This window comes from Ischnura elegans, assembly GCF_921293095.1.
Source record: "Ischnura elegans chromosome 13 unlocalized genomic scaffold, ioIscEleg1.1 SUPER_13_unloc_1, whole genome shotgun sequence".
Classification (NCBI taxonomy): domain Eukaryota; kingdom Metazoa; phylum Arthropoda; class Insecta; order Odonata; family Coenagrionidae; genus Ischnura; species Ischnura elegans.
This window is the reverse complement of record NW_025791657.1, coordinates 2,083,708-2,144,655: the sequence shown is the minus strand read 5'-3', so window position 1 is coordinate 2,144,655 and position 60,948 is coordinate 2,083,708. Positions and strand designations below refer to the sequence as shown.

Here is a 60,948-nt window from a genome sequence, read left to right as displayed (position 1 = left end):
GCTATCGGGTGATCGGCGTCTCGAGCGGAGAACACGGGCTTCGTCAATGACTCACTTGATAACGTCGCCGTTGCTACTGGCGTGCCGCTATCCTTCAATGCCTCAAATTCCGCTTCGAGCGATTTTACCCTGCGTTCGTCTATTTCGACGGCATTTTCCTCGTGCTTTTTAAGATTTGCAATGTCATTATAAGAGCGTTCTAGAGCGTTTGTGCGCACCTCTAGGTTTTCAACTTGTGAATCAACCACCCTTAGACATTCATCGCGATCATTTTTCGCGATCTCATTCACCTTTTCTAGGCAATGAGTTTCACCATTGTTTAGTTTATCTTTAATGACGGACTTTTCCTGCCGTAGAATATCATGACAACTATTAACTTCCTGCATTAGAATACCATGACAACTCCTAACTTCCTGTCGTAGATTATGATTAATTTCCTGACGCAATGCTTCATTATTTGTACTCATCTCAGAGCGCATGCTCTGTATGGCTTCTTTATTAGCGTTAATCTGAGCGCTTATCTTTTGTAACATCAATAAGATTGTTTTATTAGACACATAATCATCATTAGAATCGTGACTCGATTCGGTTCGGCTGGCTTCGCCCCCCTTGTCACCTTCACGCTGTGTTTTACTTTGCCCATTCATGCCGGAACCCGGCGTATCTAACAGCATTCCCCGGAATGTGTCAGTTAAATCATCGGTTCCCGAATTCGCGCTCTTGTCGTCGGAGTCGTCTACTTCGTTCGCGACCTCCCGATACACGGTAAACGCGGGTGCCTTATCGTCGGACGTATCCATAATTGAATCCCCTTAAACAGCAGGAATAAAACAAAGGGATACCCCAACGACCCGTAGACCACCATTCATCGGCCACAAACACCAAAAAAAATAGAAAAGAAAACCGACAACGCAATGGTACAAGAAAAACACACAATCGGATTCAAACTTGAGAATGGATTGCCAATGGCGTGACACTATAACTAACAAATGGTCGACTAACCTGAACCCAATTACATAATAATCACGAGTTGGCTCGTGGTCACGCGCATTCATATGGGTGAAATGCACTAATAGCTGACGCGAGCGCCGAATGATCAAAATGTGCCAATACAGTGGCATCGAAAACAAACATTAAAATTAAATGGAAAGTTTTCTCGTGATCGAGCTGCGCGTTCATGGCCGCCAGATGTGACGGTACGCGCCCAACACGCCGTTTGATCAAAACGTGCCAACCTCGTGGCATCAAAAACGAACATTAAAATTAAATGGCAAGTTCTCCCCTGATCGAGCCCCGCGTTGTCGGGCGCCAGATGTGACGGTACGCGCCCAACACGCCGTTTGATCAAAACGTGCCAACCTCGTGGCATCAAAAACGAACATTAAAATTAAATGGCAAGTTCTCCCCTGATCGAGCCCCGCGTTGTCGGGCGCCAGATGTGACGGAACGCTCCCGTGAGCCATGCACCGTCGAACTGAGATTATTATCCGAGTTCTTAATTTTTCGTAGGTTCTGGGGCTCGCGGTCAAGATGGGAACTCGCGGCATTAAACGCAATGGCACAGCAAGGGGATGAATGACCTCGTACACAGCGAATAACTGTCATACAAAAATTTATTAGAGAAAAATAAACGAACACTTCTGTCCTTAAACGCTAATGAGGGATGGAATAGTGATGATGAATTGGGCGAGACATCAATGATACACTTGCAAAAATAAAAATGAAGCAAATATGCCATACACAAAAGAAAAAAGAAATCTTATATCTAATAAATGAGGGATGAGATGATTATTGGGGTAAATGAACAAAAATGGACAAAAATAACACTGTATACTCTCAGAGATTGCTATGACACGGGCACTCGAAATCTTGCTGCACTTCAAAGGCAATTATGAGTAATGTTCGTCGTTCTACTTTCAAATGTTACATGCTCCACGTTCTGTTCAATCAAAAATGAGTCTGACGTCAACCAGAAGGGATGACGAGAACGGGAGAATCGTGATACAATTAAAAATGGTCTTCAGACCGAGAAAGAGAGACGTGAGTTTGTGTCAGAAGCCACATGAGTATTAGGATGACACACGTGCACACTGGGGGACTTTCTTCGTACAGGGCGCGTGGGCTGGCTGGAGCGGGGGAGGGATCGGGATTATTTCCCCGTCCCGGGAGAGGGTTTAGAGTACTTAAGTGTCAAAGACGGCGGGTCCGAATCCTGGCCGCCGGGTCACGATGCGTCGATCGCGGGGAACCACCTCCCGCAAATCCTTGGACGATGTCGTGATGTCCTGACGAAAAAGCAAGGACACTTTTCTCGTGTCTCGCTGTACTCCACGCTTCTCTCTCCGCACGCCCTTCCCCTGGTCGCGTTGCCCGACCTCCGAAATTGCCGTAGCCCTCGTCTGCCGCAGCCCCGTCTTGTCGCCCCACCTTGGCACTGTCACAGCTGACCTCCGTCTTCTCTAGCGGATCAACTGCCGCTTTCTCAGGAATCCGAACCCACATCCCACAATACCGGGCCTTATATACCCATTACAAAACAAAAGACATGCTAAATTCTAGCAGACAACACGGGAAAAAGAAAAGAAGGTCGCTCATCACTCGCTGTTGCCGCGCGCCAATATGAATCGGGGAGAAGAGCTGGACGCAGAATGCGCCGTGACGAGGCTTTTCGTCACAATATATTGAAGCCAGGGTGCAGCAAAACCTAAAATAATGAAAGAGGCATTAAGTGTTGAACATTGTAACGTTTGAAAATCTCGAGATAAATACTACGCTGAAAGGTGGCTTACCGAGTCATCCAAAGGGGTGTTTTTTTAAATATTTCCTTGCATGCCTTAGCAAAATGTCCCCCCTTTCCATGTCGTCTACTGGAAATGAACGGATGCTAATTTTTAGCGATGCATGGATCAAATAACGAGATTCTACCCGTTATACGTTTAAGGTATTCCAGATTTTTTTTCCTAAACACAACGACATACCTGCATTCGCCAACTCCGAGTCAATTGAAACCCTAGAGGGTAGGCCATCCAACTCAATCAGGGTATTCCCCTCATTTATCACGCCACTTTGCAAAGGCACTGGCACAGGAGTTGCGCCTGCAGGAGCCGGGAAGTGGAAGTCTTGGGAATCTTCCTCTCCGAGGGCAATGCCAATGGCAGTGGAAATGGGGTCCCTGTTCCCAGGAAAATTTACGGCGGGCGCAGAATTCTTACATTTCATCGCCCTCCTCATCCCACCTTTCGCCCCCTCCTGCACCTTGCCCACAAGCTTCTCGACCGCCTCTTTCGGGGACGAATTACTTTTATTGAGAGGCTTCTCAAATTCTTCCTGGGATTCTTTTATCTCCGAAAGTTTTCCTGAAACAGGTTAATAACAGTTCGTACATAAACACGGCATATCTCGCTGTTACACGAGGGTATCGTGAAAACAAACTACTGATAGGTATATTGGGCATTAAAAATTTTCAGAGAATTGTAACTTACCACCAACTGCTATGGTCAACACTTTCTCAGGCACTCCATCCCACAGCACCTGGTACTCCCCTCCAACTATTGCCTCCGTTTTAATAAGTGATCCTACATTCGTTGTAATCCCTGTACTCTCGTCGGAGTAAAAGTAGAAGCAGGCCCTCTGCTTCAACTCTCGTACGCTCCGGGAAGAGACGCTGCACATGGAGTCGTCGGAATCCTCTGGCATCAGATTCATCTTGCACTGAGAAAAATAACGATGATATGAATTGGAAGCCACTCGAATTGACTCAAACCGTCAAACAGTAACTGATTAGGTTTAACTTACCCAAGTACTCTCTTCAGTCACACCGAAAATGCTGAACTACTTCGTTCTATGGCAGCTACCGAACTGTTTCCGACTATGCCGTGATCAGGAATTGGCGTGGTCTATGACGTCAGTAACGGAAGCACATGGAGCGAAATCAACGGAAGTCCTTGTTGATCAAGTTGTATTATAAGTAATATTACATAATGGAAAAATGAGTGAATAAATAACTCAAGTTGTCACTGTATGCTTAATTTTAATTAATTTGAATGATATATAACCATCATGTATTGTTAATATTATAAAAATTTAACGTTCGTATGACTCATTATACGCAGTTGGGTAGTTTGGTTGTGGTGGGAATTATAATACCCGTGGTGGTAGGTATCTACGTAGCACAGACACCAAAGGTCGTAGAAATTCCTTTTCAGTGCGTATTTGCGTTTAGTACTAACGATTAAAAAATGCCGAAAGGGCCGTACTCCGAAAATTCTAGGACAACGAAATGGAGACGTAGGAAGACAATTGATGGCGCACTTGGAAATTACCTAAGTAATGCGCCCATAGAAAATGAAACTCAGGAAAGGCGCAAAAAGGAAGTTGGAAGCCCTGCAACTGAGAAGGCTCCTTTAGAACCGGATTACTTTAATTTAAACGACAACAATGGTATGTAATAATATGAATACATTCTGATTTATATATGCCTCGGGTTTAAGGAATGGTTTTTCTCAGAGCTAGGAATTCTTGTCAATGTTTGGATTATGGTCGTACTTGATTGAAATTTTTTTTGACCCCTAATAATAACTCATTTCCACATCTTCGCAACTTAATCTTCCATATTGTCTCTATTATTCTAGGGTTGTGATTCAGATGAGATGGCATCCAGTACATCAGAATGCAGTGCACATCAAACTCCGGGTGGGTAAAATAAAATTCTCGAAAAGTATAAATCTCATATAGAATTTAAATTTCATCAGTCATGTTGTCTTATTTGCTCCATTTGATGAACTTATTTGTGTGCACTGGAGTTACTTCCATTGATGTATTTGTTTCCATTTATAGGTATAACCTTGGAGAGAAAAGAGTCGAGTAAAATTTCTGGTGACGATGAGGACTCTAGCTCTGAAGGCTCTAACAATTTCTCGGACAGTTATAGCTTTTCAGAAAGCTTTTCTGAAAGTGAAAATGAACCAAGTATCGAAAGCTTTCAGTACTTAGGTGGTGAAAAAATTTACTATGGGACAAGTATAAAAGTTCTTTAGAGTGCTGTTATGATGATGTCCCTTTTTCTCCATTTTAAAATATCATATGAATGCATGTCCAAAGTCATTGACTTTTTGATTTTCCATCTTCCAAAGGAGAACAAGGTTGTTATGAGTATGTACTCACTAAAAATGTTTTTCGACCTCGGTAGTTTTGATCCAAAGAGGTTTTGTAATAATTGTGGTAAAGAAGTTCTGCAAGATGGTAATTGTTGTAATTGCCCTAATGCAAAATTTTCTAATTTGCCCAGTTAAAATGCAAATAAGGGCCTTGTTTAAAAGAAACGATTTTGTTTATGGTATATCACAGAATTATCATAGTAACAAGAAAACCTCATCTACGCTGGAAAATGTAACTCTTGGATCTCTTTACAATCAGTTCAAGCATGTCGTTAGTGGGGTTTTTGACTTCACTGTTATGCTCTACACTGATGGAATGCAGTTGTATAAGTCAACAAAGTTGTGTGTCTGGCCAATTTTGTTTGTTATAAATGAGCTACCATACCACATTCGGTACTTGCCTCAGAATGTCATTTTTGGTGGCCTTTGGTATGGACCTCAAAAGCCAAATTTTTCTGCCCACATGCTTCCCATGCTCAAAATATTCTCCTCCCTCAGATATGGAATTGAATTAATTTTGCCCTGTGGTGATGTCACTAAAGTGAGATGCATTTTATTGAATGGAATTGCTGACCTCCCAGCTAAAGCATTACTTTTAAACTTAAAGAATTTCAATGGATTCTTTGGATGCCCTAAATGTCTAATTAAGGGCGAAAAAATAACATTAGCAGGCAGAAAAAATCATTTATTATAAGAGTTCTGTAAATTTCACACTGCGAACAAATAAAGAGTCTACAAATCACTGTGAAGAGGCTGAAAGAACCCAGAAGCCTGTGTTTGGATTTAAAGGCATAAATGCTATTGCAAGAATTTGTCCGGATTTCATAAGAGGAATGGGTATCGATACCATGCATTCGGTCTTTGGGGGTGTGTGTAAGAAACTAATACACCTTTGGTTTGGTTCTTGTTATAAAAATTGTACATTTTCCTTGTTCAAATATGTTGACATTCACGCCTGGCAAAGATAAATCCGGCAAATGTCATAAACCGAGCCCCGAGGTCCATAAGATCCCATTTGTCCTTTTACAAAACTAGTGAATACAAATACTTTTTACTTTACTGGGCAATACCTGTCTTGTGTGATGTCTTGCCTCCAGCACTTCTCTCTCACTTATTCCTACTTGTTCATGCAACATTTTACTGCATCAAGACTCTGTTTCTTTTAATGATATTGATGTCGCAGATTTGAATCTAGTAAGGTTTGTGAAGCAGCTGGAAATATTTCATGGGCCTCAGTTTATGTCTGCAAATGTCCATTCCCTGCTGCATTTAGCAAACAATGTAAGAGACTTGGGGCCTGCATTTGAAACGTCATGTTTCCCCTTGGAATCTTTATTGGGTACCATGAAAAAGTTCGTTAGTGGTACTCAATATGCAGAACTGAACATTATTGAGTCATTTCATATGGTGCAGAAGTTTCCCCTTTATGTCTCTCATTTAGAATATAACTCCTCGAGCAAAAAATTGTGGACAGTCTATATTTGTCCAAAAAGAAAATGGAAGAAATAAATGGAGAGAATTTTGTCATGGGCAAACTGCAAGAGATTTCTACAGTTTCATCATTTTTGCTGAGTACTTTAGGAAATCTTTTAGACATACATAATGCTTCTGTTCCAAAAGTTTGGGTATTTGGGCGGCTCCAGAAGGGAAAAGATTTAATAATCAGTAGGAGTTACATCAAAAGGGCTAGATGCTGTCCTTCCCTGGTCTTAGCAAAGAATAATTCCTTCTACAAGGTTAAAACTTTCATTAAGTTCAAAAAGTGCCACTGTACCACTGTATGCCACCGTGATAGTCATTATTATGCTGTAGTTACTGAATGCCATCTTGTAAGAATAAAAAAATGTACCTTTGAACCCCGTTATTACCGAGTTATCTATGTCTAATGAACCAACAAGTTTGAATGTTGATAAAATATTAGAGTTGTGTGTCCTAATTAAGGTTGAGAACAAATTAAACTGTTCAAGACGCCTAAATAAGATTGAAAAGGAATAAAAAGTAACTAAGAGTTAACTTGTTGTTGTATTTTACTAATATTCTTTCCTGATTAGAGATAAGTTTAATTCATTCCATTATCTGTTCTCACAGGCAATGCAAGCAAATTTACTCGCCGACTGTACCATGGTGGTATCACTCACTCAGTGTTTGTAAGCCGAAGGTTGGTTTTGTTAGATGAGGGTAGAGCTTAACCCAGACTAACCCAATGGCATGCGAAATTTGCACATTTAGGGTAGGGGGCAGTTCCTTTCCCTGGGCAACCTGCAATTTTCCACGAAGTTTGAAAGAAAATGTAATTAATAAGTTACTTCACTAGATACAATGTAGATATGGAAGCCATAATTGTACAAAAATTATTAATATCATCCCTAATACCACAGAACATAATTTTCTGCCTTCTACCATTAATGAGAAAAAATGTAGAGAAGCTAAATTATATTGTTAATCCTTAAAGTGTAAGGCCATTTGAAGTTCAGGGTAGGAACCAATTAGTATGGATAGAAATATTTTAGGTTGGCTACAATTCAATCCTATGTTAGAGATGTTTCATTGCAGTTTGTGCCGCAGTACACCTCTAGCAGTATTATGGCTCAGTTTGATCTGCAGTACAGTTCTAACCCTGTGATGCAGCATTGTTACAGTACAACTTGTGTTGTGCACAATGACGGGAGAAAGTATTTCCTATATTAATCCTATATTAATATTCCTATATTAATATAGGAAATACTTTCTCCCGTCAATAACTAGTTTAATTCCAGCCCTGTCAGAGTGCAGTTTGAGCCATAGTACAGTTCCAGTCCAGTTACCCAGCCCAGTCACAGTCCACTTTTAGCCACAGTACACTTCCAGTCATGTTTTCTAGCCCTGTCACAGTCCAGTTTGAGCTATAGTACAGTTCCAGTCCAGTTACCCTGCCCAGTCACAGTCCAGTTTGAGCCCTAGTACAGCTCCGGTCATGTTACCCAGCCCAGTCACAGTGCAGTCTGAGCTCTAGCACAGTGATCCAGCACTGTTACAGTACAGTTCTTCTCAAATTCTAGCTTCCATAGTACAGTCTAGTACAGAAGAGTTTACTGTGACTGTGCTAAATGCAAAGTTTAGTCCAGTTACAGTGCAGATTTAGTGCAGTCACAGCACAGATTTTTTTGCCTGAGAAGTCTTATGGCCAATGTGTTTTCATGGCACACGGACCAATTGATGCGCTTTGAACACAAGTGGGCAGATAAATGTGAGAAGGTTTTTCATTAATTTACACAACAAAAGCCCATAAAAGTTCTAATGAAGCGTTATCTTAGTCAAGTTAACTTATTCAAATTTTAGAAAGTTAGCATAAAGCTATTGTTTTCCTGGTAAAGCCTGAATCGTACCTTCATTTGTTTTGCCCCTCTCTGATCACTTGAGTGATAGCTTTTCCGGACCGATTAAGTATCAGCTTGAAATATCATTTTTCTGAATCACACAGTCCCTTCCGCAGTTGCATCTCCCATCATTTCCGATATCGCAGCTCCATGACGTTCCCATGATTGTGAAACTCTGCACTGCAATCTCTCCATACGAGTAAGCATTCCCATTGGCTGATATGACGTTTCAGCCACATAAAATGTGGCACGACGAGTGATGGAAAAGTAATGAGAATCCTCAGCATTATTGTGATCCTAAAAAAATGCACTCGAAGCTCAATTTAGAGTCATCATCCAATTAAACAAACACGTGATCACTCAAGCTATATTTTGTAAATGACAAATAATGATCGTGTGAATGAGTCTTCAGTGATATTGGAATATACCATGGAGGGCTGAAGTCATGTAGTTAGCAAAACTGCACTAAACAAAGCTAAAGTACACTCACCGAGTCATCCATTGCCAATGCGTCTGAGGCATCAGTCAAAATTAAGGCTTGACCTGTTGTGTGCATCAGAGAATAATTACCTTCACTGAGAGGGTCTTCCTTCTCCTCTTTTAGACTAAACTAGAATAAAAAGCTGAGTGTAAATCAAAAAAGGCAAAACAATAATACATGAGAATAATTATGCTAATGTTTGTAAGTATTAATTATAAAACTTCCTCATTAACATGAAAGTCAAAAGCATGTTGGCATATGATTTTAGTGACCAATTACTTTAAAATGGCTGATGTGACTAATTTATTCTGCACACATTGGTGTGGATTGCTTCTCTGATTATCTGCCATAGTAAAAGCGGGTAAAGTCTTCACCTTCAAACCCAGAGGTTGCAGGTTTGCATCCCAACTGGGTGGCTTTCCCCCATCCAGGTCTTGTATTAGGCTCCAGATATATGCCTCTCCTTCAATGAGATCATAGGCAAGGACTTAAAAGTCCTGAATTTTATTAATCAAAAAGATGAAACTACTATCACCATTCATTTTAATTTATCTTACAATAAAGGCCATATGTTCATTCGCCACTATAGGGTCAGCCCTACCAGCACTGCACCATACAAAACAGGGCAGCCAACTTTGTCTACTGATTACTACTGACAAATCTACATTATAATGCATATTAAGGGAAGTGAGCTCACATGGACCATATTGAAACGTATTGAAACACAGCAGAATAGTAACAGATATTACTACTGCATCATACCATCAAATGGAATAAATAATACAATTTGCTGAAGTATAGTAAGTACAATGGCAGAAAATATTAATGCACAGCTCATCGGTGTCAAGTGGACATCAAAGTGGACAATTCAGGAAATATATATATTCCAAAATTTTGTGCAAATAATACTCTCATGCAACCTTAAACCGGGGAAATAATCACATTCATTGCATTATGAGGATGTGCTGAAGATCCAGCTACGCATTCTGCCCCATATTCTCCGAAGTGTGCTTCATCCACGACTCAAATTGGATGGAGTTCACTCTAGTAAGGAAATCTGCAAACACAGCCAACATATTGGGCATTGACACCGCCTTAACATACAATCACTTCAGTGACACAGTGGGTAAAGTATCATGCAACAAATCAGAGGTTCCACGTACCAAGTCTCACACGAATGTTCCCTTGAAATGAGGGTGGAAGAGTAGCTCGTGACACATTGCACCTGCAGCTAATGTAAGGAGCCCTGGAGTGAGGCTGCATAAACTAAAACACTTTAACATCCTAAAATACCCTCACAATATGCTTGAATTATTCTAACTTATTCAGGACTCTGCCACCAATTTTTCTTACACGTATTCACCATGATAGGTTTGAGGTTACCATAAAGCCAGACCCTTCCCTTTATCTGTCACTTTTATGTTGAAACTATACACTGACCATGCATGGGGAAGTGGAACAACCTCAGCATGAAATGTAGCACCATAGGTCAATTATGTGTATGATGATCGATTTTATCTAGTTTATCCATAATAATTAAAAACTACCTTTTCAGTAGGCTGTACAATTGCCATTGTTTCTCAAGGACCCTACTAACATCATTGTTCCACCAGTGAAATTTTTTACCATAAATGTTCAGTTTTTTTTCAGAAAATATTAGTTCATTAGTAACCATACAATTTCTTAAAAGTATTTCCATGAAATATCAATGTTTTTATTATCAGCTTTAGCTACTAAGTCTGTGTACAATTAATTAAGCATCTAGACAAATTTAATGAAGTGCCATAAATCAAATTAATAAATATTCCTTTTCAATTTTACAAATGAGTCTACTCCAATTTTTTAAGTTGCAAATATTACTCTGTGATCATTTAAACTGTCAATAATATTCATTTGTATTATCAACCTATGAAAGCTTACTCCTAAAAGGCATAATGTTTAATTACATCTCTTAGACTTGTGAACTACTTGCGTGAGTGAATTGCTTGTGCGTTAAGAAACATCATGTTAATTTCCTTATTAATTGATTCCAGATTGCAGTGTATGAAAACCAAATTACAGTTGGGAGGTAAAAATTTCCCCAAATAATTTTTACATATTTCCTCTCCCTCAAAGTCAATGCAGATATTATATTTTTTAAATGATAAATAACATCAACTTAGGAGTTAAAAGGTCTATAAATAGAGCAAACTGGTTGCAAAAACTATTCTGTGGTCACTTTAACTGTCAATAATATTGATTTTCATCATGAACATAAGATGGCTTACAGCTAAAAGGCATATTGTTTTATTTCCTTTCATACTCTTCTCAACTACTTTAATATTGCCAAGTAGCTCAAGTGCCATTATTTGAGAACTGATTCAGTATTGGAGTACTTTAAAAAAATTCCATACTATATTTTCCTTGAGTTATCTGCAAAGATCGTTTTGATGTTCTGTATGCCTCTTTTAAAAATTAAAAAAGTATGATAATTTTGGATTCAAACCCTCCTAGACCTTTAACAAAACTACTGCACATATAGTAGACCTCCTCGGCCAAGGACCACTTATGGTAGATATAAAGTAGCCTGAACAAATATGAATCGAAAGATAGAAAAGCCCTTGTCACAGATCCTGAAATAAACTCTAATGGCACAACATGAGCATGAAATTTGTCAGCACATTCCATCTGCTACTCTTATTTCCCATGGGGTAAATGCTTGTGTAGTTTGATTCAGGCTATGGCGGCAAGGTCTCTTCCCCTTCCCTCCTTTTAAGCTCTTCGTGGCTTACAAGTGACCAATGCAGGTCACTTTATGTGCTAACCTCTGGAGTTTTAAACTGCACAGCCCCATCAGTTAAGTGTGACTCCTGGAGGTATAAATACTTTTGAAAACATTAGAACAAGGTAGACATCAATAATGAAGACTGAGTAAGTATTAATACAGTGCAGGTAGCTAGAAAGGTCTTTGTTAGACACATGTAACTATCACATACATGATGTAAGGTGGAAATTTTAAATTTTAGTGAACCTAGAAAGAAAAATCGAGTTCACATCAAAACGACATCCATTGTATCAATATGTTTATAACTTTACTCTCCCCAATGAATGGCCATTGAGATACATTAAAATGATTCTTCATGGGACATAGTATACAACAGTAATGTTGATCACATGCAAGTCACATGACACATTAAAATGTTATCAATGAGACACTAGAAGTATGCTGGGATCAAATGAGAGACATCATCTCCCTTCAACTATAATCCTTAAACCAATAGAAAGAATTTGGCTTGGAATCTACCATTGCAGTGAGTATTTGCAGCATGATAGTAAAAAAGAGACAATGTGAAGGAGATAAAATTCCATCCTCTAGAAGTTTGTTTTATAACATCATTTATAGTCCATTATAGTAAAAAGATTAGATGATATGAGAATTAAGTTTAAGGGTGCATGAAACTAATCTGGGGATTATTAACCTGGGATGATAATGATGAGTGCATTATATGTAAATGGTTTTCAAAAATGTCCACAGAATGGCAAAAGGGGATATAAGTATTTTCTCAACATCTGAAATGGAGTGCAGTAAAATCCTCATATATATAGAATTTCAAGAATTCCACCATGAAATAGTCTCCTAAAGTGAGTTACTAACAACGAATGCACTTTTATTGTGGTGATATATTTCTTCTAATGAGCAAATCAAGACATACCATCAAACGAAAAATTCTTTCTTTATATTTGTACCTACTACATGCATCTTTAACTCAAGACTATAGATATGTTACTAAAAATATCATGTTCCATAAATTACAGTCAAGGGAGAAGCATATTCCAGGCACATTCTGCATCATAGGATGACAAAACTGTAGGCTGTTTCTCATCAATGCACATATGTAGTTGATTAAGTGAAACCTATAATAGCATGGAAAGTCGAATTGCAGTCCACCATTGGCCCCTACATGAGATGAGTGACATTACTCTCAGAAGATTAGTAGTGTTATATAGCTAAGATTGACTGTTACACAAATATATTAGTGTTTACGTTTTGTCTCGTGTCGTACAACTGATGGTCACACAAGTGAGTGTGACTTTCCATAGAAATGACTACAGTTACACTGGGCAAAAGGAATTTCGTCATACAACCTAGTAAATGCCTAGAAATTAAGTTCATTTAACTTAGGTTTAACTGCAGATGAGAATATAGCTTACCATCACATTAGCTCTGGGTTGTTGGGAGTCTGGCACAGGAATGTATATTTCAGTCATTTGAACTGGGCAAGTGAGATGAGAGGTGCCTTGCATCACATCTTGAATGCAGTCTTTTGTGTCAGCATAAGACCCCAACTTGTCATCACCTGCCTCTTCCTCTTGGATATTCTGTGGAGAAAGCAACAGTGATGAACAACTCACCTCCTTCAGTGTCAAAAAATGAAGCATATTCCTAATCTTAATGAAACAGGATTTTTAATGTGTCATCCAAGCTATTGTTTAAACATTGAGAGGTGTCTGTTGATCAATAACCCAAAAGCTAAACAGATGCTGAAACTAAATTTTACAGGAAACTACTTGGTATGCTGACTCATACTTGGCCATATTACAACATCTTGGACCATGGAAGCAGAAAATATTTTTTTTAGTAATATAGCGTCTTAAAATATGAATCTTTGATGTGGAATGCTTTTGATGCATTTCTATTGTAATTGACCTCTTGTTCATAGATACTCAAACATGAAATCAGGGAGAGAAGAGGTAAATCTTATGTGTTGGCCATTTCTGAGGTGGAAACATATGAAATCATTAGCCTGATCTTGGATGGGAGACTTTAAGGAAAGCACCCAAGAAGAGATGAAAATGTCTATGGGCACAAAACATCATAGATGGGACAGCATTTAGAGATACTTGGGACCAATTTCAATGGTCAAGAGAGTAATGCCAGAACAGCCAATGTGCTGGATTGTGTACAGCACAACAAAGAGGGCAAAGAAGAACCTATGGAATTCTGACATCTCCACATCAATAGTCTGGTGGATGAAACCTATTAATTAAGCAGATTTTTTAATAAATAAAAGTAAACACAGCTAAGATGCTTTATGTGCTCTAAATTTATGTGAAACAGTTCTTCACTAAATAAATCAGCATGAAGTTGAATTTTAATGAAAAAAATCTCAACCAAATATTTCATTGCATTCTCAAAAGGGATATTTATTACCTCATACTCAAAATGCAATAAACTAAATTGATTATAAAAATGCAAAACGATTCAATTCCCCACACTATGGAATTACTTACAAATCAAAATTATAATGAAACTACACAGTGCAAAATATACTCAAAACACTTTCGTCAACAACCCCAAAAAAATGCAGCACATCTAATGGCAAGCCATAATTGTGAAGACTGTTACATACGATAATAAAATCAAATAATAAAAAATGGTAATTAATCACATAATCCACCTTTAAATTACTAAGGACTATTTGCAACTAGATGTTTCAAAGCATCAAAGTAACTTTCAACACTGGGCCACTCATAGATTAATTGTAACCCTCCTATTTTAATAAAATAAGTCTTGAGAATGGAAAATAAGTGTCTGAACCATAACCAGGTATGTCGTTATCAATAACGCAAACCCCAAGAATTCATATTAAAATATAAACAAGAGTTCACTAAAAACATATTTTTCGTGCGTTAGACCCTATGCTTAGCAACCGAGGAAGAAAATAATCTACACAGATATCACAGCTCATACATACTAATAAATGGTAAGAAATTTCCTTGAAAATTATCACATGCTTTGGTTAACTAAGCGAGTATTTTATGATGGATTGTGTCGCAGCCTGGTGGGTGGATTGCCTTGTGAGTTGTCATTTGCAAACTTGAATGTCCCACTTTGTTAGCTATGATTGTTTTGGAAACACGTAGTTGAATCAGGCAACAAAACAACTTCACTTATCTCCACTGAAACACCAAATGCAAGTTAACAAGCACTTTGCACGGATTCACAGATTGAGAAACACAGCTTACGGGAAACTGGGCTATTTTCACTATTCCGTCAACCATGTACGACGCCCTTTAAAGATCTCTAATATGCTCTATGTTTTAATCTCCGATGCAAGTAAAAATAAAGATGAATTTACTACTTTCAAGCAGTCATACAACAATCAATTTCTCAAGTTGTGTTATCAAGGGAATAATCAACAACAATTTTGAGTTTGGTCAAATTACTGCAATAATAAGTTGAATCCGCAATTAATTATCTACCTTGATTTCTCATTACTATCGGCAGCAAACCAAAGACTCCAACTTTACGTTCTGGGAAACGATACATGCACCAGTCTTCAAATAAGAAAATACGTAAATACTCACCCTATAGTAATTACTCCCACCAAATTTTCTCACGTTTGCGTCCGATTTTAAACATATCTTTTTGAGAACACCTAATTCCGTGAGCTTATTATAACATATTAGACTCAGGGTGGTAGGCAGACCATCTCCCACAGCAACCTAAGATAGCAATCAACACGCCATACAGTGAATGAATCTGAAATTATACTCATAACACGGTATAAAGAAATCAATATGCAAAAGAAACATCGATAAGATGTATCCTGCTACTTACTTCCAAACCGAGTAACCCAAGTAACATTTTTGGTTGGCCCTCTGTTGGCAGATGGTGGGACACAGCGGTTGGCCCATGGTATGATTTGGCCACCTCGCCAACCGTATCCCAACCAACGATTCCCCAACGATGGGCCAACAGAGCATTACAGTCGGGCCTTCGTATTCCCAACCCAAGGCCAACAAATCTCCAACGATATACCGTTGGCCCTTTTACATTCTGCCATCCGTTTCCCAACAAAAGCTATATTTTACTGGCATTTCTCATTTTTATAGAATTAAAGTTAAATTAATTTACCTTCCCACTTGATACGATACCGGTAAATAGAATCTTTACCTTTAACTCCCTATAAATCAAAATTAAATTAAATACATTAACAATCAATGCTATAGGACAAAGTAAGGTTACAGTGGTTAAAAGTGGTAAACAAAAAATCAATATCAGTTCAGAAAGTCCCCAACTTTTATTTTCGCAAATTAGGACAATTTTTATTAGGACAAAATTAGGAAAATTTCAACAGCACCTTTCCATATTACAATATGGCACACACAAAAACTGTCCATCTTCTTTGTAGGGCAACAAAACACACTTAGATAAAATCTGGGTGGACTGCAATTTGCATCCAGGTACTAATTTTATCACTACAAATATACCAATGGTACCACTTCGAAGAGGTAAATAAAAGAAATCCTCCTTAATTTCAAACATGTCACACTGCAAGATGTACACCCCTGAGTTATTTATTCCTATTCTCTGGTCTTCGGTAACGAAATCTTTAAGTTTAGTCCATTTTACTCAATAGGATTAATAAGTGCGAGATTTAGGGATATTAATAGGAATCACAGAAACACTGATTGAGTATAATAGTTGATGCATTTTCCATAAAATAATAGTAGTGCAGATGTTATTTAGGTTTACTCATACAAATTCAATCTCATTCTCTTCAGAGGGGACTAAATCACTCACTTTGTCCATTGAAACACTGTTTTCATTAAAACTTCCACGTATACTAGATATGCCACAATCTGAAAAAAATATACATATCGATCTATCTAAATTAATGATGAAAAGTTTAAAATTCCACGAAACTATCTGTTTAAGGTAACATGATTTTAGGAATGCCAGTTTTGTAAGACTTACCAAATGAGGTCAATGACTTATTTTTGTTAGAAGCACTCGACTTATTTTATTTAACTGCTATCACAAAGACATAGTGAATGATTAACATATAAAAGCAATCCCTAACAACCAAAACTTGTTTGGTTGTTAGGTTGCTACCCACGTAAGACACTGCCTCCAAAAGGCGCCTTAAAGGTGCCTTTTTTAAGGCAAGGCACTGCCTTCAAAAGGCACACACAAGGCGCCTATAAGGTGCCTATCATCTTCTAGCTTAAATGCGCCTTTTAGGCGCCTTGGAAAGGCACCTCAAAAAGGCTACTTGAAGGCACATATAAAATTTTACGTTTACTATGCCTATAAAGGTTGTACAATGGAATTGCATTTATGAACCAATTTCCAGTACAAATATCGGCTACCCCAGTAACAATTTTTTCAATTTATATAAATACAGGGTTCTCAAGCATAACTTAAAAAAATAATATTACCTGCTTTTACACTTAGGATATTAATGCAGCAAAATATAAAAAATTACAAACTCAATTATCAGGGCATATCAGCTACACTAGTTGCAATTCCTAAGTGTGAGTATTTTTTCAAGGACTCATTCCCAATAAAAATTAAATAAGAAAATGTTTTCTTTCATTCAAAAATCTATTGTCCCCAAAGGACATGCCTGAAAAATTAATTAATCGGGCAATTTCACTGATGATTTCACTCTCAATCTTGCTCCCTGGTGGAGCACTTACCCCTTCATTGACCCCTTGATTCTGAAACAATTATGCAATATATCACCATAATATCTACTATAGTATGGTTCTATATGCAGTCACAGACATAAGCAAATTAAAAAATTATCCAAATAACAAATTGCATTTATTCAAGACAAGATTTCTTTGGACATTGATTTCTCAGCCATTTCCCAATTGCATTTACATACAGCTTCTTTATCGATTGTAGCAAAGTGAAAATCTTGAAAATATCTGCACCATGCACCTAGGGGATAAAGAATGAAATTTCTAAATAACAACTTTGAATGTTTATTTCAAAAATTAACATGAAACTTCAATAGTGAATATGAAAATTAAAAAACTAGCCCAAGTAGTATTAAATAGAAAGACTTACCTTAAATGAAATTTAAAGTTTCTGTAGATTTCAAGCCTTTTTATTTGCCCTTTTGTTGACTGAATGTTTATTAACAGAAAGTCTTACAGTGAACACTTTCCTCGCTAGGGGCAAACACATTTCACTGCAGTTGTCACCTCCAACTCTGCTGAAATGATCCACCTGCATTGAAAATACATACCAGCATTTGACATTAATAAATAGGAATAGAGGGCACAGTTAAACACCATTAAAACTGTTTTTATTGCTTATCCATCCTTTTTGACATGTTATTTAGTAATCTGGATTTTTAACGTTAGGCAAAAACGTGCGATTATAATTGCCTTAAACAACCTTAAAATGAGTGAATTTGAGCCATGGTACTGTTGATAACCAGTCAAATATTTGGTTGAATTAAGTTTAAAGATTGACTGATTAAAAATACCTCATTCATTGATGATGTACTCCAATATTGAACTGAAAAATTCGCATACATAACATGCAAATACGTCAATGAATCTCTATTTTAGTTAAACCCTCTTCCTAGCTGTTTTAACAGACTATATTGCTATTTTCATTATCTATTTGACACCCTGTGAAGATAATTTAGCCAATAACTTAAAAATCATAATAGTGGAACAATTTTGGCTGTGGGATGGGGGTTACAAGGGTTTTCTAGTTCAGAAATCATGCTTGGATCTTTAGGCATCGGAAAAATAGCCATTTGGCAAAACATGCATAGGCCATTTAAGTCGAATTGTCCCTTGGTACACATGGAATGCAAAAGCAATGCTCAAAGGTCGTTTTACAGAAAGAATGGGCAAGGCTACGCCTATGAAGTGGGCTGATTTCTGAAAGCCAGTACAGTAAAAGAAAGACAGTACTTGCAACATAGCATTAGGTGGCTGACATAAGTTCCCTATTAAAGTATTAACTGACCGGTATCTTCATCACTTTCCTCGTTATCTCTTCCAGGGATAGCATGGTCCTTTTTCACCTCCTCGGGTTCTTCATGCTCCCGCAGGACCTCGAGAAATTTTCTTTTCCTAATTAGGGGGCGATCTGGAGAGGCTGCGATGTCATAATGCTGGCATTATAGTATATGAGTTCCCTATATTCTCAAAGGGCCACGCATCATTTTCCAAGTTTATGTAGTTTTCTGCATCCTCTTCCAACTGAAAGGCATTTGTGAAAAATGAACACAAGCACAAATGGATACCTAAATGATAATGATCGGAGAGAGTTAAATTGATGGCTCTGTTTTGAACACCTTATTAATTACCATGATTATTCAACATATTCCCAATGGTTATTCATTTTCAATAAAAACCCTTCACACACGAACTAATTGAGAATGAGACTAATGCTTTAATGTCACAATGAACTACCATCAAAGTGGACTCTACAGCGAGAACCCTGATATTTCCACTTACAAAGTTAGTCGGTCTGAATGGATTGTATTTTTAGTAGGCCAGCGAAAGCAAAGATCATGCCAAATTGTAATTACACTGATAATATAATTATGAATAACCTTATATAATTATTAGAATGTAATTAGAGGTTCTTTGGCCATACATAGTATATACTACACAATCGTATTAGAACACAAGGGTACATTCAAAGTTCGGTGATTTACAAAAAAAATATTCCATTTACTTACATGTATACATGATCAGCACCGCAGAGATGGGTTGATGCTGACAGAAGCATCTCCTTATATGTCTTCGTCCCACTAAGAGACACTGTTTCAGGGAATTCTGTTCACAGAAACCTATTCCGACATAGATTTTATTACTTGTGCAGGAAACAATATTCTTCATATCCCTTTTCGCCAGATTTCACTTCGAAATACGGATTATTTTCCTCTCCTACAGCGTACTTCAACGTAAATTTGCTAGCGAAACAAGTTCTTATAGCACAGCTAAACTCGCTAAGTCACTAAATAGAGCAGCTTCGGAAGTTACGGAAGTAAACACAAGTAAACAAAAGAGTAGCAATGGCCGTTTGGGTACTCAAGATGGCCGCCGGTCGTTTTGGCGCTGGTTTCAAAGTACGATTTTAAATCCGAAATATTAAAATAAGTTCGTTGTGGGCAAATATTTGTAACTTGAGTTTTTTATATGCCAAATATATATTTTCCGTAGATATGAAAAGTTGCGCAAATACTTTCTTGTCCTGGTTTGCACATTTTTTTTCCTACAATAATTTGTTGGATTTACTGTGGTGGATTACATATGTAGAGAATTACGTCAAACGCGATTATATTGATGGATGCTGATTAAGTGTATATTATTAACACCTTATAACCAAGCTTCCAGTTTTATTGTGATAATAGAAGTAACTGTTTTAGTACAGATTTTAAACGGACCCTTACACATAAACTTTTGTATATAGTATTCACTTGTGTAAATATTATACCGTGTACACAATGCATATGTTGCTATACAGGCTCTAAAAATTTATAAAAAATGTTTACATTGTATATAATGCCCAATTTTTATACAGGCAATACAACTGCACACAAATTTGCACAAAATGTGTACGTTGTATGCATTCTGTATGGAAATTGTGTACTTTCTGTAGAATTTACATATTTTATACGTTCTATACAACTATATACATGTGTATATAAAACGTGTACATTTTTATACCCTGTATAGAAACTATGTACAAGTTTTTCATTGGGGTGCCTGCTAAAGGCAACTGAAAGGCGCCTTTAAAGCGCCTTGAAAAAGGCATAAGGCACTAGCGCCTCCTATAGGCACCTAAAAGGCATCCTAAAGGCGCCTTTTGGAGGCAGTGTCTTATGTGGGTAGGGAACCATGTGAACCGTATCCTGCAACGTATGCAATCGTAGTATACATCGTGCTTATTTTCGGCCCATATCGAACTTTCATCGGTTAAGTTAGACTCGAAACAGACAGATCTTATAAGTTTACAATTTTTCATGTGCCCTCCGGGATATATATACTAACAAGTTGCATTAAAGAAGCCTCCACTTCTTGGAACCATATATGTCAAATACGTTGAAGATCTTGTCGGAATTTTGTTTGCAGCGCTCATGGCGGAAATTGAGGAAATGGTATGATGTCCCAACGGTGGCCCAACGATAATCCATTTCGTAGGGCCATTGTTGGGGATTTCCGTTGGGCCAACAGCATAAACCGTTTCGTTGGGCCAACGAACAATATCTGCGTTGGGCCAACAGCGGAATTTGGTTGGCATATCCACCCACAATGAGCCAACCGTGACTACGGTTCCCCAACAGAGGCCCAACGGTCAATGTTACTTGGGAAATTATGCAGGGCATCCTTCACAGTTGTTCTGCAATCTACGTTGGAAGTGAATATATTGTAATAATAATCATTATTCTTCGTACATAGTCTGCACAAGTCCGTGACAATCCCGGCAGTACGATTCATGTTCTAATTTCAATCACTATCTCAACCTTTAAATAAGTTAAATCCTCGATGAAATCATCTACACATGACACACTAAGATCTCCAAATTCGTCGCGGAAACTACATTAATGAATACAGTATATATTTTGAATGCTCACGGGGAAAGACTAGTATTAATTTTAAACTTAAAAGAACTCACAATAACCTCAAGAAAAAAATACACCACAGCAAAATGGATAGAGAAGTTTAACGAGAATATTCATGAAAAATATCATTATAAAATCATGCATATAGATAGCACGCAAGGAATACATAGTCTTACAAGCAGGGCGCGTTCTGAACTTTGACGGCACCAGTGCCAACTGTTCGGACTCTAACCGACACTACTAATATTGTAGAGGATGAGTGTATTTTTAATGGAAGAAAAAAATTGTTATTTTCGACTGTGATCCCCGCCATTTTCCTGATAGTGTAGGTCGAGGAAGAGTATAAATCCCTTAAGTTTCATTTAAGACTATGCAAGCAATATTAATGCTATCGGAACAAAGCACAGTATTGCACGGTATTGATGAGACACATTAAACGACTGTACAATGGGAGAATTTTTAGAGGCACATGGGTAAAGCAACGTTAAAACAAGTCTGCGAAGAGTAGATGAGGTGACTAACTATCTCTGTAAATGATACATTATATTTAAATTGATATTTATTCTGAAAAATACGTTAATGGTATAAAATTAACTTTGAAAGAAAGCCTTAGAAAATAGCTTTTTCCTTTGATTTTTATAAGTGATGTTTTTAATTGAATATTTTATATAAAAGAGAAGGAGGAAAGCACTTTAAGTACCAAGAAAATAATAATACATACCATAATCATTTGATAGGCAAACTCAGTCTCATACTTAATGTTCACTTCTGCCGGAACGCGCCTTGATTAGAGGCCTGCTATGTATACTTGCCTCTAGCGGTAGAAATTAAAACTAACACTCAGCGAAAGCAAACCAATCTTTACTGCATGATCTTATATTAATATTGATTCAGTGAACTAGAAGGTCAACCCTAATATCCATTTGGCTGTGGTGTATGTTTTCATTGAGGTGAATATGAGTTATTTACATATTAAAATTTGAAGTTATCTTTCACCCTAAGTATTCTAAATATATGTTTTATCATCGAAATGTATGTAGTTCCCGTGACGAATCTGGAGATCTCAGTCTGATGTGTGTTGATGTCATCGACGATTAAACAATTTGAGGATTGAATGAGTGATTGAAATTAAAATATGAATCCTAACGCCGGGAGTTTCACCCCTTCATCAGAAACGGATTCTGAGGGTACCTTATGCAGACTATGCATGAAGGATAATGATTATTATTACGACATATTCACTTACAACTTAGCTTGCAGAATAACTGCGAAGGATGCCATAAATGGTTTACTCGGTTTAGAAGTAAGTGGCACGTTACCTACACCTTATTGATTTATCTTATTACTATTGCTAACTTTATTCCGTTTTATGAGCATCATTTTTCACTTCCTCAATTGTATAGCGTGTTGATTGCTATCTTAGGTTGCTGTGGGAGATGGCCTGCCCAACACGATGTGTCCACTATGTTTGAAAAAGCTCACGGAATTCAGAGTTTTCAAAAAGATATGTTTAGAATCGGACGCAAACCTGAGAAAATTTTGTGGGAGTAATTACTTTAGGGTGAGTACTTTCGTTTATTCTCTTTCGAAGAGTGCTGCATGGTATGTTTCGGAAAATGTTAGGTGAGAGTCTTTGGTTTGTGTCGACAGCAATGAGAAATCCAGATATATAATATGTGTGGATTCAACTAGTTTTAGCACTTGTTTGATTGGATTAAGTCAAAGGTGTGATTGATTATTCACTTGATGCCACGACTTGAGAAATAGAATATCTACTGTATGACTTCTTGAAAGTGGCAAATCCAACTTTATTTTAAAAATTGCTTTGATTAGAGATTAAAATTAAATAGATCATTATTTTTGTTAATTGATAATACTGGAGAACTTTAAAGGCCGTCGTACATGGTTGACGGAATAGTGAAACTAGCCCAGTTTCCCGCAAGCTTTGTTTCTCAATCTCCATGCAAAGTGCTAGTTACCACGCAGTAGATGTTTCGGTGGTGATAAAGGAAGACGTTTTGTTGTCTCATTCAAATATGTGTTTGCAAAACAATCATAGCTAACAAAGTGGGGCATTCAAGTTCGTCAACTCATAAAAGGCAATGGACCCACTACGCTATGAAAAAATTCCTTTTAATGTATTTACTCACTTGGGTAGCCGAAACATGTTAAAATGAACAAAAGATCTCTTACCATTTCCTGCTAATTGTAAGGGTGAACTGAAATGGAGCCTTACGTTAGTGTCCAATCATAGGCTCAACTGCACAAACACAAAATGTGAATTCTGGAGGTTTTCTTTATTACAAAACATACCTGCTGATGGTTAAAAAACTTTTCTCAATTCTCACGGCTTATAATGTGAAAAGAGGAGAGGTACAATGAATGCATAAGTGGCCCTGTATTTAAAATTGCGTTTAAGCTTTGAGGTTGATTGTTACGAAAAATGTCAAGAAACGTTGCAAACAATCGACTTAAAATAAATAACGATCACAAAATAAATGTGACGTATCTTTAAAGTATCAATATGTTTAGTATGTTTGTTTTGTCACTTTGTCACTAGATTATATTTACATTTTTATTTCTGCATACATTTTTATTAATATGAGTACGTTTTATTTGCTAGAACAATGTATGTCACTTCAGCTTTTGCAACTTATTTTGTTTTTCAGTCAAAATAAAGTTTCTTTGAATAATCTGTTTGTTAAAATTGCATTCTGTGTTTCAAATTTTGGTGTTATCAAATTCCTTAGTTCTATTTCTATGAATACCAACTAAGATATGCACTAAATTCGCGTGCTCTGTTTATTTGATTTTAAAGATGGCTTATTTGGTGAAATACAATGTTTTATTTATTGATATGGTTAACCATATGTAACAGTCTTCACAATCGTGGCTTGCCATATCAAACCCTTCCTTTTTAGGTGTTGTTCAGGAAAGTTGTTTTTGTGTCAAATTGGCACTGGGTATTTTGATAATTATGATTAATTTTGCGGACAGTTTTATTTAAACCTAAATATTTTTATAGATAGGTAATTGTTTTAGATGTTTACCTTTTCAGGAAAGGTTTTTGTAAGTGTTTCTTTGAACAAAGAATGGATTGGTATTCCACTTTATAAGTAAATTTTGTTTAATGAATTATGAGTATGTAGTCAGAATATACTTTTGAGCACAGAATAGAATGAAATTCATGTTTTGTATTTTTTTCTGCTTTACTCTCAAATTTATGCAGATTTCTTTGGCAAAGAACTTCTTCACATATATCTATAACTACAATAGCATGTTAACTGCATCTACTTTTCTGAGTTATGCCATTTGAAAGTTAAAAGAAACTCCTAAATTATTAAGGTTTCATCCACCAGACTATTGGTGTGGAGCGGTCAGAATTTATTATATTCTTGATTATCTTCTTTCTGTGCCTTACACTATTCAGTACATTGGCTGTTCAGTAGGGTGGATTGGAAAAATCGATTTTTTTCAAATCCATCTGGTCCAATGAAAAAAAGTTTTGGGACCGATTAAAAATAAGGCCTGAAAAATTTGAGACCTGTACGTGAACCCCTGACCCTCGCTCAAATGCAATATAGGGGGGGGAGGGTCAAAATTCGAAAAATATAATATTTTATGGTCATTCCATATAGATTTTGCCGAGTTACTGTCCTGTGAGGGCAAATATTTCGTGCATTTTGACGTATCTGCCACCGTTTCGCCACAAAATGCCTAATTTGAGTCCGCGTCCGCGAAGAAAATATTCCAACGCCCACGCAGCGTCGTGGATACCAGAGCCGCAGGTCGATCCCTTTCCCTCCACGCTCGCTTCTCCGCCTCCCACGCCTCTAATGCAGCAAAATTCATCCCGCGCATGCTGCTCGGAGGTCGTTCATCTTTGATAATATAAATCGGACAATGTTAGAAGGTAATAAAGGAAGCGTTGTGAGACGACTTGTTCCTTATTTGGCGCCTCGTCGGTGTTAAACAAATCGATGTTACCAACTTTTAAAGAAGGGATGAAATATTTTCAGACCTGCGCACGCAGGAAAGGAGACTACGGTCTATGAAGACGCCTCTCGAGTGGCTATGACGGTTTGGGAACTTCTGCACTTCTATTCCGGTATTGTCCGACAGCTGTGACTAAATGGATGAATAAGGGTGAAGTCCGCCGGCGTATCCTCCCCGCTCCCCTCTTGAACGCCCCAGATGCACTTAAATTCACACCAAGTGCATCTTTCTTCGTCATTCTTACTAATATTTGATGTATCAGCATCGTCAAGTGAGGAACAATCACGAAGGAATTACTCAATTACCTGCTTTCCGGTCTGTATTTCTTATGAAAGTGTCATTCCTCGTCTTTTGCTGCTGTCAACAAGTTTTGGTAAATTCTTTCGCGAATCTCTCGTCCGTATGTATAATAAAAGGAATATTGAAATTCAAATTTGAACTTTCATCAATAGATTTTTAAATTCCACTGCGCTAAGCTCAGATGTAGCCGAAGGAACCGGAGTCTCTCTCCAATATATCATCAGCGGGTAGTCCTTTACGTCGATATTAAAATCCAGCAATTAAAAAATCTCGGATTGGTCGCCAAACGCATCCTTGCAGAAACGCAAATTGGGTCCCTAGATTACCCTCCCAACGTTTATGACGCAAATCCAAGTCAACATAGTGCAATTAGCAAATAGACCACTGTAAGGGATGAAAGGCGATTTGATGCTTTCCCGGCGAATGATGTGGGTAAACTCTTTTCGGGGTTTAACAAAATTTATCCCTTAGGATTAGCCTCGAGTCGGAGCTTGAAATGTTGGCCATCATGGAAAAATTAACCCGGTGGGAATCCCGGGAAGAGTCTACCCACACTGCAAGGGATGTTGGAATTATGCTTATAGCAAAGGGATGATGCCTCCTTTTTGGGCGGTATTCGCTTGGTACCCTCATAATCAAATCCTTTTTAATTCTGTGTATCTAATTTTCACTCTGAAAGGAATCAATAATCGCAGATTTTATAACTTTTGCTAATCCTCCGACGGGGGAGGCAAACCTCCAAAAGTGGGACCCTGTGTCTTCAACTAACAACACACATTCCCCTCTAAACTTTTATTGATAAGTCCTCTTCCCTTTTTTCATCAGACAAGGGTATAGTCTTTCATTCCAATGAAATAAGGCCCTTTGATAACACCTCTCTTTTCTATTCACAGTAATTAGCATATTTTTCTGTCTACGAAAGTAATTCTGGTACACTAGCTTTGATGTATCTTACGAAGTTATGACTTTTGCGTCAGCTAAAGTTGCGGGAACGATCATTGCTGCTACTTTGTTCTTGTATATACCTCTATCACAGTTGGCAGACGCATTCCCTGAGGAAGTTCCAATTTTAGGTTATAGTCCTGAATGTTTATTTCATGAGGAAAGTAGAGATACAAATCGGCTAATTTCTCGCCCGTTTAATTTTCTTCGGATGAATTGATGAAGAAAATTTTTGATACTATTTTCCCATACAAGAATTGACGATGTCGACTCAACGCTCTCCGACGATTCCCTTTTTTCCCTCAGTTGCCGAGTTTCTTTAGGACTTAATCCAGCAGCCATCATCTTTAGTTTCGTCCGCTGGTATCTCAATATACTTATTCATTAGGGGGAACCTTATGCTCCTTCTTGCACTTACCCGCAAAAGTATCGCATGATTTCAAATGTTCCCTCAAAAGTGCCTGAGTTTTGTACTTCAACAAAAACCCTACTTTTAGCCTATTCGCATTTTCCGTAAGTTTTAGTACTTCCTGTGGTACCGCTAAATACATTTAGTCACACACATATTGGAAGGGAAGCGTCACCATAGTTCGCACACCTTCATAGCCAATCGAGAGGACTTTTCATAGACCGTAGGCTTCTTTCCTGCGTTCTCGGATCTAAAAATATTTCATCACTTCTCTAAAAGTTCTAGCTCCAAGTATCTCCAACTGCTGTCTTTTCTATGATGTTTTGTGACTCTGAATATTTTTTCCTTCTCTTTACCGCTTTTCTAAAACTCTCCCATCCAGGATCAGGCTGTTGATTTCATACTTTTCCACATCAGAAAGTGTCCAACGTATGAGATATACCTCTTCTATCCCAGAGTTCATTTTTGAGCACATATTAACAAGAGGTCAATCACAATGGAAATGAGTCAAAAACATATACTACATGAAAGATTCACATTTTAAGGCGCCATTGTTGAAAACATTTATTTTTTGCTTCCGTTGCCCCAAGGATGTTGTGATACTAGGGTGGTCCTTATTTTTCGATTTTTTGAATTTCTTTCGGGACACCACCTCATTTTATGCCAGTTGGTGTAAAAGTATATCATGGAAAATATTATTGCAATTGGATCACGGGAAAACGTGCCGCATCGCACTCAAAGTTTGGAAATTTTGGTATTTTCGGCTGTTTTTCGGATATGTATGGCGATAAGTAGGCGCTAGTTCTTTTCAACTGATTTTCTATGGTAACTAACGATACAATGGACAGTTAGCATGATTCTCCTAAAATATTTTCCTATTGTGACCAGTGGTTCCCGAGATACGGCCCCAAGAGTAAGCGCGCCCCATCCTAAGCAGACATTTTTTGTGGCACGCGGGTTGAATACACTGAAAATTTGTTTGTCATTCTCACTCATCGTAAAACCATAGAATTCTTTAAATAAACTTTAGTATTCGTCAATATAACCTTTAATACTATATTCATCACTGTTTATTGCCAACACAGGGTATTATTAGGTCTTAGTGATTTATTCTCCATAGGTTTTGAAATATTTAAAACGGAGGAACATTAGTGTCCGACGACTCCCCGATCTTCTCGTCGAAGATACTTTTTAAAACCAGCTTTTATATGTAGTGCCGGCTTGGTAGAAGCAAATAATCCTTTTTGAGAAGCTGCTCTAATAAGGCGCATGCGCAACTGAGTCTCCCAATGTTGGTCGCAGTACCATCGTAGTAGAATACTTGGACAATTTCATGTAGGTTCCACTCCTTCAGCATCTGATACACGGCAACAGCTTGATATTTCCCATTGCCTAATTATGAAATTGTAACCTTAAGTAAATGCTTAGCTCCCGGACTGGTGGCTATGACAGGAAGCCTATTCACCAGTTCTTTGCCCATCAATGCTGAAAGAAATATTCCGTCCAGTATATGGTAACTGCATCCAGCTCTTTCAATACAAATGCTCTGCGTAGGTTTGATGCGTACTCCTGCCGTAAACGCTCGCGGCCGTGACGGATAGATGAGCGATCTATGATAAATTCGTCAATATAAATAAGAGCTTCCCTGTCCCTCACTTTGCATTTATAACTGAGACAAATCTCGAAGTGATCTTGTGAAGGTGAAGTGAAGGACCCTTCGAGCCCGCTTTACTGTCAGACAGTATAAAGAACTGGTGGCAATGTTCTCTGCTTTTCTTCGAAAACATTTGGACACATTACATTCGCCATTGCTGTCCTTTGAAGATACTGAACTATATTTAGGATAAATTTTCAAAATTCATAACACTAAGAGTTACTAACAGCAATTTAGGTCTACGTTTGCATATTATAATTACATTTTAATAGAAACTGTTAAGTATTGCAAATTATCGATTGGTTTACGTCAGGTTTAAATAAAAACAAATAATTATCTTTCATATCGTCGTATTTAGATCGCCGCAGTCGTAATACACCGTTCGTCAGCTAATTAGAGTCGCAAGATAGCCTTCTTTTCTGTGTGTTTTAACGAGTTAAACAATCGAAGTATTCTTCCTGGTCTGCCCTCTTCTCGTTTACTGTGAAGAAACTCTCTACCTTATTTTAGAGGTATCTTCTCTTAACCATCGACATGGGCAATGTTGAGTAGACCGTCGAGGGCTGGCACGAATTTTAATTGTTTTTCCATTTGTGACTCAGTTCTTCGTCCTGCAATAACCACTAATGGTAAAGAATTTCCAAATTTCCGATTCTATGGTGAAACTATCGCAATTTCTCCCAAAGAAATTCCTTTCAATAAAAGTCTAGAACAATATCGCAAATTAAAAAAGAAAACTTAAGAAAGTTATAGACAAGAAATTTTAGCACCTGTCCATTGCATGGAATTTATAGCCAACAGATATTTTCTCATAAAGACCTATAAACAATATTTGATCGGCGTTTAAAGTTTCCATATCCAAATTCTACAATGCACTACATATACAAGCTATTTTATAAAGTGTCTTCGACGCGTAGATCGGGAAGTCGTCGGACACTAATGTTCCTCCGTTTTAAATATTTCAAAACCTATGGAGAATAAATCACTAAGACCAAATACTACCCCATTTTGGCAATAAACATTGATGAATATAGTATTAAAGGTTATATTGACGAATAATAAAGTTTACTTAAAGAATTCTATGGTTTTACGAAGAGTGAGAATGATCAACAAATGTTGAGTGTATTCAACCCGCGTGCCACAAATAATGTCTGCTTAGGGTGGGGCGCGCTCACTCTTGGGGCCGTATCTCGGGAACCACTGGTCACAATAGGAAAATATTTTAGGAGAATCATGCCAACTGTCCATTGTATCGTTAGTTACCATAGAAAATCAGTTGAAAAAAACCAGCGCCTACTTATCGCCATACATCTGAAAAACAGCCGAAAATACCAAAATTTCCAAACTTTGAGTGCGATGCGGCACGTTTTCCCGTGACCCAATTGCAATAATATGTTACAGGATATGTTTTTACACCAATTGGCATAAAATGAGGGGGTGTCCTGAAAGAAATTCGAAAAGTCGAAAAATAAGGACCACCCTATTGTGATACGGCCACTTTGTGAACTGAGTGTACCAAGTATCTTCATATCTAATTTGGATTAGCAGCTATTTAGCTTTTGAGGTATTGATTATGAGACACGTGTCAATTTTTATTTAAATGCTTGGATATCACATTGAAAATCCTATCCCATCAATACTAGGAGTATGCTTCATTTGTTGACTTTGAAGGAGGTTAGTTTATCGCAGTTACTTTCTCCACAGAGTATCCAAGGGGATGAGGCAAATGATGATGAACTGGGGTCTTCTGCTCACACAAAAGACTTCATTCAAGATGAGATACCAGGAACCTCTCATCTCACTTCCACAGTCCAAAGGACTGAAATATACATTCCTGTGCCAGACCTCCATCAATCCAGAGCTAATATGTTGGTAAGCTATATTCTCATCCACAATGGAACCCTGGTTATATGATCTTCATTTGTAGATATTTACTAGGTTGCATGACGAAATTGCTTTAGCCCAGTGTAACTGAATGCATTTGTATAGGCAGTCACCCTTGCTTTTGTGACTAGGGAGACCAGATGCCATGAGGTGAAAAAAGAGGACAGCACCATATTAAAAAAGTGATAAGAGGAAAAGTAGGCCCTTGAGAAATAATGCCAATTTCGTAATTTGGATCAATAAATTTATTTACTGTATGAATTAAGTTGTATATTTTCTGTGTATTTAATTTTCTTAAGGAATTTATGTATTTGAATCATCCTAGTTAGCTATTAACACATTCAATGCGGATGTGATTTTTATGAAAGTCGTCAGAATTGGTCGATAAAATAATAAAAAAATAGGGGAAGTCTTCCACAACATACCTTCCGTTCAAACACTGTTTTTTACAAATGGCGCACATGGTTCGAAAGAGGGGTCCTTGCAGAAGGTCATACACACTATCTAAACAGTCGGGAATGCATATTAGTTATGTGTGGAGGTTTTGTGACTTTGAAAATTTTCTTCTCCTCTTAATCGCTTTTATAAAACTCTTTCATCCAGGATCAGGCTAACGATTTCATACTCTTCCACCTCAGAAAGTGGCCAACATATGAGATAAACCTCACAAATGAAAAAACGACTTCGTTTTCTTCCACTAATTTATTTTTACGGTACGACACGTTTCGACCTTGAGTGGTCATTTACGAGTACAAAATTTTGTCAGGTAAATTTATACCATGAAGGGACTTGGGAAGGTTGGAGGGGGAAACCCACTTCCCCCTCCAACCTTCCCAAGTCCCTTCCTGGTATATATTTACCTGACTTTTGACAAAATTTTGTACTCGTAAATGACCGCTCAAGGTCGAAACGTGTCGTACCATAAAAATAAATTAGTGGAAGAAAACGAAGTCCTTTTTTCATTTGTGAACTTCAACTTCCACAAAGTTGAGCCTGACACCATTGAACGTATAGAGATATACCTCTTCTATCCCAGAGTTCATTTTTGAGCACATGTTAACAAGAGGCCAATCACAATAGAAATTATTCAAAAACATATGCTACATGAAAGGTTCCCATTTTAAGGCACCATTGTTGAAAATAATTATCTTCTGCTTCTGTTGCCCCAAGGATTTTGTGATATGGCCGCTATGTGAACTGAGTATAACAAGTTCCATCCTGCCTACGTTGGATTGGCAGCTATTTAGCTTTTGAGTTATTGATTATGAGACACATGTCAATTTTTATTTAAATGCTTGGATATCACATTGAAAATCCTATCCCATCAATACTAGGAGTATGCTTCATTTGTTGACTTCGAAGGAGGTTAGTTTATCGCAGTTACTTTCTCCACAGAGTATCCAAGGGGATGAGGCAAATGATGATGAACTGAGGTCTTCTGCTCACACAAAAGACTTCATTCAAGATGAGATACCAGGCACCTCTCATCTCACTTCCACAGTCCAAAGGACTGAAATACACATTCCTGTGCCAGACCTCCATCAATCCAGAGCTAATATGTTGGTAAGCTATATTCTCATCCACAGTGAAACCTTAGTTGAATGACCTTAATTTATAGATTTTATTAGGATGCATGATGAAATTGCTTTTGCCCAGTGTAAACGAATGCGTTCCTACGGGAAGTCACCCTTGCTTGTGTGATTAGGGAGAACATGCCATGAGGTCAAAGAAGAGGACAGGACCGTATTAAAAAAAGAGATAAGAGGAAAAGTAGGCCGCTTGAAATAAAAGGTCAATTTTATAAGTTGGATTAAAAATAAATTTCTGTAGGAATTTATATATTTTTCTGTGGATCTAATTTTCTCAAGCAATTTATGTATTTGTATCAGCTAGCTAGCCATTAACATTAAAATTCAATGCACACATGATTTTCATGAAAGTCGTCTGATTTGGTCGATAATATAACAAAAGAAAAAGAGGAAGTTTTCCACAACATACCTTCCGTTCAACCACTGCTATTTACAAACGGGCCAAATGGTTCAAATGATGGATCCTTGCCGAAGGTCAACCACATGTTGGAAGAACTCGGGAGTGGATATTAATGAGGTATGGAGGCGGATAAAGGACTCCTGGCCTCACTGTCAGAACCTGTCAATTGACGTGCTCCACACTGAATGTGTTGAAAATTAGATAAGAAGAAAATGGGAATCTTGAAAAATAGCGTCAATTTCATAATTTAGATTAATAAAAATTGATTAGACCTACCATTTTATATATATTTCATGGACCTAATTATCTTAAGCAATTTTTGTACTTTCTACAGGTAACGCGGTAGCTGCTAACAGATTTTCTATACACGTAATGAATGTTATCAATGACAAGGATAATTCCCCACCCTTATAAAATTTTCCTGGAAACCGGACGAACATCCCAACTGTATCAACCGGCAGATGTTCTATGCATAAAATCTTTAATATGCATAAAAAAATAATACGGCCACTTTGTGAACTGAGTACACCAAGTATCTTCCTGCGTAATTTGGTTTCAGAAGCTATTTAGCTTTTAAGTTATTGATTAAGAGACACATGCCAAATTTTATATAAATGCTTGGATATCACATTGAAAATCCTATTTTATCACTGTTAGGAGTATGCTTCATTTGTTGTCATTGAAGGAGGTGAGTTTATCACTGTTATTTTCTCCACAGAGTATCCAAGGAGATCAGGTAGCTGATGATGAGTTCAGGTCTTCTGCTGACACAAAAGACTGCATTCAAGATGAGATACAAGGCACCTCACATCTCACTTGCCCTGTCCAAAGGACTGAAATAAACATTCCTGTGTCTGACTCCCAACAACCTGGAGCTAATATGTTGGTAAGTTATAATCTCATTCACAGTGAAACCCTAGTTTAATGACCTTAATTTATAGATATTCACTAGGTTCAAGATGAAATTTGTTTTGCCCAGTGTAACTGAATGCATTTGTATAGGCAGTCACCCTTGCTTTTGTGACTAGGGAGACCAGATGCCATGAGGTGAAAAAAGAGGGCAGCACCCTATTAAAAAAGAGATAAGAGGAAAAGTAGGCCGCTTGGAAAATAACATCAATTTTATAAGTTGGATCAATAAAATTAATTTGTTGTATGAATTTAGCGATATATTTTTCTGTGGATCTAATTTTGTTAAGGAATTTATATGTATGTATCAGCTAGTTAGCTATTAACACATTCAATGCGGATGTGACTTTTGTGAAAGTCGACGGAATTGGTTGATGAAATAAGAAAGAAAAAGGTAGAGTTTTCACAACATACCTTCGCTTCAAAAACTGCTTTTTCTAAATGGTGCAAATAGTTCGAAAGAGGGGTCCTTGCTGAAGGTCATGCACACAATCGAAAAACTCTGCAGTTGATATTAATTATGCACGGAGGTGGATAAACGACTCCTTGTCTGACTGCCAGAGCCTGTCAATTGAATGTGTTTAAAATAAGATATGAATAAAATAGGCATCTTAAAAATTGCATCCTATCATAATTTCGATTAATAATAATTGATTAGACCTATGGTTATATATATATATATATATATATATATATATATATTTCGTGGAACTAATTTTTTTAAGCAATTTTTGCATATTTTTACTGATAGCAAGGTTAGCTGTTAACAGATTTCCTGTGCACGTAATCAATGTTTTCAATGAGAAGGGCAATTTCCCAATCTTCAATAATCTGCCTGATAGTGGACGAACATCCGAACTGTACCCACCAGCAGGTGTTCTATGAATAAAAATGCCCGTGGGCTCCAACTGACATCAAGGTACGAAAGGGTTAAAAGAAAAGGGGGAATGGAGGAAAAGCTGGACACTTGAAACGCAATTGCAAATTCATAATTTAGAAGAAAGAAATTATTAGCATTGTGATTTTGTTTTTTGTTTGTGTATATTAATTTTTCAAGCAATTTTTTCATTTTTGACAGTGTTCTAATTATAAATTTTTACTGAGGAAATGTTTATTTTGTTTCTCTCTGAAGTCCACTAGGATGAAATTTGAGAAAATACCTTTTCTGCAGTTGTATTTTTCCATGGTAGGCTGGAGAAATATTTAGAAATTTTGGGAAATTCTGAGTTGCTAATAGCAGATTAATATACTTAATATAACATAATTTTCAAAATGGAGGACATTTCCCCATTCTTAATAGGTTAGCAGGGGCACTGGACGAAATTGATTTTGCCCAGTTACAAAGGATGACATGTCTAGACCAACCTGGATGTCTGATCACCCTATATGAAGGTGTCATCAATACATTATTTCATTTCATTTATTTATGGTATAACCCATTAATGATTTTCTTATGTATAGCATCACAGATGACATACCATAGAAAAGAGTAAACACATTTAATGAAACCATTAAACAATAAATTTTAAAATTTTTTGAGAATTGCTCATCAACGAACAAAATATATAGGCAGCTACAATTATATAACTGTTTAGCAATGAAAGTGTTCTTGTAGAATTTTTTAACATTGAGGTCATGTCTGAATTGACATGTGGTCATTCCATTTCAAGTTAACCAGGCCATGACACCTGCTGACACAGATTTTCATGAAACTTGCCATGGTCATATATCCTGGTATAACTAGAAATTGTGCACACTTTTTGCCTCCAAATTGTTACTGAAATATGAGCAATTGAACTTTGGGCGTGACCCCTTAAGTGCCGCACTGTGAGACACATGATGATTTTTATTTTCATCCATAACTCCATTGTTGTGAGATGAGAGGCCATGATTTTTTTCTTAAGCTAAGTGGTCCATAATAATCCCACTATTATCATTAAATAATCACTGCATGAAATAATTCAGCTGCAAAAAAATAAAGTTTTCAAAAAGATCTCACTTGTACCATTTTTCATTGTCAGCATCCACATGAAAAGGCCATTTGAATACAGACTCATGGTTCAGTTTAAAGTAGTCATTAATGTATGAGCAAATATCCTGAGGAAAAAAATCATGATTCCGACATTCTTTTTATCTTCATTGCTACTTAGAGAAATACGAGTTTTATAGGCTTTAATGTTGTACCCTTTTGCCAAACGCTAAGGTCCTGTGAGGAAATTTTTGAGGACCATACCTCTAAAAAAGTGTAAGTCTGTGAGAGCAGCAGGCATCATGGTGAAGCCTGGAGAAAAAATTTGCTGTAGGTGTGGCATGAGGATATCCAAAATTTATAGAAGTGAAATTATTTCCAATGGTATTGACCAGAGCAATAAAGAACTCACATCAGTTCAGTCTTTGGTGGAAAGTGATAGAAAATAAGAAGAAGCAAACAGCAGCTTGGAGGCTTTAGACTGCTCTCCTGTGAATTTACATTATTTGTCTTCTCATAGTAGACACTCATATGGAAAAGAACAGATAACACAGGCTAAGCATTACCTAGTTTATAAAGTGTCTGATGCATTGAAATAAGTGAATCCATCCCTGGAAAATCTAAGTAGTGATGAAGATGAGAGTGACAGTCAACTCATCAAGCAAAGGGCAGCTGATTTGGATGACCTACTGACTAAAATAAAGAATAAATTGCCAACAGTTAGCTGGCAGGGTAAAATGCAAATGTTGACCCTGGCCCCTTTATCATGGTCTAGGAAAAGGATTGTGAGTGAGTTTCATGTTTCAGACTACACTGTGAGACAAGTAAATAAGTTACTTGATGAGAAGGAAATACCTGCTATGCCATCAGCATGTGCTGGGAAACCACTTCCAAACTCCACATAAGAGCTGCTGAAAATTTTTTTACGGGCATGACAAGAATTCTATATTGATTCCTGGATCCCAAGATAAAGTCAATGTGGGTAAAAATGAGTATATGCAGAAGAGGTTGATTTTATATAACCTCAAGGAGCTTTATTTGCTCTTCAAAGTGCAGTATTCACAAGAAAAAATTGGGTTCTCCAAATTTTGTTCACTTCATTCAAAATGGTGTGTGTTGGCTGGTGCTTGTGGAACTCATTCAGTTTGTGTTTGTGTCATATTTCACAATGTGAAACTACTAATTAGTGCCTTGAAATTGAAGGAAACATATGGAGTTGATGGATATCGTCAGCTGTGACAAAACAATGCAGATTTTATGCTAAGAATATATTCTTACCGTCAAGATCCTTCCAGGCTAATGCCCCGTTTACACAACGATCGGTGTGACATTGATCCGTACGCGCCTAACCTCAAAATGTCGTGTAAATGCACAAAGTTACCATCGTAGGCCTTAGTACCTAACACTGCCGAACTTACAATGGTTAGCGCTAGTGTGCCAAGAAAAAAGAGTTAGGAAATGAAGATTGATGCATATACAATTCTTTCGTGCCGTTGCAATCTTGATACAATAATTGATATTTCATAAATAACTCTTAATATATCTAAGATATATGGCAACGATTGAAGGCGTTATTGAGCAGGTAATGAAAGGACGTTAGGGGAAAGCTTTTTCTGCTGTTCTATTTAGCAAATGATATCGGATATTGTATACTATACCAGTTTTATGTATTTCTTTATTTAAGGGTTAACCCATAACCATGTATCCTTACATTATACTTCACAGATGATGGAAAATAACTAACATACTCAAAATATTAACCAATTAAAATCGTTGTATGCAGGGTTTCACGATAAAATTCATCACAAATATCTATAGCATTTAGATGAAGACATGGAGAAATCAATACTGGTGCCAAATTAAGCCGAAATCTTTGCCTTTTCTAGTTAAATAATAAGAGCAATGTGTACTGTCTCTAATGCATGAATATTCTTAAATTATTTGGCATATTCTCTCGAAGAATCTAGATTCTTATAGACTTCACGGACTGTTATGACTAGTTTTATTAAAACCTCATCATTCTGTTAAGCTGGGAGGTGAAGACATAATTTGCTCCAAGGTAATTAAAAACAAGCAGGTGAGGATTTGTATAGTTATGACGGGATCCATAAAAATATACTTATTAAGGAGATAGGGACATTCTAAATAAGAAATGATAAATTTGTCGAGGAATAAGGCAGTGTTGATGGATCCTTTGTCGTGCAAGAGTTTTCAAATTAAATGGGGATTGAAGATATGAAGTGTTGAGTCAGACAGTGAGATTCATATGTCGTAAATATTTAATTTGAGAAATTTACTTTGGACACATTTAGCCGAATTGAGTCGATATTGTAATAAGATGACCAGTTAACATTATATGCATATTTGGAATGTAGCAAAGCAACATATCTACTGTCTTTACTGCATGAATATTGTTTAACTTTGGACAGATTCCCATAATGAATCCTACATTCTTTACATTTTTACCGACAGTTCGGTCTAGCTTTAGTTTTAGCACATGAGATCATTAATATTATTTTGCTTCTTAATTTCCAAGATTTCAATTTCCTCACGCAGTCTCGTCGTCAGTTGTTAAATGACAATTCCACAAGGAGGACAGCACTGAGTTAAGATGGTAACTTTTAGACATGTAAACGCACTGCAGTTGCGATCAACGTCATGGTATAAAGGGGCGTAAGGGATATCATCAATTCTGAATTTTGTGAATAAACCCCTACTGATAGAGTGAAATATAGACAGTGGGTTTCCTCTGATAGAACAGAACTTCAGTTGTTTACATCATCCATTAATGAAACCTTGGAAATTCTATGCCTCGAAATGAATAAACTGATACCACATTGTTACGTCACTAAAGAAGAATCTTCGTTTTTAAAAATAAGCAAAGAAACCCTCATTCGTGAAAAGGCAGTTATCGTAATGGATTTTAGTGTAAACTCTTTATTTTTAATTCAGGATGAATTTCAAAGTTATCACTGGACCAATCTATCATCCACCCTTGCTTGATTTACCTGAAGAAAGATGGTACTCTCTCTACCTCATCTCATTGTTTCATATCTGATGACCTTAACCATGATGTGGCTTTTGTTATGGAAGAGCAACGTCACCTTATAGAATTTTTAAAGAGAACTTCGCCTATAATCCAAGAGGTTCAGTATTTCACAGATGGATGTGCTGGGCAATATAAAAACTACAAGTCTTTTATAAATTTGTGCCATCATTATAATGACTATGGAATGAATGCAACCCAGTCTTTTTTGTCTATAAGCCATGGAAAGTCCTCCTGTGATGGTATAGGTGGTACAATTAAACAATTGGCACAGCAATTAACAAACAGTAGTGGGATGTATGAATTTTATAGAGATAATATGAAAAACATCAAAATCCATTACATTAAGTCTAGGGATGTGGCTTGGTCATGTAGTAAACTTTTGGAAAAATTCACCAAGGCAAAAACAATTCCAGGCATAAGAAATTTCCATCATTGTGTGCCTTTACCAGATGGAAAAGTCACTGCAAAGTTCACTGGCCTGGATGACAAGTACAGCATAATATTTGATTTTTTATCTGAAACAGTGGATTACCTAGATAATTTGGCTGTTGGTTCATGTGCAGCTTGTATTTAGAGCAAGCAGTGTGGTACATTAAACTAGTTGAAGCTCTCAACCATGAAGAAGGTGATATTTCAGTTAAATTCATGACACCTAAAGGGCCCTCACCTTCATTATTCTCTCGGCCAGAGAGGTATGTTTGCTTTGTGCCACTAGGACACATATTGTGGGTGCCTAATTCTCCTGCAACTGCAAGCTCTGGGAGGTCATATTACTTCTTGAGGGAGGAAGTGGCCAACATTCAAAAAAATATTTAGACTTAGTGAAAAACAATAAGTGCCGATCTCACCAACTTTGATCAACGCTTGATCAACCGTACAATGAATCTCAAATCACACTGATTGAGTTTCACCAACGACAATCAGTGTGATTTGAGGTATCAGGGATCAACATCCTTGATAAAGTTGATCATGGATTTTCTTTGATCAAACCATGATCAACCAAGATGGCCGATTTATTGTCATCATCTGGCGAGGAGTTGGATATTATTATAGATTATTTCAACTTATGTGCACACCACAGGTCCTTTGGAAGTAAATGTGTGTGATATATACATAGAATAAGGAGTTTAAAAATGAAATTTAGATTATCCAAACCTGCCATTGATTTTGTCCTAGAGCGTATTTGTAACAGGGCAAAGGAAACAGAAGGAATCATCCATATCACCCGTGGAACAGCTTTAATGGCTCCAAGATTCTACGTAATGGAAAGCCTTCAGTTAAATTGAGTGGCTTGATCACATTGTATTTAAATTTAGCGGATTGTCAACATGAGGGTAACAAATATCGTAACGCTGAGATTGACGTTGTTTATGAAGACACGGGTATCTTGTTGGAAGATATTCCTTCTGTTGGTCTTGTTTCGGTGATGGTTTTGTATTTAAATAATACGTTTTATTATAACTGCTATGTGTGCGGTAATAGTATGTAATATTAAGTATACTTGCTTGGAATCAAATGGTAGTTCAATCGGTCAGTAGTTGCGAAGCTTGTAAAGTTAAACTTCAAGCTGTTTGTTAGAAGGATGTTATCTTGAGGAAAGAAACTTACTGTATTAGTTAGTATTAATAGCAGTGCTGCTGTTGGAGTAAATGGTATGTAAAATTATATTGTGTGTATGGTAATAGTCATGTCAAGTTTCCATATAAGTACATAAGTTAACCTCAATTTCAAGATAAGCATTTTGGCACCTCAGCTTACATAACGAGTTCACTTTCACATTTTAGTTTCATGTGTGTAAATCAAGTGTAATGGCCATTCAAATCAAAACCATTGGAAAATTATCTTCAAAAGTATGTGTCCCTACATTCGCTTGATCGTTGTTGGCATAGCTTTTCGGTGATGTTTGAGATGATACATTTTAGTTAGAAATTTAATGAGTGAACTTAATATAACTATTACTGATTATTTTAACAGTGGCAAATATGAAAATATCTCATTATTTTTAAAGGTAACCGAAGATAATGGTATTATGGTATTATTATACTATATTGTGGTACTACAAATTCTGGGTAGATTTTATTAATTAATGGTCAGGAGATAAGAAGTATTCAACGATGTAGTCTTATTCATTATACACGCTCAGGAGTTAGTCATATTCAGCTCAGTGATGTACTCTGATAACACTGCTGCGTAGGATTTGGAGCAAACTGGTAATAATGATATAATTGTATCCTTAAGATGATTAATGTATAGTGGTGCACTTTAAAATATCTTACTTCATAAAGGTGATGTAGGTGAGGGGGTCACATAACCCACAATGTTATGTAAAAGTTAGATAAATGGCTAATCATAAACCAGTGAAAGAATCCTATTAATTTTCTTAACTACTTTTTGAATACTCGGCATAGTAATAAATACAAAAGGTGTAAAATCATGGCAATCGACAATTTCATTGCATGCATTATATTTACAGCTGTGGTATTAATAAGATATTGGCAATGTAAATTAGAGATTTTTTACCATATTCTTCTATGAAGAATATTACGTATCAACGACATTAAATTGTTTTTAAGTAATGTCTACTGCTGTTGGATGTATATCACAATTTATTTTCCATGAATTCTTTGGCATGATGAGTTTGTTGCTCCTAATATAAGGAAGTGATAAATAGATGTCAGGTATGTGATGTGAGGTAAGATCGTGGGCACGAATTCATGAATTGTGTTAATATAAAAGTATTGTTCAACTATAGTATGTGATGGTTCAAAACAACTTAGATATGGGAAGTATAAAGTTTAACATGCTACCTTTTTCACACATCAATTATAGCTTGATATATACTGCAGCTTTGTTAGCATATACTTTATTAGTTTATTATGCTGTGCCCTTACTGTTATCATTTCATCATAACCATCCTCTGTATACATGTTCGAAAATTAAGTTAAGGATTCTCTTTTAAAGTCAAAGCATGTAAATGGAGCAATCTCTTTCTTCATTAGGTCGATAATCTTCACATGTTATCATTATAAAATACAAGTGAATAAAATAAAAAGAAAAAATTGCTGCTGGGTTTTTTTGATGCTAGGACCTTTGTAATGCTAGTATGAGTTGATTAGAGTTAGGCCTGGAAATAATTATGTGCATCTAATAGTGAAGCTCATCCCATAGCTAGTAGATAGACTGTTATTTAAATGAATAATACAGATTATTGCAATTACATATTGCGATAGACTTCTCACTAAGCTATAATAAGATACCAAATGTAACTGGTTGGTCTGTTGCTAATTCCCAAGGGAGCAATTGACCTGATTAAGGCGATTAAAATTCTTGCCAACCTTTTATTGTACACATTTATAAATTCTTCGTGGCAATATAACATCCTTCAGATCTATTTTTCATCATAATTCAATGGTGGCAGTAATGGTGGTGGGAATAATTCAATGATAGCAGTGGTTACCAAATGACTTGATATTTATGTTGAATATAAATTTTGAAATTTCTAAATGAATTGCTCCAATATATCTTAAATAGCAGTTTGCATTGTGTCTCATTAAATTTTTTTTACATGGCATTGTAAATTGCTTTACAAACTATGGTCTGAATGAGCTTAATTGACTTTTTATTTTCACATTGAGGTTTATTTTATGTAGCTGTCATTTAACCTGCCTCAAGTTGCAATATACATTTATGTAATTAGTAAAGAGGAAGCTAAGAAGCTCCTGAGATTTAAAAGTTTTTGCAGATACACAGTAATTGGTGAACTACTAATAGTGAGTAAATCAAGCAGGCTAATTAAAAAAATCCCATTTTGTATAGCAATGCTGAACCAAGAAGTCATACAATTTCCAAGTGGAAGAGAGGAACTTGTGGGGATAAAAAAAGACTTTTTTTTGGGATTGTTGGATTCCCAGGCATCATTGGGGCAATAGACTGCATGCACATCCCAATAACTTCATCCTGAGGAAAAAATGTGGATTTTTTTGGAAATAAGTAGTCATAATTTTCTATCAATGCCCAGGCAGTTAGCTCTCCTACCCTATAATTGACTAATTTGGTGACCTGGGTTTGTTCACCATAGTACTATTTTCAAAAAGTTTCTTTTGAGGGCTAAAGTTTTGAGTGCAGAGGTTGCATATGTGGCTGAGGTTATATCCATCCTCCCTTTTGAAGGTGTTTGGCCTTTTCGCTATCTTGACGGATTCACGTGTAAGACGCGGATGATATTCTTCCGTCTTTGCCAATAACCCTGTAGCATTAAACATTATTTATTACGCAGAAATTCCCAAAAACAACCACCAACATTGATTAAAGAAGCTGTGAAAACCTTTATACGAAACTTAGCCATTATTTTCAAAAAAAGGGACAATATATTTGGCATTTGGCCGCATGGCATATTTCATGGGTAACTTTAAATTACCGTTCACAAGGCAACGAGAACTGATTCAATATCATGAGTGATTGTGTTTGCGTGCGTATACAGTGAAGGTTGAATGGAGTGTGGAGTGTTTCCCCCTCCCCCCACAATTCCCCGATCTCCCAATTTTGGGGGTTTTCCGTGATGTGTACGTGATCAGTGAAAGGTCCACATTTTTCCCAATCCCCTCCCTGCAAACAGCAACTGTGAGCACCGAATGGCGTGTGACGGAACCTGGACCCCTTTCCTCTAAAAAATGAGAACAAACTTCGGCAATCCCCCCTCCCGGTGGTGAGGATTCCATGAAACCTGCTTCTTTCTGAGTTTCCTCCAGTTGCCCCGACCTCAGCAAACTAACACTCTCTGGTCAATAAAGTACGGACGAATTTCTCTTTGAGGAGACATATCGACCAGGGCTTCATGATGCAGCCATAGGCTATGCCCGACAGCTGATGGTGTCTTGCCTGTCTGGTGGAGGAGAGGTAGAAAGAGAAGAGAATGGTGGAGGTTAGACTGTGAGGTGAAGAGTGTATAAGAAGAGGAAATAGGAGAATAGAGTGGTAGATTTCCCGTGCCAAGAGGAATAAGTTTAACCCACGACGCCTTGAATTAAATATTCTCTCAGCCCATGGTGAATGAATACGTTGCAGAAGCCAGCCAAGGAGGTCATCCCCATCCATGACTGAGAGCCAATAAGTAAAACTGTTATCCCACTTGACTTCCCCCCTGTTAAGAAGATTCACAGAGAAATCCCCTTTATAATCAAGAATAGAAGGACTAACTCTGAAGAAGACCGGTTGCCCTGCTATATTTGTACCTTGACTTTGTTTATTCTTTTGGCCCACTTTTTTCCCCGGAAAGGAGTGTATATTTTAGTATTTAGGACATCATATTATTTGTCAGATTTTAGGATTAGTGTTGGTGTTGTCACTTCATTTGTTTTTATATTCACGTGAAAAAAATATTAAAAGATAAGATTTTTGTTTCATTTTTCTATTATTTTAGAGATGTCATTTGTATTTGGTAAATCTGAAATCTGCTTACTTTCAGCCTACTGATACGGAGAATGGAGAACTGGTTCAGAATCCCACAATGGCCATAGAGTCTATGACAGAGATGGAGGGTGAGTGATCTTCAGTGTTTGAAAATGACGCTTCACTGAAATGACTTATAACTGAGTCCAGCTAGGCGAATGTCCAAAAACTGGATCTCAAAATTCAATTAAATTTTGCAAACATCGCATGAAATTTTTTATATAGTTTCTTTTGTCTATTTACAGATGAATTCATCAATCTCAACTCTCAGACTCAGAATTCATTAAAATTAAGAAGATTAAGATTTGAACTGTTTCGTAATTTCTTTCTACACTCTATTTTACAAAAGCTAGTTTTTAGTCAATATTCCCATTAAGTTCACTGAAAATTATATTTTTACATGTGGCTCGACCCCGGGTCCCCCACATGACAACTGGGCACTTTAACCACTTGACTAATGCTCACCTTTTGCAGAGTGACTCTTATACATGAATATATTTGACCTGTAAATTTTAAACTGCATTTCAGTTTAAACTATTTGGTTATATGTGTAACCCAATATGGGGGCTGATTCAAGGACAGCCCCCGATTGACTATGTATAACACAAGAAAATTTAATTGAATTCTGAGAACAGGTTTTTGGACAATTACCTTGTGAAGTATGTAGCATCTGTATTTGTCATCCATCTATACATTCTTTTGTTTATGATTTTAAGTTCTGCTTGAGAATGCAATCAGGTCGGCATGTGTCTAGTGAAATTTTCGTCATGCTTCAGTGACATTAACCAATATATGCAGTCATGTGCATTCATATGGGAATTCCAGTGTACTTTACCAAACAATTTTGTCTTTAGGACTGGGTAATAGAAAAAAAATCCCAATAAGTCACTTGTAAATAACAATAAGCATAAGATTCCAAGTATGTACCATGTTAATTGTGGCGTCCATAGACAGTATTGACATGGAACTTGTTGGAATGAAATCAAGTGGTTTTTTTTTTCAGTTTTAAAATGATGGTAAAATTTTGCTTCAAAAGACACCCCAACCAATTCACTGTTTGGTGCTCTTGGCAACTGTGCTTTAATGGGCCTAACTGTTATTCATGGAAAAAGTGAGATATGGGAAAAAACTGATGTGGCTGAAAATAGGCTGAACTCAATTTCAATACCATGCGTGCAGCAGTTGTAGATCTGCTGAGGAATGACAGTGGTTGACTAGGCCATGCTTACTTATTCTCGTTAGATAAGATTTCAAGGTTATGGCTTCATCCAAATTGTTAAAGGTGTTAAAGCGAAGTACAAGGCATCAACCTCTTTGATGGTCGATATGAGAAGTTTGAATTAATTGGATGTTGGTTTAACTTATAACTGGTTAGTTTATTTTTATTTGGACGTTCTAGTGGTATTTTGTACATTTCTTTACATTTTAAGTACTGAGAGTTTAATGAAAATTTATTCTGTGTGTATTCAAAGTTTAAATATTATTGTGATTGTGGCTTCTGAAAATAGATAAATTGAAAGTGAAGTATTAGGGAATTGGAAAATGGATACATGTTCGCAACCTGTAAATCAGGTATCTTTGCCAACTTTCAGCTTTTTCATATGAAGTCTGTGAATCGACAAATTGAGGAAATGAAATAGATATTCTTACAGACTCATGAATGAGACTTTCCCCTCTTAGCACAAAGATGGTGAATTCAACCCTGAATACAGGGTCAGCCAGTGAAACCAGACGATTGTAGATGGTCGTAAGATGGAGTTGGGAAGTAGTGTGGGGGGAGGCTACTGATATGTTACAAAATGTGCTGTCTGCCATTTCAGTGCATCTTTGCATGCAAAGCCTTTCATCAAAATGTTGGATGCATTGTGCAAACACGACACTTTTTCTCATTTTAACATTCTGCATAACTGATCTGTTCTGATTGTGGTTTCTGAAACCAATACATCCTGAACCATCGAGGCTCTCAAACTAAGACTGGCAGGGAGAGATACCAGCGGCACTGTGAGTGCACATTCAAAGTTAGAACCCTTTCCACTCTTCTCGTAAGGAAGTGCATTGATTGAAGGCATTATATAAAATTTCAGATCCCGTTCTAATGCCATCCACAACTTTGGACCCGATGTATCAGATGAAGGGCAATAACCGTGGATATTTGGATATGAAGTATCCCCTCTTACCATCCCTAATGTTAATCTAGGCATGAGATCATAAATACACCATGCCTTTACACTTTAAATAATTTTATAAATAATGCAAGGGGTAGTGGTTATTAAAGTTTCATTAGAAATTGAGAGGTGTACCACTCACAATCAGAAAATGTGATCTTCATTTACTGCTATTGCGATTCAAATATTGTGAGGGGACACACCACCTCGCGAAGAATGACTGTAACAATAGAAATTTATAGCACAACTCATAAGTTGTAACTTGATGTATGTTTTCGGAAAAAAATACTGCATCAACTTCCGAGAAGCTCTGCTGCTCATATTGAGTCTCGTTAGAATGCTAAGTCTCCGTCGTATTTCGACATTTATTTCTTTGCGTAAAATGCCTAAATAAAATCAGAAATGCGTAGCGTTTGGTCTTATTCTTTTTTAAATTACGCGCACATTACTAATATTTCAATCCAATAAAGGTGCAATATCAATCGCCTAAAGTCATTGTTAGACACCTTTTGGGATAATAGGTGATTCATGCAGCAGTTGACCTCCAGAAACTGGGTCAAAAACTTTTCAAAACTTTGAAGCAGGTAGGCTGAAAAAGGTCAGTGGGTGAGAAAATGGGGGGCGCGAAACACGTTTATATTGTTCTCGTGTAACCCGATATCTTTTTCGAAGCTAAGGTCTCCGTAATATGATCGCTGCGCGAGCTGGGACCTTTTTTTATTTCGGAGAAGAGGACAGTCCCAGAGGGGGGGCTAGTGCTGAATGGAAGGGGAAATTGGATCTTGGGAAATGCGCTAATGTAACTATCCCACGGTACTCATGCAGCACTTGACCTCCGGAAATTGAGAACTTCAAAGCAGGTGGGCAGAAAAAGGTCAGTGGGGGAGAAAGAGGGAAGGGTGAAACACGATTCTATTATTCTAATGTATTTTGAATCGTTTGATTTATGGTCTTTGTAATACGAACCCTGCGCGAGCTGGGGCCTTTTCTCGGAGAGGAGGAAAGCATCGGAGTAGGGGCCGAGGGCTGATGGATGGAGGGGTAGCGGATTTTGGGAATTGTGCTACGCAGTTACTATCCCACGGAACTGAGCGTCTCCTGGTGGGAGGAATCGGGGATTTTCGGATTTTTCACCCGATAATTTTTGGTTCCCCACGTCGAATTCTTTTCACTGCTCTAATCCACGAATTTGATGTAATTCGTCAACTTGCCTAAAACGGCGCTGCCTGCTCTAAACTACTACAGTTATCTACATTTTCCGAGTCAACTACCAACGACGTGCGTGCGACAGTGTATGACGCGAAATTCAAAGTACTAGAGGTATTCGAGACGGTACTTTTAGCATAACTATTCGAGACCTCGAATATCAAATAATTTCTAGTATTCGAGGTATTCGAGTGTTCGCGGATACTTGTCGCATACCTATCTAATTATTACCCAAAAAAATTCAGTGCAATCGAAAGGATGACTATTTTCAAATTAAATATATATATTATATAAAGTAGGCCGGCCCTTATTTTTCAGAATTGAGAAAAGTTATGTTTTCCTAATCTCAAAATGATCTACATGAGGTTCATATTCACGTGTTAAAATTTGGTTACACTAAAATAACGGCAACCCGTGCCCCAAGGGCCCTAAGTACTGAGGACCCACAATTGAGATTTTTGGGGCTGAAAAAAGCTATTTCTATGTAAAACGTGAAAGTAAAGCCCTTTGGGCCGATTTCCTGTTTGTTTTGACCTATCTCTAAGCGTTTAGGAGATATCGTCCGTCGTAATGTAATCCCCCCAGGGCGCCACCCCGCACCGCGGCACCGCTGAGTTGTGGTTCTCCGCTCCTAACAGTGTCAGAAGAATTAGAAATACAATGAAAATGTATTTTATTTTGGCTAATGTACCGAAATGCATGGAGAGAGTGAAAATAAATTGATCTCTTGGATTGGAAGTATTGTTATGGCAATTAAATTCTTTCTAAGGTAAGCACATTTATTCAGAGGCTAGATCTTGCCAGTGTGAGCAATGTCTTTGCCGAGGGAGGGGAGGGGGTTGAGGGGAAGTCTGTAGTAAGTGGTGCGGGCCGTACCTCAGCGGTCCCGTGGTGCGGGGTGGCGCCCTGGGGGGATTACATTACGACGGACGATATCTCCTAAGCACTTAGAGATAGGTCAAAACAAACAGAAAATTGGCCCTACAGGGCTTTACTTTTACGTTTTACATTGGAATAGCACTTTTTCCACTCCAAAAAAACTCAATTGAGGGTCCTTAGTACTTAGGGCCCTTGGGGAACGGGTTGCCGTTATTTTAAAGTAACCAAATTTTAACATGTGAACATAGACCTCATTTGGATCATTTTGAGACCAGGAACACATAACTTTTCGCAATTCTGAAAAATAAGGGCCGGCCTAATATACAGTTACGTACAGTCATGTATGATTTACCAATTCAGGGAATAAATCTATCAAAAATCGTATGACAATGTATTTAATTTATAATTCTCTTTACAGCATACGAAACTAAAATATACAATACCATTTAAGCCTTATTGTGAAAGGGAGACAGGCACTCGGGACAGAGTGGAGGAGAATCCTTACAGCCAGTGTAGATATACGCGGTCTCTTTCCTATGCCGAAGAGTGCTTGCACCGTAGATACTTCTTTCTGCCACCCTCCTCTTGGATGAGTTTGGGGAAGTGAGATTAAGATATTGATGGTAAAATTGGTTTGGAAAAACGAATGTAGGATGGAAGGATAAAGTATCTAATGACAGAAAGGCGGAATCTATGAAGGGAAATCTTTTCGTTGGGTACACGATTAATGAAAAAGCGTGCATAGCTTTCCGGAAGGAATTATTAAGGATTCAATGGGGAAGTAAAATAACCTAAAAGGGACGGATTTTTTAGAGGAAATACTCGGGCACTGCATCGTTTGGGCCGGTTTTCGGTGAAAAATAAGGGCTTGAAGAATGCTACAGATTCAATCACGGATTATGTATTTCTGAAAGCAAGGCAGGTCAAGCAAGATATCAATTCTCCATCGGTCTGATATTTTGTTTATAGGAATACTTCCCTTGTGAAATAAAAGGCCTATGAAGTTAAAAAAACTCTTCATACGTCAATTGTTTTCAATTCCTAACCTTTCCTTTCGAAGATAATGAGAAAGTATGTCTGTATACGAAGGAGGAGAGGCAAAAAAAAACAAGTTGGTCGTTGGAAGGGGGTGGAGTGGTGAGAGCTGGGTTTTCTATGAAAGTGAGATTTAGAGGGGTCACTGAACTTTGCCTCCACCGCAAAAGACGTTCGTATGAAAGAGGACTGACGGTATAGTTGCACGGTTAGGACAAAGAGAATGGGCCAGGGATTGACATAAAGGAATCGGGCATAGAAAGAGGCAATGGAGTACCTGACTGTGGTTCATCCTCCTCGCTAATTTCTAACTGGGAGTCTTCAGAGAATAGGGTAGTTTCCTTCATCAATGAAAACGAAAGGCATTGATTGCGATTCGTTACCCACCATTAGTGTAATCATAAAACACAAATTATTTGGATTTTGAAATACCGGTTTAGACGAATGGCAAGGGCCAAATTTTATCCTCATTTGAAAAAGGGCAGATTGGCGCCCATGCGATGCCACTCCACGTGACGTCACAGGGACCTAGTTTCTACACGACAGGATAGGAGTTATACATCGTCTGAGGTTACCAATGCATGCATGAGGCGCAGAGCTCAGGGAAACATGTCTTAATAATCACCTATTGAAACTGGCTAAGGTCGGAAGGTTTTCTTCGTTTGATAAGTTATTGATAATCCTTATTTAAGCCAAGTGCTACCAGCCAGCAGGGTACTTGGCTACCCGCTAGCAGCCTGCGTCGTATCAACGCTAAGCCTTGCGTCAAGGTCACCTCACAGGGCGGCAGCGGGAACCAGAAATACGTCACACGGAGAGATTTCCTTACCCGTCGCGTTTTCGCGCGCTTGAAATTTTTCACTTTTCATTCATAGATATCGTCATTTAAAAATCTAAAAGCGTGAAATACGTACTCCAAGAGTAATAATCTTCCGACATAGGCAGTAAAAAAATTATAGGAAACCACCCTTTACCGGATTCCCGCTCTCTTCCAGGAGCTCCCGCATTTTCTCCTTCGTGTACATTCACCTAGAGAAGGCAGAGAGCTCGGAAGGAAATGCTTTTGTACTTGCGGAAGTTTCCTCCCTTTATGGGTGCGGTCCGTTGAACGCTACCAATGCTTCGGAGCGCCACCAAGCGGTCCGTTATTCGCTACGGAGCACTACAGGTTAGGCTGTGACGTCACGGCAAACGTCATACACCGGTTTCCCGCCTCGCTCCGGACCAGCTCCAGACGCTCCCCTGAAAACTTGGGTCACGGAGGAGCGAGTCAATTTTTGGCGGAAATTCGAAGGGAATGCACTGAGGCAATGGAGAGTTTACTCACGTTGCAGTTGATGGACGCGGACTGTGGACGCCTTTCTCTTGTAAAAGTGACTACGAAGTAACGGAGTCGACGCACTTAGTAAATGGATGTAAATTTAATTGTGATTTAAATAAATATATAGCAAGAACTAAATATCCGCAAACATTGTCGTATCTCCCCCAAAATGAACTCAAATGTCTTTGGAAGCACCCTTTACATACAAAAGGCAACAAAAATTATTAAAAGGGGCATGTAATATAAAGAAAGGATTGTAAGAACATATATCGACAAATTAACTCATGCCATAAATTAAAATCAGAAGAAAAATAGGATATACATGAAAAAGATTAATGTTTTTTAATAGTCGTTAACCATTATAACTGGGAAAACGGTAGAGTACCTACTTCTTCCTTTACTAGGGTAAAGAGTTTCATTGAGAAGGGTAGGCGAGGGTTGGTGTGAGAAATACGGCCCAAAGTTTCTTCCTTTACTTTGAAGAACATCGATATTGAAAAATAAAATTCATTTTAATGATATTCAAACATATTTATTAATATTCAATGACCATAATCACCTCAATTCGCAATTAAAACCTCATCTTCGATATCATAATCCCAGTTCGCCCATCCTCGTTCATTTCCGCCATATTGACTTCGCTCCTGACCGGTCCGAAAAGAAATTCTCGTAGCGAACGTGGCGCCTATGGACCGGAGCTCCGGAGCTCTTCCGTCGGTAGCGTCTGGTAGCGAAAGTAGCATTCATTGGACCGCACCCTATGTCAATGGCTGCAGGTCCTGATGTGAGGTTGAAGATGAATAGGCAAGTTAACCTCTTTCTGGCGGCGTCGACCCCCAGCCAGCATGCAAATTTTCCCTTTGACTCCTCGCTGCCGTACCATTCGCAATAAATGTATTTTATATTTTTGTAAAAATTCCTATAAATAGCAGGATCAAAGTAAACACACTCGGTGAAATAGACCAAAGCTAAAATTCTACATACAGCTTTACTGACGTAAAACTATTTATAGGAACAAAATATTTAGAGAATAAAAGCAGTTTTTTAAAGCAACTCCTTAGACTCACTTCTTTGCCAAGCCATGGTATAATTTGCAAACAGTTATTTGCAATTATATTATGACTGTTTATGGGTGCATAATATACATATATCAGCAATAAATGTTATAAATGACTTAGACTTTTTCCGTAAATAAATTTTCCCTTTCGCGCCGGACCTTCGTTGAGGGAAATTCTTCCTCAATACGAGTCTCGTGAAAGTTATCTTTACTTCCCTGTATGAAGCTTTATCGCGTCAACTGAAGGCAGTGGTTCTGTCCGTAACCATTTTTGGACCCAACTCAGTGGGGCGCCGATCCCTTTCCTCGGCCTTTGTCCCAGACCCCTAGAAGGATTTAAAAGCCTCTTCCTAGGACGAGTCCGTGGTCAACTGGCTAAAATATTAGTGCAAAATATATGAAAATATTTGTTGTTCGCATTGATTTTTTTACATTCAAAATGAATTTTGTTTCTTTTCTGAGCGTGCAGAAATTTTAAACGAAGTTCTAACGTTGATATAGACGGATTTAGTATATTTACTAGTTGGTGTATAACTCCGTTGATATCAACGTTAGAATTTGGTTTGAAATTTCCATGTCGTCAGCAAAAAAAAGATGAATACATTTATAGCAATAGATATGAAAAGTGAGCAACAAATATAGTTTTGGAAAACGCACTGCAAATAACAGTAATTGACCGCATGGAGAGGATAAGAAAGGGTCGACCTGAGCAGCTGAAGATAGGACTGGGCTCGCGCTGAGGCGGATCACGAGGGGCGACTGCGTCCGTGGGTCTATTGTGTCCACCACGGTCACTTTTTTCGACCTGTGCCGCACAGGCGTGGCATTCGTTGCTTAGGGTAGGAAAATTAACGCCGCACAGGTGTGGCATTCGTTGTTTATGGAAAAAAATCCTCGCCGCACAGGTGTGGCATTCGGCGCGAAAGGTTTAATATGCCCTAGACAAGTGGCCAAATGCTGGCCCATCCTTTGGTAAGAAAGAAAGAAGTGCTGCCTCAGATTGTGAGTATTCACTCCTTCCGAGACGCTGGGTCATGCTAGAAGGATGAACATTTCTTGCTCCTCTCCCACTCAGGCTGGTAGCTAAATTCAATAACTCCCGTAGCTAAAGGGTTAACTAAAAGTAGCGTCTGAGGCAATCCGCATGACGAAACTTTTATGACCGACTAGCTTAGGAGTGTAATGCAGCAAATAAATAAAAATTCCAAAACCCGTTCTCTAAGGTAAGCAATTAAATCAATGATATGAGCAGTTCCAGTGTAATTCGTACACCTCGTGCACAAGCATGGAAAAGACGAAACCGAAAGTCAGTCAATTAAATCTGACATCAACTTTGCAATAGCTATTTGCCGCAGCATTAAAAACAAGAGCGCAAAAATTGAGCATGAATTTCAGGATGCAAACGTGGTCATAGGAACAGGGAGTTGGTTAACGGAGGATATATAAGCAACAAGTAAGTGTTTTCTCCTGGATATAAAACTTCTTAATGAAATAGGACAGGTGGCAGATTTTTTATAGCAGCGTAATCAGTTTTGCTCAACGTCACCCATGAAATAACCAGCAATTAAATAGAGAGAGTGTGGTGTACAATTAAACAGCAAAAGAGAAGGGAAACAATCTACTCCAATTCCGAATCAGTTCTCACATAATGTTTAATAATGAACTAGTTGACAAGTCTAACAAAGGAAATAAAACATTACACCTTTTAGCAGTAAGCCATCTTAAATAGATGAAGCAAATCAATATTATTGCCGGTTTAAGTGGTCACGGAATAATTTTGGCGACCTGTTTGCTCTTTTTATAAACCTCCAAACTCCGTACTTGTTATTATTTATCAATTATAAAATATAACATTTGCCTTGATTTAAGAGACAGAAGATTTATTAATGATTAAGGGAAATTGTAATCTCCCATCTCTAAATTGGGATTCATCCACTGCAATCGGATTTTTTAGAATATTATTACCCATTTATCATTCTCTCTATGATTTATTATGCTGGCAATGATTTTTTGTGAGCTTTTTATTACCGTCTGGCCACCATAGTTATTGTTCATTATTATTGCATATTTTAAGTATTGCATTGCAAGAAGCTATTTGCATTTAATAATGATGAGAATTGTTTCAATTCAGCATTACATCGTATATGTGTGCATGCCATTTGTAAATTCATGTTATAATTACTTCTGTGCATGAAAAAGTGCATTTAGGTGTTTTCTGGAGTAGATACTTGAGGTTAGTATGCAAATATATTGCTCAATTTCTCTGAGGAGCAGTGCCACTAAATTCGTGAAGAAATGAGTGGAAACCTCCGTAAAAAAAATTAGCTGACACCTTTTTATATGTATAGTATCTAAACAAAGAATTGGTTAAAGGAGCTATCTTTTATCTGTCTAATGGCTGTTATAAATTAGTTCAACAAATCTATGATTTCACGCTTGACCTTACTTATTTTTAATGTGAAATTCTTTTCTAGAGTCTCCAGCTACTGAAAGAGCCTCAGCCTTGTTTGCAGTCCTTGAACCAAAGATTAGAGCATCACATTCGTCCCTCAAAACTTTTCTTTCTAAAATGGAAACCAACAGCTCTTGTCAGCCAATCTCCTCCAAAAGTTTCAATCAGCTAACGTGTAAAAGGCAAGGGGTGAGACAGAAACGTAATAGGCTTCTTAAGAATAACTACAAAGAAACAAGGGAGAATAAACATGTGAGGGAAGAGAGGGGAATCTTCATTGTAGATGGAAAATCATGCACAGGTAGTCCACACACAGCAAAGAAGTCCTATTCCTGCAGTGAATGTGAAAAGTCTTTCTCTAAAAAGAGCAACCTTGTCAATCACATTCGGACTCATACGAAGGAGAAACCTTATTCCTGCAGTGAATGTGATAAGTCTTTCACTGAAAAAAGCAGCCTGGTCCGTCACATTCGGACTCATACGAATGAGAAACCTTATCCATGCAGTGAATGCGATAAGTCTTTCTCTGAAAAGAGTACCCTTGTCTGTCACATTCGGACTCATACGAAGGAAAAACCTTATTCTTGCAGCGAATGTGGTAAGTCTTTCTCTCATAAGAATTACCTTGTCGATCACATTCGAACTCATACGAATGAGAAACCTTATCCATGCAGTGAATGCGATAAGTCTTTCTCTCAAAAAAGTTCCCTTGTCCGTCACATTCGGACTCATACGAAGGAAAAACCTTATTCTTGCAATGAATGTGATAAGTCTTTCACTCAAAGGAGCACCCTTGTCACTCACATTCGGACTCATACGAAGGAGAAACCTTATTCTTGCAATGAATGTGATAAGTCTTTCACTCACAAGACTACCCTTTTCAGTCATATGCGGACTCACACGAAGGAGAAACCTTATTCTTGCAATGAATGTGATAAGTCTTTCACTCACAAGACTACCCTTTTCAGTCATATGCGGACTCACACGAAGGAGAAACCTTATTCTTGCAATAAATGTGATAAGTCTTATACTACCAATGAAAACCTTGTCTTTCACATAAGGACTCATACGAAGGAATATCCTTATTCGTGCAATGAATGTGGTAAAACCTTCTGTCGAAAGATTAGCCTTGTCCGTCACATTTGGGCTCATACGAAGGAGAAACCTTATTCTTGCAATGTATGTGATAAGTCTTTCAATCAAAAGAGCTACATTGTCCGTCACATGCGGTCTCACACGAAGGAGAAACCTTATTCGTGCAATGAATGTGATAAGTCTTTCTCTCTAAAGAGTAACCTTGTATGTCACATTCGAACTCATACGAAGGAGAAACCTTATCCATGCAGTGAATGTGGTAAGTCTTTCTCTCATAAGAGTTCCCTTGTCTATCACGTTGGGACTCATACGAAGGAAAAACATTATCCATGCAATGAATGCGATATGTCTTTCTCTAAAAAGAGTCACCTTGTCTGTCACATTCGGACTCATACGAAGGAGAAATCATATTCATGCCGTGAATGTGATAAGTCTTTCTCTCGAAAGAGTCACCTTGTCAGTCACATTAGGACTCATACGAATGAGAAACCTTATCCTTGCAGTGGATGTGATAAGTCTTTCTCTCGTAAGCGTGGTCTTTTCTTTCACATTCGAACTCATACGAAGGAGAAACCTCATTCTTGGAATGAATGTGATATGTCTTTCTCTCAAAAGAGTCACCTTGTCAGTCACATTCGCACTCCTACGAGAGATAAACCTCATTCTTGCAATGAATGTGATAAGTCTTTCTTTCATAAGCGTAACCTTGTCCGTCACAATCGGACTCATACGAAGGAGAAACGTTATTCTTGCAAAAAATGTGATAAATCTTTTTTTGAAAAGAGCAATTTTGTCCGTCACATTCGGACTCATAATAAGAAGAAACCTTATTCGTGCAATGAATGTGGAAAGTCTTATACTACCAATCAAAACCTTGTCTATCACATGCGGGTACACCGGAAAGAAGACTTATTCTTGCAATGAATGTAGAAATACTTTCTCCTGATAGATCCACCTTTTCTTTCATTTGGAAACATACAGGGTTAGGTCTAAGTTGTCTAACTAATTGATATTCATTACCAATCATGGTAAATTATTCTTAATATTATGAGTACTATTCGTATGAAATGAAAAAATATCCCATAATGTTGAAAATGATAAAAAAATATTCAGTTGGATCTGCGACCTTATTTTATTTATCATCAAATATTTTTGTACTAAAATAATTTATTCCTGTATATTTAACTGCTAATTTTTTCACTGTTGGGAAATTATTTACATTTAAACGTAAGACATGCATTTAAACACTTTCAATAAATGCTTAGGGCACTTTGTCTCGAGAATAATTTTCAATATAATGTCAAAGTTTATTGCGTGATTAATCAATGCTTAATTGTCTGATCAGTGTTAGTTGATGTTGTGCATCTATGTAATTTATATGCAAATGTGAAGTTCATAACAATATACGATTGATGAAAAGGGTGCTGAACTGAGTGACTGGTCTGGTTTAATTGTTGATGTACACACACACCTTTCAATGATCACATCAGTATTGGGTTGTAGTTTGAATGGCTGCACCACAATCGCCGTGCAATTATTTGTTCAAATGACTATAATATGTCCTATTGAAAACATTGCTAGCCATGGTTAATGCTTAAATGATATATGTCAGGTATTTTTTCTCAGGTGAATGGCCATATATTTCCTGGTAACTTTGTCCCGTTTACAGGCACGAAACTAATAACTTCCGTGCTGTGTATAAATACAGCTTTTAGGTAATTGGTCGTACTATACGCGTGGTTTTGCGTATAGAGATATATCAATTGAGATGACTTTATCATGCACAAAATATTTCACGTAAAAAATGTGGTCAATGTACATATTTTTATCGCAGGGAATGCAAAGCCCCGGTTTTTTAAGCATGCAAGGGCATTGCTATCATGCAGATATTTATGAAGCCAAGTTTGCATGCGCTAATTTGTGATACTGTATTACGTTCAAGTGGTTGTCTGTATTCACCGCTTTGCAAATATTTTACCGTCAGCGCCAAAAAGATGTGCCGCTGTAATTTGCACATTTATATCTGGATCTTTGTGAATGCCATAATAATGAATAAAAGGACATTTTAAAGGAAATTTTATTATAAATCCTTATTTCTTTGTTATGAAAATTTCAAAATCGAAGACACGCGGGTGCGAGTTTTGTTGTAAAATAACGAAATTATTTATACACTATTGTGTCCTATATTACTTAATTTGCATATTGTTTTAATAATTGATGCATGAGTACCAAGGATCAAAATACAGAGACAATTTAATACTTATTAACGTTTTCATTAAAAATACAAGTATTTTTTCTAAATATATAATATAACAAGTAATAAATATTTAAAATAGCAAAACCTAAGTATTTGAAACGGTTGAAAAAAATTAAAAATTTCAAAAAAGGATGGTGTTTTTGGCAAAATATCAGTAGTTTTTAACCCATGAGGCCGAGTAAATAAATACTACAAATATGTAATTTTTCTCTTTATTTTACTTACTAATATTCTAAAAAATGTAAATTGAAAATATGGGCCTTAAAAATCCTTGTGGTAAAAAATAATTGTCGAGTACTCGAAACTTTGGCGAAATTGGTATCTATAGGCAGTTCTGCAACCCGCATTACCATATATTGCTCTCTCGTGGGAATATGCCGTTTTTATTGACGAATATATTATCCTACGCTATTTTATTGCACGTTTATGGCTCATATCATCATATTTTTATTACTAATATTGTTATATATCGTGTCTCCCATGATGTGTTGTATTATATAACCTAAATTCTCTATAAAATAGACATGCTTTACGGTTTGAAAGGAATGTGTCTTGGCGAATATTTTCACAGGAGACCATGCATTTCACATTTTTTAATTGACATTAATTTTATCATTGCAGATTACGCCATTGCAGATGAACTCTATGGCAAAATTAGTCCTATCTCACTTCACGAATCCGCGGAGAATTACATGGCTTTTCAGTTTATACACGTAAATAGGGTAGTCTCCTTCATCAAAGAAAACGAAGGGCATTGATTGCGATTCGTTACCCACCATTAGTGTATTCATAATACACATATTATTTCGTTTTACAAATACCGGTTTAGACTAATGGCAATGGTCCATTTTTATCCTCATTTGAAAAGGGCCAGTTTGGCGCCCATGTGATGCCACTCCACGTGACGTCACAGGGACCTAGTTTCTATAGGAGAAGATAGAAGTTATACATCGTCTGAGGTTACCAATGCATGCATGAGGCGCAGAGCTCAGGGAAACATGTCTTAATAATCACTTATTAAAACTGGCTAAGGTCGGAAAGTTTTCTTCGTTTGATAAGGTATTAATAATCCTTATTTAAGCCAAGCGGTACCAGCCAGCAGGGTACTCAGCTACCCGCTAGCAGCCTGCGTCGTATCAACGCTAAGCCCCGCCTCAAGGTCACCTCACTGAGCGGCACCGGGGACCAGAAACACGTCGTACGGAAAAATTTCCCGGCATTCATACTTAAGCATCGCGTTTTTGCGCGCTTGAAATTTTTCACTTCTCATTTAATCGCGAAAAATAGATACCGTCATTTAAAAATCTAAAAGCGTGAAATACGTACTCCAAGAGTAATAATCTTTCGATTTAGGCAATAAAAAAATTATAGGAAACCACCCTATTGAAGCAACTCCCCTGTTGGAGAAAATAATTCCCGTAGTAAGTTGGGAGGATCGCGCTAGCGACAAAAGCACTCCCTTTTCATCATCGGGAACGTGGTAAAGGAATTGGGATTAAAAAAGTAATAATCTGGACTTTAACTAACTAAACTTCTGGCACTAAAAACAACGCTGGACACTAAACAAAAAAACAACACTGTCATTAATATCTCGATGTCTATGGCAATCCTCGCCCTCACGTCTCCTCAGAACGACTCCTCTCAGGTAAAAACTTCTCCCTTGCAACTTGACTGAAACTGGGCTGAGACTACCTTGAAACTCACTGCCTTGCTTCTTTGCTGAAACTGCATTGAAATTGAAACAAATCAGTGGAGTTTGGAAGAGGGATGGCAGTGCACTAGCAGTGCAATAAAGAACTCCAGCTACTCCAATGAAACTCCCTTGGCCGACTAAACTGAAACTTCCTTGGCCACTAACTAGACTGAAACTCCCTTGGCTACCAGCTAGACTGAAACTCCATTGGATAGCTAGGCTGAAACCCCCTTGTATGCCAGGCTGAAGCTCCTTTGTTCGGCTGAATACATTTCCCCAACCCAATCCATTCAAACTCCTTTGTCAAACCATATGAAACACAGTAAATTAACAACTTGCGCAACCCAGCCTACAGTGGATGATCACATAACAGATTTCTCCCACAATTTAGCATTCATGATAAAAGATTGAGGGATTTTTACTTGAGGCTCTCACTTCTGCCGCACGGGCTCTCCTTCCGTCCACCGTTCGGGGGTGGGATCCAATGAAGACAAAAGAAAAGCTGCGAGCGCATTAGCGTTTGCACAGGCAGCCGTCACAATGTGTCGAGACCATATTTAAAATTTTGCCACTTCCTAGTTAATTCTCTATTTCGTTAATTATTATCTCAACAACGACGGGAGATATTGTGTTCGGTCATAGGGGCGATAGTAAACCGTGCGCCTTTTCCATAGGAATCTGGAGGCGGAAGGAGGCACAGCCCCCTCATTGAGTGTTAGAGAATCGCTTTTTAACCCTCATCGAAATTCGCTTTCACCGTTACGTGAGACCCTCATTTTTCAACTGGCCTTCCAATTTTCATATTATCTGGAGTTCTCCATTTGAATATATTTCTATCTCGTTCACTGTATGAATTAATAGTTAACTGGTGAAGTTGTGACATCAGAAATAGCTCTTCACCTGTTAATGTTTTCAAAAACACTCTTCGGCCCCATCTTAAAGCATATAATGGAAAAAAAGTCGCATTTCCTAAATGATTGATAAATTTCTTAATAATATTGTTGCCTGAAACCGTATTATTAAAGAATCATTTAGTATTTATAATTTTAAAGTATTTTATATCACTGCTACCTCTTAACCTGCTAGTGAATTAATTATTTTCAACTTAAAACTTTTTGGCAGAGGCGTAACTATGGGGTGATGAGAAGATGTATCCCCCTAAGCCTCGGAGAAATCAAAAATTATTAAAATTTCTTGTCTGAATTATACATACTTACTGCGTCAGCTTCGAGTTAAATTTCAAGGGAAAAAATAATGTAACATGCATTTTCAGGCAAGTTATTTTTTAATTTTTTTTCCTTAAATCTCCGTTTCAATAGCATATTCCTCCGCTTTTTGGTACTGATATTTGTAATTTATCATCAAGCCCAGGAGTTTACCAGCATTTTATAACCGTTTGATCTAATATTGATATGATTAAACCGGTAGCCTGAGTGATTGTTGACCCACTGGTTTCTCGCAATGAATAATGGGTTATTTGAATCACTATATAATCGCGTCTTTTATTCACTTTGTATGAATCAATCGTGAATGCCTCATTATAAGTATGAATTAGAAGAGAGACTAGTACCTTCCAGTGGCGGATACGGAAAAAAAACTCAAGGGGGGGGCGCAAAAGATATCTTGAGCTACCTTTACTTTTATCGTAATAAAAAAGTAATCAAGCCACGTGCGAAGTTGAATACAGTTTTATTTAAATCTCATTATACACGTATATAAGTTCGGCGAAACGAGGCGTTTCTTTTACACAACTTATATTTATTATCCGTGGTGAAAATAAAGTGTGCAAAAACCGTGCAGAAATTGTTCAAAAAGTGTTCATAGAAATGTGAAAAAAGCGTGCAAGGAGTGTGCATAGTACCTCAAAAGTGTGCAAGA

At 37.5% G+C, this 60,948-nt stretch overlaps 2 protein-coding genes and 1 long non-coding RNA gene across 3 annotated transcripts; 1 reads left to right on the top strand and 2 right to left on the bottom strand.

The window, feature by feature from the left end:
• Positions 1-2,793: 2,793 nt before the first annotated feature.
• Positions 2,794-15,609, bottom strand: LOC124172610. Its single transcript, XM_046552053.1, has 8 exons — positions 15,595-15,609; positions 15,342-15,479; positions 13,185-13,352; positions 8,522-9,122; positions 3,796-3,896; positions 3,483-3,711; positions 2,979-3,356; positions 2,794-2,867 (listed from the first exon to the last, which is right to left on the bottom strand). The coding sequence occupies exons 6-8, from the start codon at positions 3,703-3,705 to the stop codon at positions 2,794-2,796; spliced, it is 675 nt and encodes a 224-aa protein (XP_046408009.1). The 5' UTR covers positions 3,706-3,711; positions 3,796-3,896; positions 8,522-9,122; positions 13,185-13,352; positions 15,342-15,479; positions 15,595-15,609.
• Positions 15,610-17,569: 1,960 nt separating this feature from the next.
• Positions 17,570-20,476, bottom strand: LOC124172612. The gene is made up of 4 exons (XR_006868210.1): positions 19,475-20,476; positions 18,754-18,989; positions 17,836-17,997; positions 17,570-17,706 (listed from the first exon to the last, which is right to left on the bottom strand). It is a non-coding gene; the product is annotated as an uncharacterized LOC124172612 (long non-coding RNA).
• A 1,758-nt stretch (positions 20,477-22,234) lies between these two features.
• Positions 22,235-56,533, top strand: LOC124172482 (zinc finger protein 271-like). The gene is made up of 9 exons (XM_046551920.1): positions 22,235-22,311; positions 22,402-22,664; positions 22,785-22,922; positions 30,367-30,534; positions 31,942-32,109; positions 33,254-33,421; positions 43,927-43,999; positions 54,048-55,862; positions 56,466-56,533. Exons 2-9 carry the CDS (start codon positions 22,497-22,499, stop codon positions 56,531-56,533), a joined length of 2,766 nt encoding a protein of 921 aa, XP_046407876.1. The 5' UTR covers positions 22,235-22,311; positions 22,402-22,496.
• Positions 56,534-60,948: the final 4,415 nt, after the last annotated feature.

What these genes read in the sequence shown, in the direction of transcription:
- LOC124172482 (XM_046551920.1), top strand. Translation starts at nt 22,497, where the DNA reads ATGAATCCTAACGCCGGGAGTTTCACCCCTTCATCAGAAACGGATTCT. An exon ending in GTGGGAGTAATTACTTTAGG is followed by an intron (nt 22,923 to 30,366) that starts GTGAGTACTTTC and finishes CTTTCTCCACAG; the next exon opens with AGTATCCAAGGGGATGAGGC. An exon ending in GACTCATACGAAGGAGAAAC is followed by an intron (nt 55,863 to 56,465) that starts GTTATTCTTGCA and finishes TTGTCTGATCAG; the next exon opens with TGTTAGTTGATGTTGTGCAT.
- LOC124172610 (XM_046552053.1), bottom strand. Translation starts at nt 3,705, where the DNA reads ATGAATCTGATGCCAGAGGATTCCGACGACTCCATGTGCAGCGTCTCT. An exon ending in GTTGACCATAGCAGTTGGTG is followed by an intron (nt 3,357 to 3,482) that starts GTAAGTTACAAT and finishes AACCTGTTTCAG; the next exon opens with GAAAACTTTCGGAGATAAAA. An exon ending in CTCGGAGTTGGCGAATGCAG is followed by an intron (nt 2,868 to 2,978) that starts GTATGTCGTTGT and finishes GTTCATTTCCAG; the next exon opens with TAGACGACATGGAAAGGGGG.